The sequence below is a fragment of the Melospiza georgiana genome, chromosome Z (assembly GCF_028018845.1).
Source record: "Melospiza georgiana isolate bMelGeo1 chromosome Z, bMelGeo1.pri, whole genome shotgun sequence".
NCBI lineage: Eukaryota > Metazoa > Chordata > Aves > Passeriformes > Passerellidae > Melospiza > Melospiza georgiana.
Window position 1 is genome coordinate 49,486,145 of NC_080465.1, and position 60,948 is coordinate 49,547,092.

At 39.3% G+C, this 60,948-nt stretch overlaps 1 protein-coding gene across 1 annotated transcript; it reads left to right on the top strand.

Annotated features, from left to right (window-relative positions):
• Positions 1-31,834: 31,834 nt before the first annotated feature.
• Positions 31,835-60,269, top strand: LOC131096240 (chondroitin sulfate proteoglycan 4-like). Its single transcript, XM_058044558.1, has 10 exons — positions 31,835-31,907; positions 32,107-32,270; positions 32,860-36,420; positions 37,269-37,739; positions 38,528-38,704; positions 44,286-44,484; positions 48,456-48,587; positions 52,714-52,886; positions 57,377-57,560; positions 58,061-60,269. Exons 1-10 carry the CDS (start codon positions 31,835-31,837, stop codon positions 60,106-60,108), a joined length of 7,182 nt encoding a protein of 2,393 aa, XP_057900541.1. The 3' UTR covers positions 60,109-60,269.
• Positions 60,270-60,948: the final 679 nt, after the last annotated feature.

The following is a 60,948-nucleotide window of genomic DNA, read 5'->3' on the forward strand; positions in this document are numbered from 1 at the left end:
CTGGGCAGACATCAGCCACACCTACCTACCCTGCTCCAACCCCAATTCCCTGGATGTCTTCACAGGGTGGTAGGTATGACATAGCCCTTTCCAATCACTTAAATTTAAACCATTTTGTTTTTAAACTTTTTCATCCTGTTCCTTAGGCTCTTAATTTTGCAGTAGTCTCAGTAATGGAAGGAGGGGATCAGATTTAAAGGTCTATTGAAAGGCTGCATTTCAGGGGCAGGTGGTGCTGCTGCAGCTGCATGTGACATGGCAGTGGCTGGAATTAGCAGGAGAGGAGAGGCCGAAGACCTTATTTCTCCAATTAAGCCTGAGCCTATAATCAGCTCACTGGCCATACACTGTCCTCTTTTACCATACGCTGGATAAGATTTCTTTCTCAAGACACCTGATTTCCTATTTGCCAAAAATAGCTCTCTTTGCTCAGTGATGTAAATTACCTGGGTCCACGTGTAAGTTTCTGCCTGTTCCATGTGCTTTATGCTGCAAAGGACTGGTCTATAAAAGTACCAGAATGGCTCATTTCTTTATTTATGTTTTTAAGCATTTGAATGGAGAGACCAGTTCTTATCTTTGTGACATTTTCCCCCTTGTTGACAAGGAGAAGATGAAGAACTACAAAGCAGTGAAGAAAGGTGAGAACTGTAATATGTCATGTTAAGGAACTTGTTTGTTTCACCAGGACATGAAGTACTTCAGTACGACATATGAAATTCGGAGAAAAAAAAATATATACAATATATAATATATCTAAAATAACATTTTGTTTATATGTGCAATATCTGCCATTTTCCTTTTTTCTCTGGGTCAGTAGAGCCCAAAAACTTTTGAGCCAATCTCAATCCTGCTTCCAGTGAAGGAAATAGTAAAGAATTCTGTGACAGAAAAATAAATAATACCATGCCTGCAGAGTATGAAAGTGTGCAGGAAAGTATGAAACTTCATATGCTGTTTAGCAGCAGACCAGGAGTCACTGCAAGAAAAAGAAACATTAAACCAGGGTTAAGCATTCAATGGACTGAAATGCCATTGCATTAATCTTTATTTATTTGTGTTTATTAGTTGGATGTTCCTCACTTTCCTGCATGCATGTGAAAGCCCTTACTGAAGTTTCCCAATTTTTCAACCATCTCTGCCCTCTGGAATGCTTTGGATTTGCAGCCAGGTCTTTGTTGTGAGTAAGGAGTAGGGTCTGTCTATTATCTTGCACAGGGAAAAGAGTTGGTGTTCTTTTTAATGAATTAAACTATGTGTTCTCTATTTAAAAAAACACAATATATCCTTACTCCCTGTAAACAATCTGACCTTCAGGTGGAATGCAGCCAGAGGGGGCTATAAATAGCACCCTTAGTAAGAGAGGAGACAGAAACATTGAGAATTCAGCTGGCAGTGCTCACACAGAGAAATAGCATATGAGCTGCCTCTTGATTTTGTTCTCTGAAAAACTCAGATGCCATGTCTGGAGGAACTTGGCTGAATCTGTGTTAGGCAGGTAAGAATATTTTTCTCCAGCAAACAACAACATGTACTACACAAAGTTTTGGTCCCTATGTGTTGCTTCCTCCGCCACTGCCGTCCTTAGTGTGCTCCCATGGCCACACTCACAGACAGAGAGGCACTACAGGCACTGAAGGCAGCAAGTAGAGGGAAGAGGAGGCCAAGCTTCCCACCCAGGACCCCACTGGTACTCTGTGCCAAGGCCAGGGCTCTCTCGCCAGCTGTTGTGGGTACCAGTCCAGTGACCTACCTATTGCATCATCTTCTTTCATGAAGTGCTTTCTAAACACTTGCAAGGCACACCTTCAGGTATCTTGTGGTTCAATACGAAGAGGAACGTCAATTAGCTTTATTTCTCTTTGCTATAATTTGGTATGGAAAAACTTGATTATGGTGCAAGGTGTGTACTTCTTCTGTATCCTAAAGCCTAACAATTTCAATGAAGAAGCTCCGAGCATGAGACTGCTACAATTTTTTTACTCATCAGAACTCTGCAAGTTTGTTCAACAGTCATGAATGTTTTCTCTGTCTCTGGACAGATGTTTGCATCCAGCAGGCTTGTGCATCTTTACAACCATTTCTCCAGAGAGACTCATGTGAAAACATTTTTATTCACACAGGTATTTTGGGAACTAGCATTTTTTCACACAAGTATGTTTGTATATAAGACAGATGGTGCACATAAATTATACTGACTGCCACCTGCAATTAAATTTTATAAATTTCTCAAGGAATATAAATTAAATCACAGGAAGATCCTCTCCATAGCCTCTGCCCACATATCTCTCTGAACCTGCTAGGACTGTAGAAGCACTGAAGTCCAGAAGGACAGATAACTCAAATATCAGTTCCTGTTATAGTTCTCAGACATGCTGCAAAAATACTGTATGTCCTAGGTTTTATTTCCCAAACTCATTTCAGTGGCATGTAAATGTGGAAGTCCTGCTTCCCTCCTCAAAACCAGGCCCTCTTTTCTTACAATGGAAACAACATCCTTCTCATCAGAATGAAACTGAATAGACAGACCATCAAAGCTGTGTAAAAGCACCAGCTGCCCGGACACATACCAGGACAGCAAAACTATTTACCCCAGGAGCCTTTCAGAGGATTCAGGTCAACTCCATTGTATGTGGAGTTGACTCACGTAACTTTGAGACCTCATTGTCCCTTTCCCTCTCTGCTTCCCTCCTTTTGTTTCATGCCATTGTTTCTAGGTGGACATTAAAATGCTCTGGGACAAAGACCATGTCTTCCTGTGAACTTACACAGAGTAGAGTACAAAGAAGTCCCAGTACCGTGTGGGACTGTGCAGCCCCACACTGCTTTGAAAAAACCACACACATCTAGAGCCAGGCAGCTATGTATGCACAAGTGCAAACACCTGACTTCAGATGCTGGCTATGGTTAACAGTGGTACAGTGTTTACAGTGATGTGTCACACCTGTAGCTCACAACATAATTTCAATATCTCTGTTATTTCCTCTATGAGTCTAAGGCTTCAGTTACATAGAAGGAGGATCAGACAAGTGGTATAACTTTGTATGTGGAAAACAGGGGGGTCACCCAGAGAAGCTGTGGATGCTGCACCCCTGGAAGTGTCCAAGTCCAGGCTGTATGGGGTTTGAAAGACATGACCCTTAGGTTGCCTTCAAACAAAACCATTCTGTGATTCTATAACACTCCTGTCTCTATTAAAGTAGCTCTTTGAGCTCCTATTTAGCATTCTCTTGTTGAATCTTGCGCATTCAGCCTCACTACTATGCTAATTGGTTTCTTCCTGACTGCAATTTAAAAAAAAATTTCTTATTATAAAAAGTTCTTCTATGTATTTTTATCACCGCAGATATTTTACCACGTGGCAGTTAAAAGTTGTTTCTCAAATAAAGAATGTTTCATTCTCCTCCAACTCTGTAAGACAAAATGACTTCTCATTTTAAAACCTGTTATCTATTCCCTTTCCCACACAACAGGTTTAAATAGTTTTCTTTATTTATACTTATAATGTTTACTTTATACTATTTCTGTCCAGTCCTTCTTGGAAGGGTAAGTTTCTTTCCATGATCTGAAACATGTAAGAAAGAGAACAGAAAAAATAGAAGAAATATTGAGCCAATATTGAGAGATGTGAAGCTTTTAGCACTGTAGAGAAATGACTATGTCTTATACTTGTGATTTAAAAAAACAGACATATTTATTCCTTTCATAATGATAACATCCTTATCTCTAAAGCACATTTCCCTTTCCTGTATAAAAATAAAGTAAGTAAGACTCAATATACCTATGTGATACAGCCAAGGATACCCACCAGAGGGGGAGAAGTGGAAACAGGCTTAGGTCTCCAGCTAATCCTTGTGGTATTGAAAATAATTTGTCACTCTGCCATCTAGCTTATGCCTTAAGATTCTCCTCACGAGGATGAATATACTGTTTCTGAAGTGCCTCCCCAATGAGTGCTTAAAGAAGGGCAAGTGTGATTTCATACATAGGGTGTAAAGCATGCAAGAATTAATCCCTTGACCATAGTGTCAAATTTCCAAGCAGCAGCTTAAAACGTCTTCAGAATTTTTCCTTGCCTTCATGCCTTCATGAAAAGTAAATATTTTTCTTTCTGATATGTACACTTAGCACTTGCAAATGTTTTCATCAGCCACAGGGTGCTGTCTTCTTGCTTGAAAGAAATGATTCAGTCAAAAGTTATATTTGAGAAATAGTCTATTACTAATAAAGTATGTTTCTAAAAGAGCCAGAAATCTTTTTTAAACTCAGACACTCATTACCAGAGGTATGGGAAATCTCTCTTTATGCTTGAGAATTTTATCTACTACTTTTTAAATCAAAATGAGGCATCATTTTCAGAAAATAACTTTCCTCATGCCAAGTTGGAATTTTAAATTCCAAATACTGTAGCGTACTTCTGAGTTTGGGAGAAGGGTCCTTGCCATTGAATTCACACAGACACTCAATCTTCTAGGGAGAAATAAAAGCAAGAAAATATAAATCAAATGGAAAGAGAAAACCATAAACCTACACCCAGCAATGCTTACTGCAAAGCTGTGGCTTGTCTTGCCTAGCAGATTGTGCCCTACTCAGATCCTGTCTGTCTCATTACTTCTCTCCATCTTGGTTTCCTTGTTTTCTTTCATTCCCCAGGGTGTGACTTTTCTTCTAGTGCTTTGGTACTCCCCCAGGCTGTGTCTCCCTCGTCTCAGGCACACTCCTTGCTGAGTGCTACATACTTCCTACGCCTTTTTCAGGCATCTCATTCACAGCCCTCCTCAAGGTGCTCTGGGTAGAGCCATATGGGCTGTGTGGAGGTTACCCTTGAGACCTGCAATACAAACCTGCAGTCATGGTCCTTCCTCAGCTGGAGATGCTGCCCCTGAGGGCAAACATGAGCATGACCAGTAATACTGGTACAGGCTAGGCACGTACAGACTAGGAGATTCATAGAAGGAATAGATTCATAGATTCAAGAGGATCCATAGAAGCAGCTTGGCAGCTGCCTGGCAAGTCCTTCTGAAGTCTGCTGCTCTTGCTACCAATCTGAATCCATTTTTTAGACAAAGGGGGACAAGCGGGGCTCACCCATCATCTTGGCAGCTGTGCAGCACCAGCAGGGCATGGTACACCCACACTGTTGGGCTGTCTGCACGCAAAAGACTTTCTGTTCTAGCAATACTGCCAGAGCAACAGCTGTACATTTGTTCACCTGAGCAACAGCGTACATTTGTTGGCGCTGCCTAACCCAGTTCAGAGTGGAAGAAACTCAACTGACAGGAGACTCTTTTACGGGAATAAATTCATAGCCACTAAGACTTTTCTTGGCAATTTTCTTCAGACTCACAGCCAACACTACCATGATGCACCAGCCTGCTGGTGGAGTGGCTATTTGCTCAAATGATAATGTCAAAGAACCCTGATTTCAAGTAAAAGAGACATGTGCTCTGTTCACTTCTTGTTAAGAAAGAAATAATTTCTCTACCTCTGTAAAGTTTACTGGGATTGTACTTGTAGTCAAACACCTGAAAATTTTACCATTGGCTGAAAAAGTGTTGCTTAGCTCTTGCTGATCTAAATCTCTTAATTAAATATGATTTTACTGGATGGAATCTGAGGAGTTAAAAGTGCAGTGCAGTAAACCAATTGGAATAACATAAAGAATCAACAAATTATGCAACCTGGACATTTTTAAGAATTACTGTGTTAAGTTTTTTTCCTTAAAGCAGTAGCAAAGTGCTTTGGGAATATTGCAGGTTTGGATATTGGTGAATATTTGTTTTAAATTTTATGTAAAATCCAGATAAAAAATAATGAAAAACGTACATCTTAGTATCATGCCATATATATATGTATATATAGTCCACTATAACTGCAAGTAAGCACTTTGTACTTTAAAATTAAGTTCTCTAAGTAAAATCATTGCTTATTACGCATCAAATATTATGAGTAAAATTGATGAGTAAAATTGTTATGATAACATATTATGTTGTTAGTATTTTTTTAAACTAAGAACTATCAAGTGACATCTATATTATTCTTCATTTGCTCCAGAATGTTGTTGGTAACATTAATGAGTGATTTTTGGTTATCATAACAATGGATAACTATTTAATTCTGGGGAGAAAAAAAGATAACAGATAGAGGCTTTTCTGTTTCTCTTTTCATTTGTTTGTTTTGTGTGGAGAGGAAGAGTTTAATATGTTGTATTCTGAGCCAAAATTTTTTGTAAAATGATATTGGCACAAATATCTGAAAAATGCCAGAGAAAAACATAGCTTAGGAAAAGAAAGAATAAATATTTTTCAAGAGGAAAGATAATGGGGTTTTATGTCTTAAAAATGCACTCTCTGTGGTAGACCTCACTGGCTGTGAGCTCAGTTCTCACATGAGATCAGTTTTCTGCCTGGTGTATTTAAATTTAGGAATATAAGTAATACTGTAAACTCTATTCCATCATGCAGCTTTTAAAACACTTGGAAATTTACCTACATGACACACAACTGAGATTCATGGGATTCTGTAGCTATCGCTGGGATAAATGGAGAGGCTGTCTGCACACAATTACTCCCATTTCTTGTCAGTCTCCTGATTGCTGTGACTCAGCTCTCATTAGCCAAGTGCATCATCAGAGGATATCATCACAGCTGAAAGGACTTCAGGACTTAGACTCTACTACCACTGTGTTACATTTTCTTAGCTAAAACATGGATCAAAACTGTTTGGAAATGCCATTTGACCACTCAGGACAAACAGATCTCCAGGAGATATTTCTGGGGACTTGTGATTCTGTCACTGGAATTCTCCTTCCTCCTTTATATATTGGGTTTGAGCAATGTCTCAGTGGGACCAGGCTGCCTCCAAGGTGATGTTAGGCAAAATCTTATACTGCCTTGGCCAGAGAGATTACAGTTCAAGCATTTACACATGTCCCAGACTAAATTTATCTTCAAATTAATCAGACTTTCATAATAAGGGATGCTGCTCTCTGTTTGCAAACAAAACAGCAGGTAGGAGATGCACACAATTCATCCATGGGCATTTCCATAACTAAAATCCCACCTGTGTAATTGATCTCTCAAGCAAAAAATACACGTCTTAATTGCAAAACTGGTATGTTGTTTAGGAATCTAGGACAGTGTACAGTCCTCTCTAAAGCTGACCTGCGTTTGCATCCTGCCTCTTCAAAGCCAGAATGCATCTGCCATTCCTTGTAACAGTGGCTAAGCCCTCAGAGCGTTCATTGCACAGCTCGGTGACAATCTGCGTCCCCAGTGTGTGCCTCTGTGAGCTTGAGTTCACCGGTAAATCACACCCAGACAATGAACAGTGCTAACCCCCCCAAAAAGACAAAAAGCTCTCAAGGTGAGAAGGGGACGCATGCGCAGTACAAGGACTCTGAGCAGGGCTTACCACATCAAAAGGAGATACGCGGCAAGCACCACCAGTCTGGACTAAGAGAGCTTAATGGTGGGGCCAGTTAGTGTGTGCTAGTGCCAAGGTGACACAGGGCTGTGTTGTCGGCCACAAAGCGGTGGTTGACCTCATGCAGCCTTACCTGGAGGGGCAGGTTGGAGTCCAGCCCTCCACTGTCCCCTCTAACTACCACTTACACAATTCTTATTTAAAGTGCTCATACAGTTGTAAAGTCATTTGCTTTCCTTCTAAACCTCTACAATAGTAAACCCAAGTCATTCACAACTGTACACACTCATCTGACCCACTCTTGATGTTCTTTAGAGGGTGAGAGGAATTGTCTCGAATAACTTATTATTCTCTATAAATTATGTAGGGAATCTAGGGAGAACAGATCACAGAATCACAGAATACCGAATCACAGAATATTCTGGGTTGGAAAGGACTCACAGAAAAAGAGTAGTTTTCTGCACTGCACTTGTGTGAGATAAGTGAGGTGAACGCCACCTCAGTCTTTCAGCTGAGATAAATAGCACAGCATTCTTCTGGACCCTGTGTTAAATAGTACTTATAGCTATATATATATTAGATATAGGGAACCATAACATAGTACCAAGGATGTACATTATCTGGCAGTTGGTGAGTGGAAGTTAGAATAGAATGGAATGGAATGGAATGGATTGTTTCCGTTGGAAGGGGTCTGCAAAAACCATCTCACACAAACCTACAATGCAGTGGCAGGGAAACCAAGGACCTTTTTATTGTTATTAGACCAATATGAAGTAAAAAGAAGAAAATAGAGTTGTCATGAGGGAGGTAGAGGAATATGTAAAATCGTTGTTGATAGAATAAATAAGTGCATATTCTGCTTGAAAATAAAATTTTCCATTAAGACATTGAACTATGGAAACAGAAGAAACTTACAAGATTTTGATAAAGTTTAGTTTTCTAGAACTTGGATATTTCTGGAAGCAGGGCAGGGTTTGTGAATAAGCTTTTCTACCTAACATTGACCTTTGAATATTTAGTTTTGAATGTTATCTTGGACATTTGTCCTCCTAATTGTGACAAATACAAAAGCAATCTGTTAGTCAAACATAAAACAAATCGAAGTGGCCAAAGCACCCGTGTAGAAGAAAAGGCATTCTGATTTAGGGTCATAATTCTGTAATGATCATGACTAATACCTCTGTTTTCAAAAGGCACTTGACAACAAAAGAAATAACTTTTTCCTGTAGAATGAAAGAATAATAATAGAAAGATCTTGAGAGAGATGTTAAACATATGAAGATCACTTACTGAGGTTTCAGAGAGATATAACAAAATACAAGCATCTCATCATCTGGAAATGGCTCTTGAGGTAATTACCAGAAAGCAAGAACTACAGAGAAACAATAGCAACAAAATATTCAATGACTCAGAAAAATGACAGATCCTTTTTCTTCCTCTCTCATGAGGAGTGATCCCAAACACCAAACCAGTAGGAGTAAAGAATCTGAAATATTTTGGATAAAATGTAATTCTGACTACTTTCCATCCTGTGTGGTACTTAAATAGAAGATCCAGATTTGTATCTTAGACCCTTACTGAGGAAGGAAGAACTGTGTTAAAACTGTGCATTCAGAGTGTCGCTGTGGATATGAGTAGGGAATTAGGCATTTCCTAAATATGCAAAATATGTTATCTGAGTTCATCTTCACCAGGTCAGCTGGGTCTGGCAGTAGGTTGAAGAATACATCAGCTGTATGAGTAAAGTATTAAGCCATGGTTTAATTCAGGCCACACAATTGCTGAGGCGCAACCAAGGGCACAGCTTGCACAACTCGGAGTTGACACCCCAACAGGTGATGCTAAAAAGGCAATGTGTTGAAAAAAACAAGGGACTTTGGGACTTTATGGATTCTAGAGGACTCTGAGCTGGGAGACACACCAGGGTCGTGAAGGGTGATATGAGAGAGTGGGAGGTGAACTTGCTGCTGTGCTAGGGACTTCATCTGTTAGTCCCGAGCTTCTCTTGGAATGGAAAAAACTTGACTTGGGGGGATGGCACACTTTTATGATTTGACAGGTACTTGCACTTAATGAAAAACATCAGATAGAAAACTTTGTCATAGCCTGCTTAATAAATAATTTGTGGGTTTTGTAATTCTTTTCACCACAAAGAGAAAGGTATTTTGCCTAGTTTGTGAATTCTTAAACTGATAGCTTTGGGAGGAAGTGCATCTGATGATGAATAAAACGAAACCATTTTATGATCCTATGACGTTTATTAATATTATATCACATACAGCTTTTGTGAGCTTATTCTTAGTCCTTAATGGAACCAGAATTTGCTTTCAAGGAACCAGTAATGGAACCAGAATTTGCTTTCAAGGTGTGGAAGTCCAGAGGATAAAATGTCACAACTAGAACAACTAATAACCTGAGATTTCTTAGGATTTCCTCATCCAAAAAGCAGCCAGATCTCATTTGGCTGAGCCTACAGATGAGGACAAATTCACAGAAATCAAGTGGGAGCAAGATTGAACAACTTTTTACAGAGTCATTTAGATTACATAGCCTGCTTGGACAGAAAAATTTGAGCATTTTAAGAAATCATATAACATCTACATGGTATCCAGAAGTTAAACACTTCAGAAGGAGAAGGTGGTTAAAAATCTTGGTATGAAGTTATATGGCATGGAGAGAGACTGTTTACCAGAGCATGCAGTGACAGAATACAGGGGAATGGATTCAAACTGAAGGAAGGTTTTGATTAGATATTAAGAAGAAATTCTTTACAGTGAGGGTGGTGAGGCAGTGCCCGGAGAAGTTGGAATGCCCCATCCCTGTAATTGTTCAGGGCCAGGCTGGATGGAGCTCTGAGTAACCTGGGATACTGGAAAGTGTCCCTTTTGAACTGGATGACCTCTAAGGTTCCTCCCAAATGAAGCCATTTTGTGATCCTACAATGTTTATTAATATTATATCACATACAGTTTTTGTGAGCTTATTCTTAGTCCTTAATAATAGCAGCAGAAATTAAGGCAAACAACAATGTCACACACTCAGTGCAGCACTGAAGTACTAAGTACCAAATACAATAAATCTGCAGCCCCAAATAGGTTGTGGACATGTAGGTTCGACTCTGAGATTTTTCTCTAAATCTTACAGCACAGGCATGAAGCAAGATGCTATTTAACAATGATGAACCAAAAGTATTAAACTCTGAGAATTTGGTAATGAATCTGAATAGCTACTACATTACTTGAGAGTTACGTTAATGGTACTTTACTTTAGCCAACAGATCTATCTCTTGGTGGCCTTCCTGGTGTGGGCTCTCTAGGACACAATGTCATTTTGCCTATAACAACAATATTTGTACAATGCTTTGGAAGAAAAAATATCTAGACCTCCCAAAGTTTGGTTTGTTACTAACTTTCTTTGTCATTCTACTGCAATTCCTTATTGCAAAATCAAGATATTTTGCAAAGCTTTTTGGCTAGGAGTGTACCACATTTCCATAGAGACAGACATAAAAGTAGGATAGCCAAAACCATTGAAAAATATTTAGAAGCTACATCTTAGATATGTTAGATATCCTGATAATTATACTGGTGACATTTGACACACTGGTAAACACAATTTATATAATAAAATTATTTGGCAGAAAGAATATAAGCTTCATATATTATTAAAATAAAACTTGGCAAACTATCTTAAAGAAAACATTTTAGGCCATGTTTGATAGTATTTGCTGAAAGGACTCTGGATTTTTGAATTACCTCTGTATCTCTCATGCATTCTGTATTTTCTCTCAAATGAAAAGAGCCCAATTATGTAAATCTACACACACAGATGCAAACTATTCAAGGTTGTCTTCATAAACTTTTGAACCCTTCTGGCATCTAAAAAGGAACACAATCACAAAAGAATTTAAAAGAATTATTAGAATCATTTATCAGAATAGGGGAGCAAGTACTAGCAAACAATAAGCTGTCATTAGTGTTTTCCAAAGATGCAAACCTAGTTCACAATTCCACATTGCAAGTATTTCTGAGACTTCCAATACGATACACAAGGACTGTGATTAATGTCATGTGCCTGTTTATTTTTCCCCTGAGAACCTGAAAGAGTAAAAAAAAGATCACAACTAAACAAAAGCATATCAATAACAGGAAACTGTTGGTGAGAAATACCCCGATCTTCCTGTAAATTCACGTCACCACATTCCCCAGGGACAAAGGTGCGTGAACAGCATGGTAAATAATTATGATTTAATATGAGGCCTTGCTATGCTGTTTACAGTTTAACAACAAAAAGGAATTGTTTCTCAAGGCGCAAAATAAGCAAATAATAGAAACACATATCAATATAATCAGGAAATGATGATGTTATGTCTGGGTCAGCTGCTGAAAACAGATTGGAATCTATCAAAGTATCAACCTGATATCCCTGTGCAGCCCAGTGAAACATCAGTGATGGGAGAGAGTCTTTCCCTGGTTTACATGCCAATTATCTAATTTTGAGTGTTTTATGAATGTGCTGGGGTCTTGCAGAAGATTCTCTATGGCTATTTTTGCTTTCCGATGTTTAGGGAATTTGACACTTGTATTTGCAGAGGAATTCCTTGCATTTTGCATAATAAAAGCTGAAAATAAAACAGGAGAAGGATAGAATGGAAGGAACAGTAATAGCTGGTCTCTTTTGAGAACATTATTTTGTTGAATCTAGCCAGCAATAATGAAAAAAAATAACACCGGAGAAGCAAACACCACTTTCAGCAGACACCACTGAAGATTCTTAGGTTCTTATTAAAAAATATATTTTAATGAGAAATAAAAAACCCCATAGGATCTCAGAGTTCAGTAATATTTTTCCCTCAGAAATATTTTTAGGGCTGCCAAGAAAAAATCAGCTGTGTAGAGGTCAAATAGAACAATTTATCTTTGATCAGAGGACCAATATTGACAGTAGAGGCCTCAAGCATTTAAGCATGCATTCAACCCTCAGATACAGAAAAAAAATAATTTCAGACCCTGCTGGTCAGATTTTAAAGTTAAGCAGGGTCAGGTAAGGTCAAAGCTTGAACTGGAAAACATCAAGAATTTTCTTAGTGTTGCCTGAAATAGCACTGATGACTGGAGAGACCTTCCTCTATCACTCAGGGATGAAATAAAGCATCAAGATTTGAAGTCTGTCAGGTACCAGCTTCTAGGATTGCAAACATTCCTTAAAGCTTCCAAGAACAATTAATATTTGAAAAACTCTGGGGTTTTTTTGCCTTTATCCAGACTATTTTCCCTAAAAGTATGCTGGAGCTTAGGATCTATGTAAATGTCAGCTCCTGCTGAAGGAATTGCTGTGTGCACGCCTGCCATGAATAAGAAGCCTAGGAAGTAAGCAGCAGGCTTTGCACAGCTGCATTAATTCTCCTGGAATTAAAGCATATGTTTTATCATAGCCACTGCAGAATGAAGCCACAGTCAATTTTGTTTGTCTGTGCCTGCCTGCCTTATCCAAACAGATAATGTCTACACTGTTGTCAGAATAATGTCAGTCATCTTAACAGATGCTTGCACTTTTATCTCTACTCTGCATCACATTCCTTGAAGAGAAGGCTGCCAGAAACAAATAGGTTTTCTGAGAGTAAATAAGGGAACAATGGACAATAGGAGCTGTTTTATACTGCTGGGTGTAAACAAGAACAACCTAGTTCACATGAAATGAAAAACACTGTTTATCAAGATGTATGTCAGTGGCTGGCAGGTGGCAGGTGATATTTGGGATCTGAAAATGCATTAGAGCAGGCCACAGACACTGAGTTTGTTTAAAAAAGGCACTTCTGGGGTTGGATGGAGAGAGCAGTACAGATCAGGTTAGTTCTGTAAACCAGAGTAAGAAAAAGACCATTTATGTATTTCTGGAAAACTCAAGACATGTAATTCTAAAGTTTCAAAATAGACTATTTCAAATGATCTTTTGAAATGGCACTTCAGGACAATCAATTGTCATTACTGTTTTCCAAATACCAGATTAGGAAAAGGACATCACTTTAAAAGACATTAAGCTAGTTGTCAGATAGGGTGTCTCTTTTCCCTATAAGTCAGACAGGATGCTTAGAAAGTATATAAGGAACAAGAGAAAACATCTCTGTCCTCTCCAAGCTTTTATCTCTTCTCTGCCCAGCTGCCTTCCTGTATACTCTCAGATCCCAGCCTCTGGTTCTGTTGGAAGACATGGCTGGATAAGAAGAGAGAGAGAGGAAGGGAAACATTTGCCAGAGTTAGATGGGAAGAAGAGGTGGTGTTGGCAATGGACCTGCTATTTTTGGCCGACAACTTCCTAAAGATATTCTTTCAATTGATAGAAGGATTAAAAATCAAAGCTAAAAGATGTGTTTAAGATAAAGATCAGCTAAAGGCAAGTAAAAATGTTGTAAGCCTTCTTCTTTCCCTTACTATCCCTTGACAAAGAAGAAATCAGTTTTGTTGTGATAAAATGGGCAAACTCATTTTCACTTGCCTATATGCAAGCAAACTCTGTTGCACTGTGCTTCCTTTTCAGCACTGCTGAAAATGAAATAAACATTATATTAATGGATCTAATAAAATACTTAATTTCACCACACTTTCTTTCCCAAATTATATCCAAAATACTCCACATGAGTTTGCTCCCTAATTGAAAGATAAAATCATTCTCACCATCCTACAAGAATATAACTAAGACTCAGACACTTCAGAGTTAACTGCTTATTTGACTATCCTTGGTGTGTCCAGAAAAATGATAATAAACAATGATGCCATAACTTTAATCCAAACATTATTCTCCATTGTTGCAAGAACAATGTGACTGCCTTGCATGCTTCCTAAGAATGTCTTAAAACATATAGTGAGTTTTACCTATGTACCAAAAGAGGTCTGATAATTAGACAGAGGCTGCATATATTTTCCCATTTACATTTGAAGAAGACAAGGTAAGAACAGGGGATGAGTCATCAGAAACACCAGGAATGAATCACATTCACACTGGAAAATTAATCTAAGATTTTGATCTCTTGACAAGAAGAGTGTGTAATATTTCCAAATGTAACAAAATATCTGCAGACAAATAAACTTAACTTACTGTCTCCCTATATCAGCAAGAGAAGTTTGTAAAAGCTACTTACAAAATATTGTATCTGAATTTCTGTATATTTTTCATATTAATTTTGCTGTTGCTTGAAACATTAATAAGACAAAGAGAAAGTGAGGAACTAGAAAGAGAAAAATAATTAAACTCCAGCATGCTATGTTACTTAGCTCACTGGAATATACCTTTCTCACCATGGTTACAAACAGCAACATGAACTCAAATGCTCAGATGGTATAAATCATCATTGCTACAATCACTGAAGCAGAACTGAGGCAATTTCTATCTCAGCTGGACTTGGGATCCAGTTAGTCTGTTGTAAGTTTTCACAAGTTCTCTGTGGAAAAGCAAATTACTGTAATGCTCAAATTCCAGTGATTAACTAATGGACATCCATCTCTAAGTCTCAATGGTCTCCAAGGCATCTCCTTTCACAATTCAGAAGTTTGCTCTGCCCGATACTGCAGCGGTGTCTGCCACATTGGTGCTAGCATGTGCCTATCCTTGCTAGCCAGCACAGTTAAGATTACAGAGCTACTCTGTGATTTCACAGATGGAAATAACTGGTGACTTTGTGGTTTCTTTGGCAACACTGACATTTAATTGCAAGTCTTTCCACTGAAAATTAACATAATGAAGGAAGTGTTAAACATTTAATTTGATCATTCAAAACAGCAGCAACTGGGGAATATTAAGTTTCGAGACAGGGACAAGATTTTAAGATGATTGGTTAAAATGTGTACAAATCCTAACTCCATCTCCTAGACAGGCGAACAAGATGTTAACTTTTTAGAAACAACCAGCCATGAAGCAGTTTGTTTTGGAACTGGAAGGAGGTGCTGAATGCTCACCTCAGGTAAGAAGACTGGAAGCACAAAGGAAATTCTTTCTGCTGGAGGATAGAGGGCTTAGCCATGCACACTCTGCATTGTGATTCTGTCAAAGAAGAATAACAGAAGAAGTAAATTTCTCCCTTATGTTATTACTTCCCTCTTGATTACTGCTACACAGATGGGGGAATATTCTATAAAGAAGATTAAATATAAGGGAAAGTAGTGTTCTCAATGGGTCTATTTCTGAAGTTATGCTGCATTCAAAGAAGGCTGAGCAGCTGCGAAATATATTTCCTAGGCTACGCATAACAGAAAAATTCCTGTTTGACTGTCAGACAGAGGATTAAAGCTACCTCCTCAAGCAAACCCAAATGTTAAGGACATTTTTACAATAGATGGATTTTGATTGTCAGAGCAACAGGTATTTGTGTAGCATTGTGTTTAAGGGGAAAAGACTGCAACACAACATGACTCAAATGTCAGCTGTCAAATGACTAATCCTGTTTTTTCTGTATGAAAAATGGTATTCACACAAAGGAAGGCAATGGACTGCTTTCTTTCAAAACTCCAAATTCTCCAAACTCTCACTGGAGTTCAACTGGATTCAGTGGTGTCACATCACTAGGGCTGAGGATGGAGCAGGAGTCCCTGCAGGCAGTCTTCTCTTCAGAAAACAGCTAGATAAGTACTTAGTCCTGAGATCTCATTGCAAGAATTGAATTAGATTGGCTCTGTCACTCTTAATGAGAAAATCGAGATAATACCAGGAAAATAAGGCTTTCATAATTTTAGAGTGTTTTGGTCAACGTCTGCCACAAAGGGTTCTCAATAATCACACTAGATCAACAGTGGCAGAAGATGCAAAATGGCATAGATCAGTGTGCTGTGAATACAGAGTGCAGTGGAGATACATATCTGTTTTTCTAATATGTTGGGTAAAAAGAGAAAGGAAGCCAAAATAAACCAGACATGCTGTGTTTAAAAGCTAAAGTGTTTGCAGAAGAAGCATGGCCAGAGTATGTAACAGTAAAAGTATTGTTCTGTGCAAAGAATACAAATGGACAGCCTCAGAAAATCACCCTTCATTGTGAGCACAAAAAAAGGAGAGAGAATCTCTCTTTTGAGGGAGAACAAGAATCGGCAATTTGCAATTGGCAGCTTGGGCTTCTGCCTGTGAAGTAATTTTAAGGTCTCTGGATTATCCTAGCTTTAGGGGAAACACTGACGGACTGTAAAAATAAATGGTCAATGAAACCTCTTCTGTAATTCATTACGACACTCTTCTTTCTAGTATCTCTATCCCAGTCACATACCTACCACCTGCAGAGCAGACAGCAAGGGAGACATTTTTCCCTTCTCTTTCCTTTCCACATTTTTTTCCTTTTCTGCCAACATTCCTTTCTCTGTCTTCTTTATCCACCTCCCACAATCTTTTCTAGGTCTCCCAGACAGAAGGTGGACTGACCACCAGAATCCAGGCTACCTCTGTTTTGAAGCAACTCATCTCAGTGAAGAATTTCTACTTTGAAACTCCCTGCAGAGTGGGCATATCTTTAAAGAAGCCTGGATATAATTTGGAAAGTAATACTGCCACTCCACATATCTGACCCTATTTTTGCTCTCAAAGCCAACTCAGACACGTTTATACAATGCCATGGTTCAGTAAGTTGCCACGGTCTCCCAGCCCAGCTACTGCTTTCAAACACCATATCACCAGACCCACTCTTCAACAAGAGCACAGGTTTTGCTAGTGCTGATAGTACCCCAGGGGCAGTGGGAAAGCAAGGATGTAGCCTGCCTTGATGAGATCTGCCATTTTTAAACTGTTGAAGAGAAAAATAATTCCCGTTCTAGCCTGAAGCACAACAGTGATGAACAACAGCACTACACAGATCTGAGATGACCAGCAAAGCTTCTCTGGAAGGAGAAATGAACTCTCACAACATTTCATTTTAAATTTTGCACTGAAAGACTGTGCAGATGAACCCTGCAGACACCTGGGGCTCCTCAGGGCCTAAATGCATATTTCTTCTTCTACAAGCAGTCCTAGGTGAACACAAGTCATCAACATCTTTAGATGATTGTTGCCATCCGTGTCTTTTGTATTGAGCCTTCCTACCTAAAAAACACCAAGAAAACAAACTTTCATCAGTGATCAGTCTAAAAGAGGTATACAGGATTAGCACAAGGTCTAACAGCTGGACAAAAAGCACAGGGTGACTGGATTACCAATATTGGAGGCCCTGAGGGGTGTCTGGGTACATGCGCAATAATTGTGGGACTATTTGCAGGGCCAATGGGTGAGCAAATGGTCAGTTTTATGGATGACTTATACACCAGATAGAGAAGACAGTAGAAGTCCAGTACCTCCTACAGATTAGTCTACAAGCATATGACCTGGAGTAGTGAAAACCCTTGATAAAATGGAGTAGGCACCATGGACACCATTTACAGCAGGGGAGGCCTGTGGCTGGTTTCGGAGTGCATCTTTCTCTCTCCCAGTTGCCACAGGGCCACCCAAACCCCTGAAACATTCTTTGGTACTAACAGCACAGAGTGAACTGGCTCCAGTTCAGTTGGTCTGGACAATGGAGTGGGATACAGGACTGCTTCCAAAATGTAATCTCAGAGTTGAAATACCACACACCAGAACAAAGTGTTCACACCAGATTTGTTATGGCAGTGAGAGATCAGCCAGACAGGATGAGTCAAACATACCCAAAGTGTCAAGACATTGCTTTACAAATCCACACTGTCTTTCTTAACGAAATTAATGGATTAAAAATGAAAGCAATCTTTCTCTTCTTCATATAAGAAACTGTTGTGGCTGGGAGACACCAGGAAACCTGGCTGTGTGACAAGTTAGCCAGAGAGCAACAAAAACTGAAGATATGTCAGAACTTTTTCCTGCTGTCTGTAAAAATTACAGCCATTAAGAATCCACTTCTACTGGTGACCAAGTCATCTCGAGACCTCCCATGACTCCATGTTTCTATGAGCATTAAATTAAATATTTTTTATTAAATTCCAGCTCTGTGAAGCTCAATGCAAATGTTTTTGATAGGGCTAGCAGGCCTTTAGGTCAGTAATACTATTTGTCTTTCTGTTCAAGGCCATACATCACTGAATTTTTGTTATCTGCTTCATCAAGTACAGTAGCTTTGATGATCTTTCCAACTTCTCTTCACTCAAAAACTCTCCTGTACTTTTTCACATACATCAGATAAGAATCTGATGCAATGCTCCCAAGCACCAGAGCACCAAGCCAACAGCCCAGCCTTCAAATCCTATTCTTCCAAACTCTGTGGCAAAACTTACACTGTATATATAAAATATTAACCCTATTAATCATTACAGTAACACTATAACAAAGTATTAAAAACCTACAGGCTGCCTTTGCAGTCCTGGTCATCATATCACACCTAGGTCCACCATTTCACTCTTTTCTCGTTGTTTATCAGACCCATTTCCTAAACTATTGAGCTGTGACTGTTTTTAAACTGTCCAGGCAGGGAGGAGTACAATACTTATATTACCCCAGACAAATAAATAACAATGAGAATTGGCAGGGAGTTCTCAAGAAAAGTTGCAATGAGGCAACTTGTTTAGAGATGAGAAAACTAAAAGAACACAAGTTCTAAAAGGTGCATGAAATTAACAACATAATTATAGGGGTTAAAGAGCTAAAATAGCGAATTTAATACAGTGTGTACACAGGCTCTAAGTTGGAATAAATGTGGTAAACACTGCTGAGGCACAAAACCAATGCCAGCCATGCTCCTCACATGGGGCATGGGGAGCATAGTTATTAATCCAGTGTTTCCATTGGTCTGATCCATCACTGAGAGGTTGCTATCAGAAAGCCAAAGAAATTTCCAGAGAAATCTGGAGCCTCTGGAGAGCAGCATGGTGGTAGCCATCTCCCTTGCCAGATGTTGCAGCTGTCCCCTCCTTTGCCAGGATTGAGGTGTATGGATTTCTCTTGGATTTGACAGTCTGGTCCACTGTCTAAGAGCCAGACCACCTGAAGCTATGAGAGGAAAGTGTAAGACAAAGCCTTTCTGTGACCAAATTTGAGTGGCTATACATTATTCTGTTCACCTCTGTTTCTGAAAGGTGGTTTCAAACCAGCAAAGGAGGAGGAGGAGAAAGCTGAAAACAACAGTGAGCGTACTGAGAACTTAACTTGCTGGAAGAGGCTAGATTGACAAAGCAGGTTGGTCCAGCCAGGGCTGATGGGAAAAAGAGTGCTAGCTACAAATACATTGAGGAAAATGTCAGCACATAGAGTATGCATGTCAGCACATAGAGTTTGTTTGATTCAAAAGTAATGTTGGCAAAAATGAGATATCAATGGCCCATAAAGAACTTCAGCTGAAAATGGGTAGTTTTCATTCATGTTCAGGGGAGGCTTTGCAAAATTTGCATTAGGTAAAGGACAGGGATAAGTCCAAGCCATCTGAATGCTTTTAAGATACAGTTCAATAACTGAGTAACAGTGATTATTACATGAGGTAATGTTTGCAGTAGCTGGAAGGTCTCATTTAATAATACAGGTGGTTCCTTCTATCCTATGTTATTATCACCAACAGCCAACATAGTTCTGTAACCATGGCTAACAGAAAAAAAAAGGCAGGATCACATTTCTCCTAATGTGAGGGCTTTAGTAAGAACAAAACAGTCAAAATTGTCAAGGCTGTGAAAATAGCTAGCATGAGCCAGAGGCTGTTTAGCTAGTGCAGCAGCATCTGTGCAAGACAGGAATCCCATCCAGATACCAACAGAGGGTATTGATTTAGACAATGAGACAGTTTTCTGCATAGCAATGGTATGAACTTACTACAACTGCAGTTTAATAAGTAATCCAAAAAGCAAAGCCATACAAAATACATTTGCAAATGCAATTTTTAATACAGGCAGCAGGAATGAGTCATGTGAGTATCAGAGCAGGAGAGATAGAAAGACACCATTCACTTATAGTGATGCTAAAGACAGCATATGAACAAGATCCTCCACCACATCAATAACAGTGGCACTGGACAGTTCTCACTGATCCAGGATGAGTTAGTCTTGCTGGAAGAATCCAAACCATTTGCACAGGGAATTGAGAAAAACAGATTGGTGTGGAGAAATATAAGTGTTTTTCCTAAAGAAAAAGTGTCTAACCAAAGGAGACTGGGTACAAACAACAGTCATGAAGGTTCTGATTTGCAGAAGTGGCATAAAAACTTGCTAAAGCCAAAAAGTATTAGTGAACTGCACAAATCAGTGCAGAAAAAAAGCCCCCAAACTCAAAACTGTAGGAAAGTGGTTTTTTTTCCTATTTAACTACTTTTATTTAGCATTCTGACATACTGCTTGTAATTGATCTGCTTCACTCTCTGATTCCTATACAGCCTCTAATTCAGCCATTTAACGGAATGAGATTATATTTTTTACAAAAACCTGAGAACCTAAATTCTTCAAATATCTTGAGAAAGACCATACACAACTGCCCTGGAAGTGAAGCCCTCTCCAGGGAGTTGCTTTATCTGTTTCAGTGTACTGAAGCCAGGGCCATGAAAGAATTTTCTTTAGCAGCATCCCTTTGAGCTCCTCTGCCTCCTTTGACCTGTACAAAAGCTGCATTCTCGTCTCCTCCCTGTGCAAAGATAACTTGCATAGTTTTGCTGTAGCTGCTGTTTTTTTCTTTGCTGGACTTTTGGCTGACTGACAGTTGATTTGCGTTGGTAGACAAGAATGAAGGTCTGTTTCAAGACTCCCAGTCCTGAAAGATTATCTCTGAGGAAAGATTATCACTTTGGGATTTGGAGGTTTTAAATAGGTACCAAAGAAAGAAATTACCTGAGACGAGACTTTTGTACAGATTTTCAGAAGAGAGGACACTAAACTGCAACACTTAACACTGAACTTGGGAAAAAGAAAGGTTCCTTTTAAGGCCAGTGTGAAAATTCAGACTGTTTCACATATGTAAATCAGTAAACACCTGGGATAAAGAACCACATTTTCCACACAGTGAAGCAGAACAAGCAATCAAAAATAATACAAGCTAAGGATTCTGCATTGTTTCCTGCACTTCCCTAATTTGTTTTAAAAATAATAGATTGATTTCAATAATACTTAATATGCATGCTACTATACTAGTTATTATATTTAGTAAATTAAGTAAATGTGTTGCTAGAAAATAACAACACTTTGATCTTTAATTAGGAAAGATCACAGGGTGAGTGCCCTGTGTTTGCTAGCATTTACCTTACAGGGGATAAGGCAGATTCTGTGCCATCCCATCATAATATGCACTCATGCTTCTTTGTCTCTTCTAAAACTCTAAAGCCTTTATTAGAGCAATTGAGCAGCCATGACAATTAAGTCATGAATGTAAGGACAGCAAGTGAGGACAGCAGATCCTCCACTGCACAGCCTGACGATGTGCACAGCTGCAATCTGATGTAATTGAGCCTTACCACCCACAGAGGAAAAAAGGAGTATGAGCAAACCTTTATCCTAAGAATAGCTTAAGGGAGAAAAGTCTGCTTTATGGCCTGCTTACATGGCTGTGATTTTTCTCTTGCACTGATAACAATACAGTGGGGATCTCCATTGGGCTGGCCTCTTAATAGCTTGATCTCAAAGGCACACTACAGCTGTGCAGGTAAAGGGCAACACTCCCCGCCAGGGTAATTTTGCCAGTTTCTTCTCTGGGTTCTCCAAACCTCTTCCTCACAGCAACAGTTGCAGCCTCCTGTGCTGACTACTGTGTTGAGTTTCTCAGACTATGCCATTGTAGCAGAAAAAGATAATTATATTTTCCTGGATGACCTATGCCCGAGTCAATCTTAGAGCTCTCCAATATTGCTCACTCAACATCAGGAGAGGAGCAAGAGGTGAGCACTCATTCTGTGATATCCTGGAAGGGACAAGAATAATACCTGAAGCAGGCTAAGAGGTATTGGTTGGAGGCATGGGGAAGAAAGGAAGCATTTTGATCCCTAGTGAATGCCTATGTCTTTCTCCAGCTTAATCAAGAGCACAGAGCTTTGCCTTGCTTTAGGGTTACAATTTAGGATCTGCCACATCACAATAAATCCCAGTGGCACAGCGTAAACTATAATTGTGAGCTACTGAGTACTTCCCATCCTGCATGTGCATGAATTTCTTTTTCAGATACCCACTGTTTTCAAAATTGTTAATGTGGTTTAGAAACATGCATAGGCCAGGATACCACAGTAACTTGTGGGGTGCACCAAGGCGCTTTTAGGAAACCTATTATTGTTGTGAATGTGATGCTGAGAGCTGACAACTGCCATTGACTTCAGTAAAAGTTTTTAGTCTAATTGGAAAATGTAGAGCCTATCAGTCTTAAGAGAAGAGCATGAGAAGAGCATAGCTTTGTAGAACATAGACTTGTAATTTAAATTACCAGAACAATAATGTGAGAGATTAATTTTGAACGATGACTTTAAATATACTCTTTACTAAAAAAAGATATATTTTATAAAAAAAAATGCTCTTTTAAAAATTCAATTGTATTAATGAATCATTGGAAGCTTAGAATTTAGAAGTTAAATACTGTTTGATCCCATCTAAATTAAAAGCTCCTTCACTTTTCCCAGAAGCTCTATTTCAACATTTTTATTTGTAAGGCACTATTTACTTAAGGAGTTATTACAAGAAAAAAGGACTCCCTCTAGTGTCATTGCAGCCAATATCTTAGGGGATTTGTATGGACCACTGAAAGCTTGTGCTTACTTTTGATGAGACAACTGAGCATACATACACAACTACTTTGTGTCTGTGATATTAAGAAGCTTTGCTCCACTACTCTGCACCTCCATTCAGGAAATTGAACTTCAGTGTTTTCCACCTGACACAGTGTAGCCAGTGTTCCATCTTTCCCATTATATTTATCCAGGCATACCTGCTAAGTGTTTGAAACTTACCCACAATCGCAATTTCAGCATAATTTAACCAAATTCAAAGAAATAGGATAAAAGTTGTTTCAAAACATGTTGAGACATTTGGTGGGGGGTTTTTGTTTGTTTGTTCTTGGTTTTGTATTTTTTCCCCCCTGTCTGAAATCCTATGGGAACCCTAAGAAAATCTTGTCTGAAGCAGCAATTTGCAAAGAGTATTATTAATTGAAAATTAAATAGGAACTAATCCTTAAAGTGGTTTCCAGTACCACTTGAAAATCCTGTCTTCTCAGTGGAACCTTTTTCCAACCAAATAAAATAAAAAGAAACTAAAATAAAAAGAAACTGTTATACTGGCTGTCAGATGCAAACAAGCAGATCTCCATCATTATTAGGAAAGAATTGGCCAACTAGTTGCATGATTTTACACATTTGCACAGAACTATTCAGCACTGAGATCAACTACTGGATATGCAGCTGGCATAGAGAAACCATTCCATGACTGGAATGGTTTGTAGGCAACAAATCCTGGTGTTCCTTTAAGACGTAATAAATTCCTTGAATAATATATGCTAAATATTATAAAAAGGGGAAAAATTTAAAACCCCCAAATCACAGACATATGGGAAAAGCAGAAATAAAAAAGGAAGAAGATTGGTGGTGCTTAGCAATGACGAAGTACAGTTTAACAGGAATAGAATTTATCCAAATCTTTAACACTTTTCTTTAGAAACTTATGTTCCACTAAAAGCAAGTATGACCCATGGTAGGAAAATCCTGAATGACTTAAGAAAATGTGCCTTGCATTGCTCAAGATATGGCCTTTCTCTTTTCAGAAGTCTCAATGTTTGTTTTAAACGTCCATGAAGATGTCTGGGTCACAGCACCACAGAACAGTTGAAGTGGGAAGGTACGTCTGGAGCCTGCCCACACCAACCCCTCTGTTCCAAGTAGGGCCACTGCCAGATGTTGCTCAGGGCTGTGCTCTCTCAAGTTTTGGCTGTGAATAAAGATGGACACCCTGCCTGAGCAACCTGTTCTAGTGCTTTATCCCAAGCATGAAGAGGATTTTTTTGTATTTAAACGCAATTTCCTTTATTTCAGTTTGGGCTTAATTGTGCTTGTACTTTCCCTGGACACCTGTAACAATCCTACTCCCTCTTTTCACATGCTCCCATCACCTGTTCATAGATATTGATAGAATAATGGATTAGATTCCCCTGAATTTCCTCTTCTCTGGACTGAACAATCCCAGCTCTGTCAGTCCCTTCTCAGAGTCAATTGGCCTCAGAGTCAATTGCCTTTCTTTGGACAAAAGGCAAATTTTAAATGAGCATACAAAAAAGATTATTTTGTTTAAGGAAAGTATTAGTTCAGTGATTCCTGCCGTTACTAACTAGAGACTGATGAAATTTTTGCGACTCTACTGGTTGCTCTAATATGAAATAGATTACCTAAAATAACTGCATCATATTCCCAAATTTCATCCTATACCATGAATCATGAGGTATTAAAAAATATGTCTCATTCATGTTTTTTCATATTCACAAAGTTTTTGTAGCTCGGCCCAGCAACATTGTTTATTTATTTTTCCTTCTCTGAACTCAGATCTCCAGTGGTGCTCTGGTCCAGCACAGACGTGCCCCCTGCTTGCACAGTGTCCTCCTGCACGTGCCTCGCCAGTTGTGCATGTGATACCAGAGCCCTCATGCTCCCTATCTCGCTGTCTTTGCGTTTAGCCCCAAAACCCCTTTCATGTATGGGACACTCCTTTACCTGCCTTGTGCCCCTCATTCAAGCACTTGGCTGCAGTATTTTTTGACTACTACTTCTCAAGACCCACAGGGCAAGTGATGCTGTCCTTTCTGAGGAATAATCCAACGACTTTCCCTGCAAACTTCATTGCACTTAGTAGGGATTAGCTAAGTGAGACCTGTGTAACTCAGGTAAATGATGCAAAGGCAAAACTTTCCCCCAGGCTTCCCTGTTGCAGCACAGGGGTTTGTTGATGCACATCTGGAGATCTGCTCTTCCAGTTATCCCACATTAAATCCTCTTTCTGACCTTCTTGTTCACATCTCAAATAAATGCTTTTTGCAATACCTTCTCCAGGTTTTCACAAATCTTCTCTGAATGCCAGTCTGAAGTGAATGAAGTTTATCAGGCCTCTGCCTTTGAGATTTTTAATAAAGTTTTAAAGTGATATTTAGGGGAAGATCCCTCTCCATGATTTCCATCTGGTCACAGATTCCCCCTGCTGTCACACATTATTCTAAAACTGTAAAGATAGCAAAGCTGGCCAAAATTTTCTAAGAAAAATCTACACTAAATGTTGATTGCAAACCTCAAAGGAAGAGAAGAACCAGACAGCTGACCCAGAAAAGATATTCATGCCATCACCATTTTTTCTTCTTTCTTTTTTTTTTTTTTTTTTTTTTTTTTTTTGTTTTGGTATCTCAGTTACTTGATCTGCTTGCTTAGCGTCATATTTCAGGTCAGAGATTCCAGTCCTATGTGTAAGGGAGTAACAAGCTAAAAAAACAATCGACCTGTTGAGACACATTGCAGTGCACCCTGCTAGCTGATAAAATCGCAGAAAATTTTATGACTGCAAGGCAGTTCCTGGCACGGATCATTTATGTAACTTAAGGCATGTCTGCATATTTGAATTGTGTGGTAAAGGCTTCTAAATGACTGGCTGAAATGTGCTCTTTAAAAACTTTTCCTAAAGTGATGCTTTGTGCTTTTAAGACCAGGACTGCAGTGAGGAGGTGTGAACTGTGTATTTTTTCTAATTTAGGACCTGTACTTGTTATAATCAGGCCTTATCACTATAACTAGCTTGGAGGATGTTGTAACCTGGTAGGGGTTAGCCTCTTCTCCCAGGAAACAGGATGAGATGACATGGTCTTACGCTGTGCCAGGGGAGGTACGGGATGGACATTAGGGGGAATTTCTTCTCAGAAAGGGTGATTGACATAGGAATGGGGTGCCAAGGGAGATGGCGGAGTCACCTTTTCTTGAAGGTGTTGTAGGAAAGGCTGGATGTGGCAGTCAGCGCCATGGTAGAGATGTAATGGTGGTGTTCACTCATAGATTGGCCAAAGTTTCAGAGGTCTTTCCAGCCTAATTGATTCTACGATCATCTCAACTTCTGAAACCAACTTGTTTAATCTACTTGTAACATGTTTCTTTGCTAAAGCAGCGTCATGCGTTTCTTTACGGACAAGCATGCAAACACTCTGAGGGAAGGAGATGCTCCAGCCAGCAGACGGGAAGGTTTGGGATACCTCAGAGCAGCCTCCCACTGCGACAGGCAGGCCATGGAGTCACAGGGTGCGCAGTGGGTGAGCACTGACAACAGCTGTAACCCACATCAGTGGGACAGCAGGTCCACCCGAAGCACGCACTAACCCACAGCCGTGAGGGGCGCTCGAGACTATGGGGAAGCACTGCCCCATCTCCCGTCCCAGGCCGGTGCTCCTGGAGCGGGGGCGGGCCGGCGCGGGCTGCGCTGTGAGGAGGGCGGGAAGGAGGGCGGAGGCCGTCCCGGGCGGCGGGCGGGGAGCAGGGGCCGGGGCTGTGACACTCTCCACCGCTCCCCAGGGCTGCGCTGCGCCCCCACCGCTGCCCGCGCTGGGGGTGCCCAGCTGGGCCGCGGCTCCGGCATGGCCGGCGCGGCCACCGCGCTGCTGCGGCCGGCGCTGCTGGTGCTGCTGCTGGCCTCCGGCCGGCCCGCTCTCGCAGGTAGGGCCACGGCGGGGGCCGGAAGGCACCTGCGCCCGCGAGGAAGGGGCGGCCCTGCCGCAGCTCCGGCGCCCGGGCTGCTCGTAGCGCTGGAGCGACTTGTCGCCAGTGTTCCCGCGAAAGCAGCCGCCTGACGGGGAGTGGCCCTGCCCCGGCCCGGTGGGGCGGCGTGGCCCCCGTGCTCGGGCCAGTTGCCGCCGCAGCCCCTTGGCCGGGAGCGGGAACGGCGGGCGGGCGGCGCTGGCGGCGCACAAGTGGTGGGACGGCGGGCATTTTGTGTGGGCGTTTCCTAATAAAAACGTGGATGCTTTGCAAGCAATGTAGATGTAAACCTTTTCCCTCCACCTCCTATCATAACTTTAGTATGTCATGAGGAAAATTACTGAGGTAGAAACAGGAGTATTCCGTGCAATTCCTTCCCTGCTCCGTGCGTGGGAACTAGTAGTCCCGATGATAAGTATCAGCCAGGAGCTGCAGGTATCTGGGTTTTAGCGTACAACTTCGGCTGCCTTGTGCCTGGCTTTTCAAGACAGGCCAGGCACCTCACCAGCAGTGATGCACATTAAGGTGCGCGTCTTGGGCAGTCATCAAAACCATTGGAACAGCCAAAAGTAATCTGCATATTCTGTTTCTTCTTTAGATGTAATATGAAGTACGTGTCAATTTGAGCTTAAAAGACTGGTAGTAAAGTTTATTACTTACATATATTTTAAAAACTATTGAATGAGTATGCAGTTGAAGAAGTGTGGTTTTTCATCCACCTTCTGTTCCTCACTGCAATCCCATATGAGACAACCAATCGCTGTAACTTTCTTTAGAAATGTCAAATGGTCAGTTTCTGTGGTTGTGTGGCATCTGTTTCACTAGCTGAGAAGACAGGTTAGAAATGAACTAATATTTGATTGTAACCTTAAAAAATAGTTTTTACCTCAGAAGTTAATGAAGAGATTAATGAAAGGATTAAGTTCAGATCCTGTAAATGAAATACACCAATCTTTTCTTTCCATGAGAGAATTACAGTGATGGAGCTCTAAGTGATGTCCATCAGTTTTGTGAGTGAAGACCCTGCAGCCAGAGTGGATGGAGGAGTTTTTTTTATTCCTCATAGAGATGTCTCAGACACACCAAGGATGTCAGAAGATTTGAGTGCCACTGAAATGGCAACCTCTAGTAATAGTAGCATTGTCTTAAATGACATGACAAAGGGTTTTGTGGACATTACTGATGGGGGTGTTAGGCCAATCAGTGCTTTATGGCTTGTTGTTAGAGTAGTGTCGTCCGTCCCTGGTGCTGCCAGGAGTGCAAGCAAAGCCAGATGATACATTTCCAAACCACCTGGTAGGGACACAAGCCTGCCGCTTCTAGGTGCACCCACCTGTGATGCTCTGCTTGAGCTGCCTTCCAGCTGAGATTTGCTAGGCCATGTGGACTGACTTCACCACCAGAGGAGAGCTTGTTTAAATCCAGCTCTCTTCATTTACTCCAGGTGCTGTTACAGCTGTAACCTCACCCAGAGGCAATCTAGCAAAAGAGTCGAAGGCTGGGAAGGAAAAAATCCGTGAGCTTCTTATAGGCAGTGCACTGAAATTAGGTTTTAAGTGACTTTCTCAACTCTTCGGTTTTCAGTGAGTTTCTATAATAAAACTAGAAAATAACGTCAGCACTGTTCATTTCACATTCAGTGCTTTAACTACAGAACTGTCCTTTATCTGGAAGTCATAGAATGCTTTGGTTTGGAAGGGACCTTTAAACATTGGTTCTGGTGTGTAAAGCATTTGTAGGTGCAGCATAGGGGTATTCTTCATTGTGTCCATTTTAGGTGAGTGTAAGAGGCTTACACACTCTGGTAGTGTTTGATTTACCCTCAAAATGTCACTAGATTTTACACTGAGAAAATGTGAATCAACCCTGAGAATTCCCTTTTGAATAATTGTTATATTTAGCCTTAAAGGGCATTCCCAATGAATCTGGCATCTTCCTTTTCCACTTCCATTTTTCCTGTGTCTGTACATGCTGTTGATATCATCTGCTATCAGTTTAGATAAGCTGACAAAAATTGGAGGAATGTTGTTTCATTGTGAAGTGTCCTCTTTTGATTCTTTGGAGGTTTTTTTCACCTCTCATTTTGCTGCATTACTTTTGCTATTTGTCCTTGTAACAAAGCTTCATTAACCCAACTCCTGTGGGTTGAGATATCAGGACCATGTTTTGGAGAGTGTAAGATTTGTAAGCAAACCATATTATGTATGGTGATGTTTTTCAGTCTCAACAGTGGAATATGATCTTACCTGTGATGCAGCAAGTAATGTGTCAAGGAAAAAAAAATTAAAAATACGGTTTTGCTAGCTGTAAAAGAAATCATGCCAAGGCACTATAGGTGGTTCAAAATCTTATTAACTGGTGGATCAGTGCCTACCTGCCCCACCTTCAGTGATGGTTTCTGACTCTGAGGAATTTTATGGAAGGCAGAAGGTTTAACTTAAATTTCTTTATTTTCTTTCGAGAAAATTTGTTTATAATATAAATATCAAACTGTTGCCCATGGTACTCTCCAAGACGTTGACTTCACAGCTTCATTTTAGTTATTCTAAATTGCACTGAGTAATCCATAATCTCTCTGCTTTTTCTTCCCCCAAAATCCAATATATGAAGTTAGCATAATATAAAAAAATATAATTATTTAACCTATTTCCTGTCTTATTAGTTAGTCCGTATTTATACTGGGGATTTCTCTCTAGTTATGTTATTCCACTGCTTGCTTTAAAGAGGAGGTCTTTATTTACCCCACAGAATAACATTTTTATGTACAACAATAGGTCCTCTCAGTTTATAAATTTAATCTAAAACCTGCAAGGTATATTTGAGCTTTTTGATGAATGCTTCTTTTAAACTAGAAGCAAACTGCTGGGAAAGCATTCCTTTTTGTTCCATTTGGGATCAGTTTTTTTAGGCACAGTGGTGACTCTTTCTTTGGAAGAAAAAGATGTATTTCAGTAATGTAAAGATCTTTCCTGTGTTTCTCTCGGTATTTAATATAACTTGATATTACATTGTTGCTGGCTGTGAGTTGTGCTGAAATCTTGTCCTTGGGAAAGCTAGGTAGAATTCTTATATATCCTGTAGCAAATTTTTAGATACTATTATTGATTGTTATTTCATGAATGAGCTTCTAAATTAGGTCTTTGATTTGGTACTCTGCACAGAATCCAGTTCCGAGTCAAAGTCACACTTTATAGGAGTTGTCAGAATGTATTAGATTAAGCAAGGGGACAGCTAATGTAGGAACTGGAACATTTAAACCCCAAAAGTCCTCTGCAGTAATGCTTGATTTTAAAATGAAGCAGAATGAAGCTAAAAACTGCAAAATAAATATTTAACTGGTGGTGTTCTTACAAGCTGATCCAAACACAGCTGAAACTTAGGCAGATGGCAGATGGAATTTGAAAATAGATATGTCTGGGGAAAAAAAGGTCAAGGATCAGCTTGAAGGAATCAAATCTTTTACTAAATCCTCCTTAAGTACAACAAGAACAAAAACCCTGCAGAGGGTCCATGCAGCCAGTTGATTAAGTTACTAGTATAAAAGAGGCACTCAGAAAGGGCATGGCTGCTGCAGAGAAGCTAAACTAAGTGGCATTTACTGCTAATTGGGAAGATCCCAAACTGAAATTCCTTTTTGGGCTGGTGGAAGGGGAGGAGAGGGGTTGACCTAAAAGAACTTGGTGATGAAATAACTTGCTTACTAAGGGTAATATCTGATCTCATGCTTAAACTGCCTGGTACCTGAAGCCTGGATGGTGGCAGATTTTATCCTTATATTTAAATAATATTTACAGGGGACTGTAAGGCTGACATCCATAACTCAAATTTGTAGGTATTGTAACAAAGAATTAAAGATGCACAAGTGAGATGGATCATTTTTGAAGGAGTCTATAAGATCTCTTTAAAGAGTTCCTTACAAACCCCTTGGAGTTTTCTTGATGGAGGTGGCAAGGTGGCCAAGATTTAGAGTTTCAAAAGACTTTTCATAAAGTTTGCTGCCAAAGGCTTTTTAGCATTCATTGGATTGCAGGGCTTTGTATATTAAGTAATTGATTAAATAGGAGGAGTGGTAGATGATTGATATATTTTTTTTTATGTGTCAGAGGGAAGTTACCAGCAGAATTTTGGAGGATTTGGTCTTTGGAACTGTTGTGTTGTTCAAAATAGCAATAATGGGGATGGTAAAAGCAGTGAGCAGTCACATGAAAACTCTTGCTGATGTTACTGTTCCTCAGGGCAGAAAAGAGGGGAGAAGACAATGAAGGAGGCTTGTTCAGATTTGAGTGAGTGGCCACCAGGATGGTGGGGTGTGGTTGGAACTTGCATACAGGTAACAAGAGGAACACCCCGCATTAAACTCTTCTTGATCAGGCCTAGCTGCGAGCCTAGCCCTCCTCCTAGCCTTCATAGCCAAAGCTCCCCTATACAGCCTACACCTGTGTCTGCCTAAAGCCCACACAGAAGCCCCCATTGCCGGCTCCATGCTGCTAGCAGCCCTTATGCCTGGAAGAGAGGAATGAAAACATCTGAAAATGTCACAGGTGGCAGGAGACTTGTGGGTCTTATCTGCAGAGATGGCATAGATTGTCTCTGATGGAGATGTAAGAGCATGTTGTAAATGGACATGTGTCCAAAGAGAAACTAGAGGAATACTTCATAGAGAAATTCTGTTGCAATTCCAAAATAGACTGGGTGTGACAAGCTCAGGAAAACACCTGACACAAACAAGCAAAAATTAAGGAGTATTTGAAAAAAATTAGTCAGTATAATTACATGGTTCTTACCATTCCAGTCATCACTCTTGGAGATAAGAAAACTGGCCTGTATTCATCCCTTGTCAATTCTGGTATGGCCATTGGCCTCTTATTAAACTGCTTGGACAGGTGAATTTGATATCTGAGATTTATTTTCATTTGTACGTGAATAAGTGTCTAGAAAATAATATAAATTGTTTACATATATATGGGTATGATTGAGAAAGACAGATTTTTTTGTGGGTGTGTGTGTGATTGAGTTTCCTATTTATTTTCCTTTATTTCTTTCAGTGTCGTTTTATGGTAGTAGCTTTGTGGAGCTGAACATGGCAGAGGCATCCCATCAGACATCCTTACAGTTGCAGTTTCGAACAAGCCAGCCACAGGGACTGCTTCTTCTTGCAGCTGGGAAGACCGATTATTGTTTAATGGAGCTGCGCTCAGGATATGTACAGGTATGCTTTGTAACTGTAGCTGAAAATTATGCGTAGCCTGTGCTTATCAGAGTTTTTCTTGAGGCTGTTATCTATAACAAGATATCTAAACAAGTTGCTGTTCTGAGAAATTGAAAAGTCACTTACTATAATTGATAATTTTATGGCTTTTATTTCTTACAGTTGTATATCTATAGCCTTTGAGATCTCTAGATCTTAAAAATAAGATCATTGTGTTCAAAGCATGAGGTTCAGCAGAGACAACATTTCAGATTTGATGATGTTAGCATTACAGAAAATGCTTGGATCTGAGTAATTGTATTTCTGCAAGGTAAGTTTTTGAAAGATCACTTTCAGTTGGGCTCTCAGGAGTTGTTGTTTCTAGCAGAATTGCAGTGGAGTCCATTGCTTCTTCTGCAGTTATTCAAACATCTGTGATGACAAGTAAACCTACACAGAATTTTATTGGGATTTTATTTTTCAAATCTATTTTGTAAATTATATGGTTAGTGTGAAAATATATGAAAATTGATATATTAACTATGTCTTAATGTATGATTGTGAAAAAGATAATTGTGGATTTTTATACTTAAAATTCTGTCTCTTGCAGTTGAGAATTAACTTTGGTGCGGGAGAACGAGTACTGCATTCTCAGCAAAGATCTCAGCTGAATGATTTGGCTTGGCACCTGGTTGAACTACATCATGAACATGATAATGTCACATTGGTAATTGATAAACATGATAGAACTAGTGTAAAAATGCCTGGAATTCTTTATGAATTAAACATTGATTATGGATTCTACATAGGTGGTCCTGGTAAACTTGATGTTCCCTACCTTGCTGGAGCACTACCCAGTTTCCGAGGATGTATTGATGGTGTGTCATTCAATCAGTTAGACATTCTGATGCCTCTGAGACCTTCTCCTGGCTTCAAAAACATCCATGAAGTTTCAGTGGGGTGCAGTGATGAATTCTTTGCAGGTGAAGAAGAACCTATTAGTTTCTTCAGTTCCAGGTCCTATATTTCTTTCCCATCATGGAATGTGGACAACGAGGGAATCTTCGAGTATGCTTTACAAACCTCAGCTGCACGTGGCTTGCTGCTTTACCAGCCTGGGCATGCAGGAGATTTCATTGCAATGGAAATGGAAGATGGTTTAATTAAAGCTTATGTTGGAAAACATGGAAGTAGAACCCACCTTTTTTCTTATAGGTCAGTCAATGATAGTCATTGGCACTACATCAAACTGAAATTTACTGCAGAATATTTGCAGCTAACATTGGATGAAGAAACTGTGAAAAAGTCATTACCTCCCCAGAGCAAGTTGCCCCTTCTGAAGGGATCCTTCTTTGTAGGTGGCGTAGATGACAGCAGACGATCAGAAGCAATGAAGTTAATCTCAGTATCTGGGAAGTACGTCAGAGGAGGATCCTTCAAAGGCTGCTTAAGGAACCTGAAAGCCAACTCAGAAAAGAAATCACTGAAGAATGTTCTAGTAACTAAGGACATTTCAGCTGGATGTGAACTGCCAAGTTCTTTTAAAGCAAATCTTTCTTTAGAGATGGCTGAAAAGAACCCTCCTGTGAAAGCAGCTCCTCTATTTGCCATTTCCCATGAAAGCTCGATTTCTCTGGGCAAGGAAGACAAAAGCCACCTTTTAGTTCTGAGTAACTTGATTGTGCTAGAGGGTGAACAAGCTTCACTTGAATCTAAGCATATGAAAATTAACTTAGACTTTCAGAAATTAGGAATTAATCAGTCACAAATTCTTTTTGATATAAAGAAACCACCCTCTCATGGACGCTTGAAACTGAATGTTGAACCATTGCAGGAGGTAAATACATTTACTATGCAGGATGTGTGGCAAGGGAAGATTCTGTATGTTCATGATGGCTCTGAGGACACTTCTGATTATTTTAATTTCTCCATTTCTGCCAGCAGTGAGGAGACTGTGCCTCCATATTTGCAAGGAAATGAGCAGCATATGTTTAGCATTACTGTTACTCCAGTAAATGATGCACCTGAGATCATACTTCCTGAGGGAAACTTGCTTCTTCTCTTAGAGAACTCAAAGAAACGTTTGACTAATGACCTGATAAAGGTTCTAGATGAAGATACCGATTCTGTGGGTCTCAGACTTTCAGTGCTTGGAAATCTGAATGCAGATGCAGGATTTTTAGAAAATTCAAGGCATCCTGGAAAAGCTATCACTACTTTTTCTAATGAGGATTTAGACAAAGGCACTGTTTTCTTTGTCCACACAGGTGTCAGGAACTCAAGGATAGTTCTCAGGGCAAGTGATGGTGAGAAGGTGAGCAACACTGTCGTGTTGCGTGTCATGGCAGTTCCTTTGGATTACAGAGTTGTCAACAACTCAGGAATAAATCTCCTCCAAGGTGTTACAGCTCTTATAGGACCTAGGCATCTGGCAGTTGAAACAAATGCTGTCCTCCAGGAACTGGAGATATGGTATGAGATCACAGAGCCACCTCTCTTTGGTCAGGTCCAAAGGCAGCGTTCAAGGGGGGTATGGAAGCAAGTCAGCTCTTTTTCTCAGCGCTCTCTTCAGCACAATCGGGTGAGATACTGTAGCACTTTTAAAGACATTCAGCTGGAAAACATTACTGACCAATTTAAATTCAAAGTTAGCGTAGGAAACAAAATCAGTGAAGAGCACACATTTCCAATCAGAGTGAAATGGTTAAGGTACAATCTATTGAAACATGCTCCTCTAGAAATTGAAAAACCAAAAAAGAAGTATTTCAATTCTGATAATCTGTTTGCTGTGATTGCAGACCTAGAAATACCTGAAGATGAGCTTCATTTCAAACTTCTGTCCCTACCAAAGAATGGACAGATACTGCTTAATGACCAGCCTTTGAAAGAAGGTTCAGTCTTTAGCCAAAAAGATATTACTGATCAAAAAGTGGCATATGAATTAATCAGCCAGTACCATGAAGGCTATGATTCATTTAGATTTCTCATTTCTACAATGTATCTGGATTCGAATTTCTATGACTTTGAAGTCTACATCAAATCAGATTTCAGAAACATTATTTTGACTAACAATGGCCTTAATGTTGTTGAAGGGGAAGGAGAATTAATAACAAGCACAAAACTATTTGTGCAAACACCAGATAATAAAGCTTTCCAATATGAAGTTATACAGTTTCCTAAGCATGGGAAATTAAAACTTACTAATTTTTCTGGTTCATTCGAGAATAATGACAATCTTACAACTTTCACTAATAAAGATATAACTGATAAGTGCCTTATGTATGTGCATGATGATTCTGAGACCATGTTTGATGAACTTCTTGTCAGAGCTTCCAGCAAAGAGTCAGGAAAGGGGGCAAACTTTGATCCAGAAGTAGAACCTTTGTCAGTAGAAGTGAGATTCTATATTTCCGTCCAGCTGAAGAATGATGAGAAGCCAGTTCGTGTAGTTGATAAGATATTTGATGTAGTGAGAAATGGGCAGCGATTATTAACTTTGGCAGATCTTTGCTATCGTGATCCTGATTCTGATTTTGATGATGGACAGTTGCTATATACTAGACGTGGTATTTCCAATGGGGACTTGGTGCTAACAAATGATACTTTGCATAGACTCTACCAATTCAAACAAGTGGACCTGGAACAAAAGCAAGTCCTGTTTATACACCATGGTGCAGATTTTGGGCGTTTTGTGCTTTTTGTGACAGATGGCAAGCACTATACTTCCTTGCTTCTGGAAGTTAATGCCACCGATCCTTATGTTAAGTTGGTAAATAATACAGGATTGTTGGTTCAAAAAGGGAAAGAAGAAACGGTTTCAACAGCTAACCTCAGTGCTACTACAAACCAAGACATAAGAAATGATCATGAGCTTACATACAAGATACTCTCTTTCCCAAAGTATGGAAGAATATATGTGAATAATGTGTTAAAGGATTCCTTTACTCAGCTTGATCTGATAAAGGGACGTGTGACCTACAGACATGATGACAGCAACAACCTTATTGACACCTTTAACTTTACAGTCCATGCTGGAGATGTCCATCTCAATGCTGGACTGCAGGTTCGCGTGTACTCAGAAGGTCATCAGCAGCCACCAAGGATTGTGAACATAAACAATCTCTTGGTTGAAGAAGGAAAACCAGTTAAAATCAGTAAAGGAAAACTGCAAGTAGGTTAACTGTGTTGTCCGTTCCTCCAATCTTGTAGTAAGTTTTCCTCAGTTTTTTTAGCCATTGGCAGTGTCTTTAGTTTGTGTCTTGTCTTCTTTAACTCCATTTGATTACCACTAATATGACTGCATTCTGGGTGCTTAGTTCAGGAGAAACTGGCACTAGCAAGCTTCCATTTTTAGGAAGGAAAATGGATCATGTTAAAGAAAATACAGGCCATAGTTTTTGACTCTCTTACATATTGGTGCATAAGAAAATGATCATTTGGAGATTCTGCATGTATGTTTTTGTTTTAGGTATGACAGTTATTTGTACTCCATGTAATTGGTCGTAATTGAGCTGATGGGAAATGCCAAGGAAGAAAGGGGTTTTTTTGATTTAATTTGGAGCTAGCCCAGTTAAAATTGTTTGAGAGTGACATCCAAAATTTAAAAAAAATAAGTCACAAGCCCGAGGCCACTTCTGTTTGATTAATTCTTCTCTGCCCAATTTTTGTGTAGCCTTCCAGGAGCCACCGCGAGAGGGCTCTGGCTGCATGTTGCAGAAATCCTGACTTCCTTGTTTCAGGCAGGGATCTGTAGATGTGAGGCCAGTAGTTAATTATGCAGTACATTCCTTTTAAAAACTTACAAAACATATTTGGGGTTGCAAAATGGCTCCCATGCAACCTTTATTTAATATGTGTCTGCTTAAAGCATTATATTGTTTTGGGAACTGTGTAACCCAACTAAAGACCAATTTAGTTAGGTAGACAATCCCTGAATTTAAAGTGAAAAATTCAGAAGAGAATTATAGAATTTCTCCCACTTCCATTTGAATAATTTTGGGATATGTTCTTGAATTAAAGGTTGTTCAGGAAAATAGTCCTCCATCTGAGATTGTGTTCACAGTAAGACAGCTTCCAGTGCATGGATACATTCAGAAGTTTTCCTTGGAAGAAAGTTATCTCAGTTCTGACCAAAGGCCTGCTTTGAGCTTCACACAGCAAGATGTCGACGAGGGCAGAGTTCAGTATGTGCAGACAGTTTCTGACTGTCTTTCTGACCATTTTTTTCTGGATGTCACCAATGGTATCAGAACAGTGAGTGGAATAGAGATCTCTGTGGACATCATCCCCAGAATGATTCCACTGGAAGTACAGAACCTTACAGTATTTGAAGGGGGCTCAAAAGCCCTGGTGGAAGACTATCTAAAAATTTCTAGTAGACACTTCGCAGGACTCAGCTGTGAATTCATTTTAACTGAGCAGCCAAAACATGGGTATGTTGAAAACTCTCGTGTCCCTGGAATAAAGTTAGCCACATTTACCAGACAACAGGTAATGTCTTTAGATCTTCTTAGACATAGTGTTGATTAATTATTTGCTTTGCTGAAAGCTGTGAGATTTTGTGAAAGGTAGTGAGACACAGGAGTTTGAGCTTTATTCTGGCCTTGAGTTAAAGACCTTTCTGTTTTTTCTGTCTGGTCATTTGGAGTGGGGAGGGAGGCTGCCTTGTTGTGATGAGCCAAATCACTTCCTTGATGGCACTATTGGCACAGACTAATGTACTGTAGTCACAGCAGACTGATGGGCCACTCACATTCAGGCAGAGTTGTAGATATTCTGGAAATGTGAGACTTTGGGTGCATTTTGAAAAGACCAGAGGAAGTGCTATGTAGAGTGAACAAGTAGAAAAGTGGGGAAAAAAGTAATTTTTTAGGTAATTTCTTTGCTCACAGATAACCACTATATGCACAATGTGCTAATTTTCAGTAATTTAGCTCCAAGAAGCAAGATGGTATCATAGGTCACCATCTACTACTAGCACTGTGTTCAGTTTATAGATTCCAGGAGACGTTGTTAAATATAGTGGGATTGGATTTCCATTTTTCCTTCAGGAGGAAGGAAAGAATACCAAGACTGGCAAGATATTCTAACTAGAGGAAGGGACAGATGAGCAGTAAAATTTACTGTTGTGAATGGAGCAAAGATAGAGGTACAATCATATTACATCATAAACAAAATGTTCATACAATAAATACAGAGAGCCACGACTAGGATGTTTTTCAATGTGACATTTATTTTCTTCTAGCCTCGTTAGTTTTTCAGCTTGTTATATTTTTCAGGTGGAACAAGAATTAATCTACTATGTTCATGATGACAGTGAAGAACTGATGGACAGTTTTACTGTGATAGTTAATAGCACGGAATTATGGAAACAGAGTTTACCCCGAACTGTGTTTGTGACTGTTACTGCAGTAAATGATGAGGCTCCTGTTGTAAAAGTAAACAGAATTCTTCAGGTATGTTTGTCAACCTTTTGAAGTGTTAAAATAATTCCATTAATTCTGATGACATTTAATGCAGCTTCATTAACAGACTTGTGTCTGGTAGGATAGTCAGTATAATAGGTAGTAGTCCTTGGGTTTAGAGAAATTAATGCTCATGAAAGGAGGCAATACATAGGTTATTTGTATTTAGGAAGATTTTAGACATGGAGAACTGTTTTGGCTGTTGTAAAGATTATCTTGATGGCTGAATGAGCATTCTTTTAATCTTAAAGTTATGTGAAGTCTCTTGGACTGATGTAGGGCATGTGAAGGTGGATGGCTTGCACCTGGATGTTTGTTATTTTTAGGTGTTGGGTATCACTTAAACAAAGCAGGAGTGGTTCCCTTTTAAAAAGTTGCAAATAATATAATGCAGTCTGTGGAAATCTAGGGTCATCAAAATATTAGTCCAATCACTGAAGCTATCACTTTACAATATCACAGTGTGATACTGTGAGCTAAGAAAAAACATGTTAACTTTTTTTAACTGCCTTCCCCCCAGAAAATCCTGAACAAAATTTTAGAGTTACCTTTATCTAAAGCTACCTTTAGCTCTTAATGACCATAGCTGACTTTTTAATCTACAGATCTTTGAAAAGTTACCTACCACTACAGAAGAGACTAGTGTCACTTCAGTTTCAACACATTTTTAGATTGATTAATTAATTTGTTCATGTATAGTATTTAAACCAGGATGTATTTGTATAGTATTTGTTTGTGTTATGATAGCAGTCAGTAATGAGAACCATTTTAGTAAGAACACTGTGCCCAAAAAGCTCCCCACATGTAAAGACTTTCAATCTGAGATCTGATGAGTAAAAGCAAATTAAGTGACTCCAAAAATCAGGATGAAATGAACATGGTCAGCTAAGTGGTCACAGTAAGCCAGCTGGAAGTCATCAACATGGAGAAGGTATTTAGGAATAGGCTTGAAAGAAGATAAGCAGGATATTTTGAAGCTGCAGTCATTCCCAGTGTTCTGTGTTGCAGTTTATAAAGGGGTGGTACCAAAACATGCATGTAGTTAATTGTGTATTGAAGAGGGAAAGTGTATTACTCTAAAGATGATGCTAACCTTGTGTTGTATATTTCACATCTTTTTATATGAGAAAATACATAATTTTTAAATTAGCAGTAGTGTAAGTATTGTACAGCTTCACAGTGAAAGGCAGATAATCTGCAGATGCCCACAACAGAAGATAGCCTGCCCTGTGCAGAGACTTCTGACAGAAGGGCAGACTGCATTGACACGTTTGGGTGGCACAGAGCAAAATCTTCCCAGGTTTAAGTAACCACAGTGGCACCCTACAGACATCAGCACAGCATGCAGCAATCTTTGTCTAGTCACGGAGAAAAGACCACCATGTTCAGCCAAGTTTTTTGGGGTCTCTGTTCTGGTGCATTGCTGGCAATAAAATGTTGGCATTGAGCTGCTGGAATTGCAGTCTGTTAAACAGATCTAAGGCTGTGTAGTGCGCTGCAATGCAGCTTATGGATTTTTCTAAAAATATCTGTGAATCTAGGCTTCCCAAGAGCCGGATTAACAAAGCTTCACCTACCCAGAGCTGGTCCTGTCTGCTGGGGAGGCAGTCTGTGTACTAGAACCAGGATGCTGCATTTGTGCCTGTGGTTCTGCTAATCATGCAAAAGCTATTGTTGAAAAATCAAATTTATATCTGTTGTGAGTGGCTACCATTATGTACACATATGGTGGATTCATGTGCAATCTAAAACAAATTTGGCAGTCAAGTTATCTCTTGGGAGGAATATGCTGAGATGAGTCTTCCTCAAATCAAACTTGCACAACCTCAGTGGATGGAAGAAAATGGGTTTTTCTTAGTCCTCCTAAATACTGAGATGAGATTGGCATTCCTGTGTAGGGTGATGGTGGCTGGCTCCGTGTTCAGCCAGAGTCTGTCCTCCTCAAGAACATTGCTAGTGTTAGATACTGAATGATAGACAATGTTGCTTTTAAAAACTCAGTAGCTCTTTTATCTATTTTGTAGAGTTGGAAATGTACAAAAGTATAAAATGACTGACTGCTACTGTGAAAACAGGAGTCTACTAGAACTGTTGGAGTTAACTGAAGTTTAGGACCTCAGAAAATTTGTAGATCAGAATATAAAGAGTCAGAAAGAAATGCTGAATGATTAAAAATACAGGCTAGGTTATGGCATCTGCTGCTGAGAAGTAGCTTATGTGATAAAGTACATGTCAAGAGATGAAGAGGCCAGTGATGTTGGTGTGGGCATGTGGAATTTAATTTACGCCTTTGGGCTTCTGTCCAAACCCAAGAAACTTTTGGGTGTGTGCACACATGCTGAATGAGTCTAACTCTAGCTTCCTCACTTCAGAGACAGCATAACATCCCTTCTTCAAACAGCCTTGTCTGTTGCTATCAATGTTATGAGCACCATGGGGGGGAGTTTCAGAGTGACAGACATCCAACCATTTTGGGAATTTTTCTCTGTTTTATTTCTAGGAAGCAGAAGTCGATGAGGGTTTAAAGTGTTTCGGTTTTTTGTGTTTTTTTTTTTTTTTTTTCCTGGCTCAGAATTTATGACATAACGTCTGAGATGCAGAAAATTTTACTGTCCTGAGAACTTCTGTAGTCCATTTAATTTAAATACTTTCCATTGCAACAAATTTGTGAGATGTATTTTTATTTATTAACTTAATTTATTGACAATTTAGGTATAGTTTCTTAAAATTTCCACAGGTTCTATGGACTTCTTTTTTTCTGAAATGGGAATGGGTAAAGGAAAAAGGATGTTTTGAAGAAAATCACTATTCTGGCCTTATGTGCTGCAATTATACGTGTTTAAATACATGGGTGTCAATGCTATGAAATGACTGTATTCTCCTGTTGCCACAAGAGGGCTATATTTTCCTAGAATTAGTTTTTTTTTTTTTTTAAAAGCACAAATTTAAACTGATTATTTTTGTTGTTTTCTCTAAATTGTTCTCTAAAATGTTAAAATGTGAATACAGACTGTCTGGTGGAATATGTGGCATGCAAGAGATGCTGATGAGCTGAATCCTGTAAGTAGAGCAGAATAAATTATTTTACATCAGCAAGGTCATGAACCTTTTTTTGGATTATGCCTGTGGAAAATATTAGGCACATGAAAAATCAGTGTCATGCTACATCATGGAGGTTCAGATACAGTTTTCCTGGTGCTCTTCAAGGAGATTTTGATCTCAGATATGAAAAATAATCTGCTTGTAACACTCTGCTGTGTTCTCAGTGTTTGCTTCCCTGTGGTTCCTTTCAGCTCTTAGATCTTTCATTCTTCAAGGATCATGTTGCAGGCCATGTATAGTACTTTAAAAAGAATTAAGTGGTAGTGTGCTGAGACAACAGAATTAAATATTGACATTATAGGAAAAATGGTTTTCTATAATTAGAAATTTTAATTCTTTTTTCCTTTAGTAAGGAAAATAACTTCGAAGTTAGTGAGTCATTTGTAATAACATGTTTCCATTATAATTTTATTTCTTTGTATATTCTATATGTGACCTTTTATTTTCTTCACAGAATAATTACGCAAGTACTACTGAGACAAATTAAAAGGTCTCAGTACAAAAACTGATGTGCTTATTTGGTGCCACTCACTAAGTCACCCTGTGCTGTTAGCTGTCATTCTGTGTCGTAAGTGTAATTCTTTATCAAAATTTAATATTTGTAATTACGTTACAGCAAAATACATATTTCAGGGAAGAAAATAGCTATTTGTTAGTTGAAAGGTATTTTTCATTATAAATTTACTTTTCAGACTTCTGATTAGGAAAAAAATCAAACTTCATTTTAGTATCTCTTTTTCCTTGGCATATATTTTGTGACACAATGTAGGATGAAATCTTTCCTCTGTTGAAGTGTGGTGGCAAAAATTTCAGTCTCTTAAAAGGTTTTCTTTCATGGTTCATGTTAAAAATGGAATTAATGCTTAGTGAATTGTGATTGATGATTTTTGGCTTTGGTATAGATAAAATGCTCTTTGTTAAGGATCATGTGTCCCCTTCAACCATTTGGTGGGATGTTACTACCAGATATTTATTCAGTGTACTTAGACCTAGAAAGACAGGGAGGAATGATGCAGTGTGTTTTGAAGCTCAAGCTGAGGTATTTAAAGGTTTAGGCTCTTAAGATTTTACGCTATGTCACAAATTGTGTATGAAAATAATTGATGTTGATGTAGTGAATATTTTAGAAATTTCACTTCATGTTGAGATAAATATGTATTGTTCTTTGTTAGCACTTCTGTCTGTATTTCCAGATATATACAGCAGAAATGAAGAACGAAATACGCCATTGCTCATCCTTTCCAAACAAGAAATTATCCAGTCAGATAGGAATGAAACCCAGAGGGGAAGTCCTTTCTACTTGAAATAAGGGACCTTAAAGATCATCTAACTCCCCCTGCTGTGGGCAGGAACACCTCCCACTAGACCAGGCTGCTTGAAGCCTTATCCAGCCTGGCTGTGAGCACTGCCAGAATTTGGGAATCCATAACCTCCTTGGGCAACCTGTTTCAGTATCTCACCACCCTCACAGTAAAGAATTTTATCCTAATACCTCACTGAATTTCCCCTCTTTCAGAGTGTACCCATTCCTTCTTGCCCTGTCACTCCAGTTCCTGTCAGAGAATCCCTCTCCAGCTTCCCTGTAGGCCCCCTCAGGTACTGGAAGGTGTCTCTGAGGTCCCCACACAATCCTCTCTTCCCCAGGCTGCACAGCCCCCATTTTCTCAGCCTGACTTCATAGAATGGATGCTCCAGTTCTTTTATTGATCTCGTGGCTCTCCTCTGAAATTAGACTTAGAATGTGCTCCAGCTTTAATTTTACCAGAAGTAAATAATGGTTTTTATACCATCTTTCTAAAAACTAGTTAACTATTTTTCTGCAATTGTAACCTGGTAAATGGTAAGCAGCTGTTGGAGACATTGGTTGTTTCATCTCCCCAAGTGCTGTGAGTGTCTCTGGGCTTTTTAGTGCACTAAAAAAGAGCCTCTGGTGCATTTTGCTAGAAGAAAATAGTGCAGCTACAAGAACTGTTCCATTTGTATTAGTTTATGCTGTCCCCAGGCTGTTTTTCTTTCATCTTTTCTGCTGGTGAAAGTAGAACATATTCAGTGTCTTACCAGCTGTGAAATACATGACACTAAAATTCATGTGTATGTGTTGGAAAGCAGTTCCTTTACTCAGTTATCATAATACAATTTTTGTTATGTTTCTGAGAATTTAGAGCACTTGCATTCCAACTCTCTGAAACTCTTAACTAATGTAGGGTGTGTTTGCTTGTATTATTTCAAGGTCTTGTATTTTGCAGACTATTTGCCAGGATGAGCTATGCCAGTCTGTGATTAGAGATTTGGATGGACAGTTAGGAAACCTGTTGTAGCTCTGAGTGTTGCACAGCACAAATCTTTATTCTTTCTTTTTTCTTGGAGTCACGTGTCATCCATCCCTGTCCCTCATCTCCTGTTGTTCCAATTTTCTTTTGTATACATTTTCTTGCTTTATTTATTTTTAAAATTATTTTTGCTTTTCTAGGTCTGGGTGGGTTCAGTCACAGAAATAACTGTTGATGACCTCTGTGCAGAAGACAAGGACTCCTCACCATCAGAACTGGTGTATTCTATTACTCCACCTAGCAATGGACACTTGGCTCTGAAGTCTTCTCCAAACAAGAGCATCCTAGCTTTTACCCAGACTCACATAATTAAAGGGCAGCTGGTATTTGTACACAATGGTATGTGATTTCAAAAATACCACATCTGATACCACAATATACCATTCAGTATATTTGTGTTTATAATCCATTAAAGATCCCATTGTAACGTCACAAAGATTTTGGAACACTGGTTATGTGAAGTATTTATACACTGGTTATACATTATCTCTAAAACTAAACAAGATGTCTGATGTCTATTTAAATGTGTTCTCACTGAGAAACCTTGATGTTCTTGTGGTTCATTAGATAGCATCCTTCTTTCTGAAAACAGTTTTGCAGCAGGGGAACATTTCCATGCACCTTTCAGAGACAGGAAATCCGTTTTTTTGATTACTGTGATCGAAAATTTCCTGAAGCCTTTCTGTCTTGCAACAGTGCAGAGCTGTTCATGGACCAACAGTCTCACAGATACCTGGCATAGTGCAGTGATGGATGATGAAGTTATGGTTCATCTGTGTGATGTCAGTGTCTCTTTCAGGTTCTGAAAGAATTAAGCTTTAAACATTGACTCTTTCTCTTGTTGTCCAGAGCTAGAGATCAGGGATTTATTTTCATTTGGGAGAATGTGTGGGGGATAAAAGAAGTTGGGGCAGCTTCATGCATCCTTCAGTGGCAGTAATGGGAAGCCACAGGAAAGTGGGGTTCCAGCCAGAAGAGGCAGGGCTTTCACAGGGTGATAGCTACCTATTTTCTGCTCCAGCTGTATTACTACTTCCCTGAGTTGAAAGAAGAAAGGAGTTGCTACAGAAGGAATAAGTCATTGTTTTGGAATGGAGGTAGAAGAGATACACTGCTCTCCTGCCGGCCCTGAGGCAGGCTGTGCTCCCTTGGGTGCAGAAGTCACTCCAGATTTGTGCTGTGTCTTCATGAGGCTGAAGTACTGTGCCTTATGATGCACTGTCTGGCAAGGTGCGTATATATTGCTGAAATTGCTTTACAATCAGTTGCTGGTGAGCTGTAAGTATCCTGCTCAAATAATTTGGTCAGGAAGTAAAAGGTCAAGAGCATGATAAAAGTGAGCCAAGCTATTTAAATTGTTCCAAGGGAGACTTGGACATGTAAGAAGCCCTATGATTGTAGGACAGTGGTAAGTGTGGGAAAAGTAATCTGCTCTGTGTTCCAGAAAGGGCAAATGCACATATGTAGTCCTAGAGAGTGAATCTTGATTAATAAAAGTGAAAAGAACAGAAAATTTCATTTTCCAATCACTGGGAGTAATTTTTCCAATGAGTGTAGAGTAAATTTGTAACATAAAATTACCTGGGTTGTGTGTCAGGTCTTGCAGCTGCTCTGGCTTTGCTGTCTGCTCAACCTTATGGCCTCCAGTGCTTCACGAAGTACTCTGATCATTTTGCTTCTTTGCGTTTCTTGGTCAGTGGTTTTCCTCTCTCCTTCATATTGACCTGTTGCTGGAAATGTAGTTGTTACTCCCATCTTATTGCCTCTAGCCTTACCTGGGGCCTTTCTTTATACCTGGGGCCTTTCCTTATGTTGTTGCTGTCATTCAACTTTTTATCCCTTTTCTCTATGTTTCCTCTGTTCCTTCTTAGGTGTGTGCTGGCTACTTTGTCTCCTTTGGGAAGTACCTCCATCTACTCTTCCTACTCATTTCAACCCTTTCCAAAAGCACAGGTTCTTCTTGGCTGAGGCAGCTCTTCCATCCTCCAGCTACTCCTCATGGCAGTATACAGTTTTTAAACCTGTACGTGGCCGTGACTCTTCATTCTCAATGTGTTTTTTACTGCCAATGAAAGTACTTTGCTTTTATGCCCCTAAATTAGACCTCTCAATTTTCCCTTCACATTGCTCAGCCTTATGAGTTACATTTTGCTGCTTATTCTGTGGTGTGAGTTGCAAATCTTCCTCTTTTTCTCATGTTTTCCCTTGGATTTTTGTTTCTTTCCTCCATAATCTCTGATTGTTCTATCACCAGTGTAAATGCAAAACTAGAACACACTTTTCCTTTTCTGTACCCCTCTTTCAGCGTAAGAATTCCTTCTCTTTTTCACTCTTGTTTCACTCTAGGGTTCTCCTCTCTCACTTTTGCAGTATGGGCCCTGCCCTTAAACCCTCACAGTATTTTTCTTAGGGGCAGTAATAAATTGAACTCTTGTTGCTGATGAAGTCTTTGTGCTTGTCAGTGCAGCTTTTACAAACCCTCTTTCTGGTGTCCTTTTAATCACATCTGATCAGACTCATTTTAAAAAATCAATTGTGATAAAATGATAAATACTCCAGCCAACCAGAACTTCAAGATGCAGTTCTGTTCCTGACTGCTGATGACAAAATGTCTGTGTCAATCAAGCAGTTGACCTGCCTTAGCCAAAAAAGCAAGAGAGGCTGCATAAGCAGGTTCATTTGGGGTTATTTTTCAACTTAGTACAAATAGTAGACTACTCAGATGCTTTTTTGAATCAGCAACTGGTTCTTTTTTGTTAGAATATATAATAAAATAAAAACTTTTAAAATAAAAGCAATATGATCAGATCTTCCATAGCTCCTTCAGCTGCCTGGCTAATATAAGAGCATTTCCTAGATCTATTTTTAACTGTAATCTCAGAACACACATTTGATTCTTCTGATACATTAATTTTCTAGTTAGGCAAAGTATGATGATCATTACATGAAAGTATGTGGTACTCTCTGGCTTTTAGTATCTGTATTCTTGTAGCAATATCTTATGGCTAAATTGGGCAAAGCAAATACAAGAGTGTGGTAATTCTTTGCAGCAGTTAATGTTTCTCTTTTTTTTTGGTCTTTTTACCTAATTGAATAACATGGAGAACCTCTGCTTAAAAGAAGCCTGTCAGTTCTGAGATATGTATTTTTACAGGAATCCACTCAGACTCTTGGAGGTATTTTGCTATTGCTTGTGCCAAAGTACATACAGGTCCTAAGATTAAAGGGAAAAATGTGCGTTTATTATGAGTACACATAACCTCTGAAATAGTTTAAGCTGTGACAACATACCTTCTTCAGCGAAGCTGAAGTCCAGCGAAGAGGCTAAGGAAACAACCCAAGAGTTTATTCAGACCTTTAAATATAAAACAAAATGAAAGAACATTCAAGTTACCTTTCTCCCTAAATTCCTTCTTTGCCAAAACGTGATTGCCTAGGTGCTTTGGACCCTCCTAAGACATAAATGGAGTTGAAAATTTTGGAGTCATTTTCTCCCCAAGTTTAAGATTTCAGCTCCACCATGTCAGTGAAGAAAGAGAAGGGGGCACTCTTGCTGATTTTCATCTTAGGGGTGTCTGGCTTTCACTGAAAACAACAGCCAGTAGTTCTCCCTGGGGAATGCGTTAATTGCGTTATCAATTTATTTAATTCTAATTAAGATACAAAGGCTCTGATAAAAAGTTGCTTTCAGGATGATCTTGGATATATTGCTAAGGAAACTTCTCTGTCTGCTTATCTGGAAGTCACTTTGACTGTCACACTGATACCCCCAAGACTTTGATTGTTGAGATGGAATCCCTTTCTCATTGGTGGCTCCAGTCAACCTTGCTTGACTGTCTACATAGCCAACACTCACACAGTCAAACAAGGTTTCCTCACTGACTTCACTTCAGGTTTCCCTTAGCAGAATCTCAGGTGCCTCTATCCTTAATTTAATTATTGTGCAACTACAGAGTAACGGCTCTGGCTGGGAGCCCATGACAGGGGACCCTGACCAAAAGGCTTTGCAGTCTAAGCCACGAAAGTCTGAAGTCCTCAGCTCCTGCCATGTTTCTGAGTGTTGGTCCCCTGGCAGCAGGTCCCAGTGCCCTTTGTTATGCAAAGGCTCAGCAGTTCAGGGCTGCTTGCCTTGGGCTCCTGCCACCCAGAACTCAACCTGCGCAGCTCCACTGCAGCTGCACCCAGAGCTACCTGCCCTGAATGTGTTCCTTAACAATATTTCATGGTAGCCAGGAGTGAAAGGTGTCCAGTGTATGTTTTTTGTGTGACAGAGTAATATAAGAATAAATTTATGGTTTTGATTTCCACAGGAGCAATGTCTGGAGGCTTCAACTTTCAGGTGACAGATGGTTTGAACTTTGCATCCCGACAGATTTTTAGCATCACAGCTCAGATGCTGATCATTAGCCTTGAAGTGAACAAAGGGCTCAGAGTCTTTCCAGGTAGGTTTTTTGAGATGATCATTATTTTGTCCACTTGAAAATATTGCCTAATAGAGAGTTAGTTATTTGTCAGATAATTAACTGACTAAACTATGGAAAACTAGCTGGGAATATTTATGTGTGTTTTTTAAGAAAGGGTTAATGTTTTCTCAAACAGCATACTGCTTTTTTGCTTTGCAGTCTTTAACCTTTTGACATGTGCATGCTTGGAGTCATAGAAACTGGCAGTGAAATGTTCAACTACAATGTGATAATAACACTGTCTGCCTAAGCTCTGGAGATTTCCTATTTAGGTTTGTGTAAAATCTCTGTAGTCCATTCAGATATTTAGAGATTTAGGAGGTTGTGATAGTGCCTTGTAAAAGCAATAGAGGAATGAGATTGTGGCCATGAGATTCTGAATACCACGTGTAAATTTTCCAGATTGCTAGTTCACTTTTCTTTTGTTTAAAATGAATTATGGACAGCAGCACAGATTCACTGAGGAATCAGAAGGCTGGAAAACTTTGATTCATATTTGTGCATTTGTAGCTAGTTGATTCAGCAGCTGAGTATTTTTTAATGAAATTATACCATTGAAGGAGTTGATGTGCTAAGAGGTTTCATCAGAGCCATTTATTCCTTTGCATTGGCAAGAGTAATCCCTCATTGAGTTAGGAATCTAACATTTATTGCAGGATTAAAGGAGAAATAAAGATTAGTTTTCTCTCAGTAGCATCTTGCATCACACTTTTGTTTGTGATGCCTTCTTTTTTGTTTCTCTGAATGTGATCTGTAGAATCAGAGAGATACTAAGAATTGGCAGAGTTCCAGAGGTTGTAGTCTGTACCTTGATTTATTAATTGGATATCGAAGAGGAGCACTTTATCTTCTTACACTTCCTGAATATAAGGTGCATAAACAAAGGTTTGCAGCAAAAGCCACTTAAACACAGGCAACAAAAAATGAGATTGTAGCAGCATGATCTTCTAATTCAGTCAATATAAATGGGATTCACATAAATCCACTTACAAAGCTTATTAACCTGCAATTTTGGTGTGTACTGTTGCCTTGGGCCCAGGGATTTACTGGAATTCTATCTTAAGCCAATGATAATTGTAAGAAAAGTATGCCTAATACTTCCATAGAAGGCAAAGTCTCTAGGCTGTCAATCAGTTCTTCTCTTTACAAAATACAGTATTTCTTTCAGCACTGCAAACTGTATTTGTCCAAGATTGCAGTTTTTTCCTTGCATTCTCACTTACTTTGGGTTAGCAAAATTCTTTTTAGATGTTATAAAGTGTTACTAGATTTTTCACATGTTCTTTTTATGGTATTTTTTAGAGACATTCTGGAGCTGTATGGCTTTCAGCTGTACTTTGCCATCATGAAATGACTATTACAAAAACTAGGGTGCCAAATGGTTACTATATATAAAAACAACAGCCAGTGTCCTGTTAAATTTTATAGCCCTACTAAGAAGGGATCATTTTGAGCCAGCTTGAGAAATCTTCTCTCTGGGGTAGTAAAATTTGAATTTATTTTGAAGAATTTACCATGTCTTTGTGACGGCGTGTAAACTATTCTCTAAAGCATATTGTTTTGCAATTTTATAAGAGCATGAACTGCTTTTTTTTTTGTACCAGATCTGTTTATATAATTCATAGATTTTTTTCTGTTTTAACAGAAGCTTGTTTTATTCAGCATAGTCAGAAAACTGACTGCTAGATATATTAGCTTTTTCTACTGTATGCTAGATATGTACAATGGAAGGGTTTTCTTCTTCAGGAAGGCAATTGCTCAAAAAAGAAATGAGCTGAGTTTCTCTGAGGAGAGTTAAGCCTGACTTGTAGTTAATTGGAAGCAGAGCTGTCAAATCAGTCTTGATGAGATGATGAGATGATTTATAACTCTTCGGCAGTGGTAGGGAGAATGCTCATGCCAAAGGATTTTCCAAATCTTAAATGTAGGCAGTAAAAATGTGTAACAAAATTACGAGGCACCAACATTACGCTGTTGCACTCTACTTGAATTGATTAGCTTGGCCTTATTCAGCGTCACCCGTTCTTGTTGTGTGTCTTCCTCCTCTGTCTGTTCCTGTCCCCTGTGTTTGGGTGGGGTTTTTGTGATCTCTCCTTCTGTGATTGGGAACACACAGGCACTGTTCTCACTTCATTTTCTTTCACCCAGTCTGCTGGCTGGCAAATAACCTTTCTCTCCCTGTTGAGGTGTCTGACCTGAGAACTACTGTGAGTGCCAGGGAAGTTCTCAACTCTCAAGTGAGAAGTGGATGAAGGAGAAGATTAAGTTTGGGGAGGATGCTAATTTAAAGAAGGGCATGATAGACTATGTTGTCTGTGTCTCTAGACTGTATTTCAGCCTGTGGAGTTCAGTGAGAGAGGTCAGGTCTGCTAGGAATTGAGGGAGTTTTGTGACAGATGCCCTTGCTCCCCATCGCCATGCTCTGTGATGGCAGTGGTGTGGTACCCTGGTATGGTCAAGAAAAATTGCAGCAGATGACAGATGGTTTGAACTTTGCACTCTGACAGATTTTTAGCATCACAGCTCAGATGCTGGTCATCATCACTATGCTGTGACCATGTTTTAGAGTTAGTCTGTTAAGGCAATAAGGCCTGATTTGCATAACTAGCAGGTTATGCAAATAACTGTGTTTGCAGGTTTATGTGGTCTGATTAACTGTTGTGCTAAGTTGTACATTCTTGGCCACATCTGCTGTATGCAAAAGGTCATGGTTCCCTCCCTTCCTATCACAGGGAAAAAAAGGAAAAGAAGGGAGAGGTAGAGGAGGGAGACTTCTTGAATTAAATATTGTCTGGGAGAATTTTTCTCAACCAGAGAGACTCCTTCACTTTTCAAAACAGTGGGCACACAGAATGGGAAGGAAAAAATGGGAAAACAGGAAGAGACAGAAGATCTTATAATAGCTCAGTTTCAAAGCAGTTGTTATTTGAACCGGAGCACAAGCAGATGTGAACAGTCAGGCTCCTGGTATTAATAATGGCTTTAAAAGCATCCCTATTCTTCACTGTCCTTGCAATGTTTTTTCCTTCTGAATATTATGGCATATATATGTATATAATACATGTTTGTGTTATTCTTGTAAGAGATAGATTGATAATTCAGATTTCAAGTATATTTAATACCATATAGTCTTTGAAATTATGTATTGAAACCTATAAACCTTGTTGCTCAAGGAGAAGATAAAATGTGAAAATGGAGGCAGAAGTGGGGATACAGGGGGAATAGGACGATGGGAATCTTGCTCCTCTAAAATGATCATTGAGCTTAAATTTTAGTTTGCCGACTGTGTACCTTGAAACTGCATTAAAAAGAAGCCAATTTTTTTTTTTCTTTTAGGAAATTACTAGCTAGGAAATTATTGCCCCAGCTGTGTCAAAAATTGTCTTGCTTTTACTAATTCCAGAAAGCTCTTTATAATCTTTAGGACAGAAGGTAGTAACCTTAGTAAGGTTAGCGTCGTGCTATGTATTAAAAGAATTTTGTTACCACTCAGTTTCCATCTATCTTAATAAACAATGCATTATTTCAGTTCAGGCTGTTACTTCTGTTACATGGTGTTCTTCCTAGTTTGTTTAATTCAGTACTTATGTTTTAATTTTATTAATGAAAATCCTATTTCATATTGATAAAGTGTACTTTTGTTAATAATTGATTTTGGCTTATGTGTTCATTAGAAACTTTGTCGTTTTGAGTCTTCTCTGAGTCAAATCACCTATGTCTTCTGTGGCAACTGGGAATACCAAAAACATTGGAGTTTGAATTTGGTTCTAGACATGTGATATAGAAGCAGAACTTCTTATATGTGCTCTGATCTATACTTCAGGTAGTTTTTGCAGAAGCCAGTATTTAGCGATTACATGTGCTGAAGAAAACTGTATTTTTAAAATGTGGGTACATCCTACTGTGATAGGCTTTTTAATTAAAAAGCTGTTGAAGAGTTGTAACCAGAAGGTATCTAGAAAAAGAGTAACCCTGCTGATCTTACAAAATGCTATTAAAATGGTACGTAGAATACCTGGGTGAGAGTGTGAGTTGTGCATGCAAAACTTAGACTTTTGGAAGAAAATCTGTTGTAAATCTTGTTCCTATACTTCACATTTTTTAGGTTCCAGGAAACCTATTTCACAGCATGATCTGAAAGCTGTAACCAATGATGTGACCAGTGCAGGAAACAGAACTATAACTTTTGTGATTGTAACTTCCCCAAAACTTGGAAGGCTGATCAGAGTAGATTCTGATGATACCACTCAGGAAATCTTCAGTTTTACACAGTCTATGGTAAGCATTTAATTTATAACAGCTAGTTGAGGAGTAGATTATTACTACAGAGAGCATCTCAGTTGCTCATTCTTTGTGTGATCCATTTATATCTGTTAAGTAACCAGGCATATGTGACCCATCAGTGCAATCACCAAGATTTGCTATGTCATTAAATATCTGGTGTCTAGTAATGAACACAAGAGGAACCTTTGTTCCCTTCTGCTTGGATACTAGCAGGGTCTTGGCAATTCCCACTGTTTTGCTTGTAAGACTATTTGTCAAGAAGAGCTGTTCTGGTGCCATTAACCAGCAGTCAGAGGTTGGAAGCTTTTAGTTTTTGGCAGAAGAAGCAGCCTTTTTCTCTATGAAAAGTCCAAGTATCAGATCTGTTTCAGCTGTACAAAGTCCTCATGGCTGTCCCCAAGATGACTTTTATTGACTGTATTGGCTGTGGTACTAAATGTGTGAAGTATCTTAACTGTGATACAGGCTCTCTTACTGAATTACTAAAACGTGGCAGCTTATGTAACTCGATGGAAAAATTCTTCTGCAAAAGGAATTACTTGTCTGTGTGCAGAATTCGAATATAACTATCTTTAGCATACATCAAGCTATTCTCAGAAAATTAAAGGGAGTGAGATAAAAGAGGGTCAATTTTCTGACTTTGCTCATGGAAAAACGTATTTTTGCAGATTTAAAATGCTATTTGATTGAGTATATGAAGGAATAAGAAAATCTATTGGTCAGAATTTGAACTTGGGCAGTAAAACCTGGAAAAAGGACAACATTTTTATTTGTTGTCATCAGGCTTTGAAACAACCTGACCAAGGATGGTTGTAGAATGGGTCTCCACCTGGACTTTATAAATCAAGATGAACACAGAATGGTTTTCGTGAAAAACATGTTGTAATCCCGTTATGCCATTGGTCTTGTTTCAGAAGTTGCTGAGTTTTGTCTTGTTTGATGAAAGCAATGAACTGTATAATGACACTTTACCCTTCTGATCCCAAAATATGTGATTTTTTTGAGTATTAAATGAAACAATTAAGCATGTTAGACATAAAATATTTCAGCTAAGGTTTTGAAGTGTCACTCCTTTTGCCTGTGGATGTGACCATTATGTGTGTTTATTGGACAGTACCATGTCAGAACATATCACTTATTCACTGTAGCTTTCATGTCACTTATTCTCTGTAGCTTTAGTTTTTAGTAATGTATAGCTAACTTTCCTTTTAACTTTGTAATCTGTGAAAGGTTTTGGACTGAAATAATATGTATGCTTTTCTTGTCTGTTGGAGATATTTCTATTGGCCATTTTAATTTCAAAAAAGTGGAGCTGAATGACTTCTTGCAGGTGGAATTCAAATATCCAAACAAGATTGCTGTTTATTCTGGTAGAAGGTGAGATGTAAGAGAGAGAAAGGGATCCTAAATAAGCTTTCAGTTCACTGTGTTGTGATCACAGGGAGTTAAATATGAGTGAAGAAAATGGCATTTATGTTACAAACATGTAATGGAGACTAAAGCATTTAGTTTCTGTTTGGTAATAAGCTTGAAAAACTGATTTGAATTGAAAAACATTTTGCATTAGTGTAGGTCTGTGGGTATTCATTGACTTAATTCTGTGTTGAGGAACTTGAAATTTCACTTTGGAAAAGTAGTTACTCCTTTTGCTGGGGTGCTGAACTCTTCTGTATTCGCTGTGGTTTATTGCTTTATTGCCAAAGGGGAAAAAAAATCAGCAAAAAGAAACAGAAATTACTATTGCATTCCAAGGCATTTTTCTTGAACAGATGTTGTTCAGCTAATATAAAAAAAATTTTTGCACATTAAACACTCTTGAGTAACTCAGGAGTTTTTCAACATAATGTTTGAGTTTTGTTTTTCTCTGCAGTACTTTCTGTGGTATCTTAGAAGTATTTTCATCTCACAACAAACCACAGCTTCTTCATTATACAGAGTCGTTGCAGAGGTAAACACAGAAATCCTCACCAATTGCATTCAGTTCTTAGACAGACATTAGAATGGATTTGCAGTCAAAAAACTGCAAAACAACCAGCCAATTAAGATGGATAATAAACACTGCTGAATTTAAAGGATTTGTATTGTCCTGTATTTGTTACAAAAATTTGCTGGCCTCAGCTTGAAGTCCTAAAAAGGTTTTTGGAAAGTTACCCTGAGCTAACATACTCTTCTGCTATTTTTTTTTTTTTTTTTTTGTTTTTCTTATAATAACCATTAAGAATTAAATCAGTATAGAGAAAGTAGAAACCTGGAGATGTGCATAAAGGATTTTATCACATTAGTCTAAATTTTTTAGAGAAAAATTGGGATGTTTTTGAGGCTGCTGAGAAAATTGACCTTGAAAGGTCAGTTTGCCTAGTGATCTCAGTGGGGGCTGTTGCAGTAATTTCAGGATTCAATCTCGCTGTATTTACACCTCAGATTCTATACTTTTAAACTTCATCTCTGATAACACCAGGGGGGTTTTGGTTTCTTTTTTCACATCTTTCAAGCATATATGATAGAAATGTGTACTAATGAGTCCCTTTAAGGTGTTTGCAGGGTGTGAGGACTATGTTAAAATAGTAAATTTAAAACCAGCACCATCTCAGACAGGAATCTCTCAGGCAGTTACAAACTAACATGTGCAGGTCTGGTCAGCGGTTGCCTGGGAACTTGCCAAGGATTTAATGGGTGTAGCTGTCATTTCTCCAGGGCAGTGAATGAATTATCAAGCAGACCAGATGCTGAATCTACTGGATAAGATTCAATAAGTAGTCTAGTCTTGCTATCATTAGGAATTCTATTACAGTTCCAATGTATTATAGTATTGATCATAAAATTCAGGTATAGTTCCAGCTGGTGAGAAATAATCTGAAAATGCTGCCTTTTGCTTTGGGGTCTAAAGAGATAAAATGGTTTTATCTTACATGTGCATTTGTTTCTCTGGAGACGTACTGCAGTATCTTGCAATACTTTGAAGCTTGATTACTTACAGTGGACTGATTAGATTCCTTGAGTGTGACAATCTGCAAGGTCAGTGCAGGCAGGGAGAGGACAAACCAGATTCCTTCTCATCTGTTAGGAATCCCTGTCTTGCTGTGATGTAGAAATTTTCCACTGTGTAGTTCCATCACCTTTTTGCTTGTAAGTGAGAGTAACTATCAGTGGTCATTGCACATCCTTCAGGTTTTCTTAGTCTCTTACCAAGTGTCTTTTGTCTATTTGAAGGAAATAACTACATCAAAGTCCTTCTTCAGCCTTCAGCCTTTCATATTCTTTTTCAGGATAAATAATCCAGCCCTGCTAGTGTCCTTGTGAAGAAAACACAAGACTTTGATACTTTAATTTACTAAAAATACAGTCCATCTGAGCACATGATCACCATTACTAGTTTGAGGCAGTTTCTCAGTGTTATGTATCTCTTTGCTCTTCATGTAAGGCTTTTACTAAAAATTCATGCCCAGTAACATTTCATTACTTTCATGTGTTTATCTGGCAACACAGAGTCCATCTTAAGAGAAAGAGAAATGCGGGATAATCTCAGTGTGCATACAAGCTGGATTGATGGGCTGAGTCCAGTGGTGTGAGGTTCAACAAGGCCCTGTGCCAGGTCCTGCCCTTGGGTCACAACAGCCCCAGGCAGCTCCACAGGCTGGGGCAGAGTGGCTGGAAAGGAGCTGGGGGTGCTGGTGACAGCAGCTGGACATGAGCCAGGCTGTGCCCAGGGGCCAAGAAGGCCAATGGCATCCTGGCCTGGATCAGCAATGCTGTGGCCAGCAGGGCCAGGGCAGGGATTGTCCCCCTGTGCTGGGCCCTGCTGAGGCCACAGCTCCAGTGCTGTGTCCAGGGCTGGGCCCTCACTGCAGGAAAGGCCCTGAGGGGCTGGAGAGAGCCCAGAGAAGGGCAATGGAGCTGGGGCAGGGTCTGGGGCACAAGTGCTGTGAGGAGCAGCTGAGGGAGCTGGGGGTGTTTGTCCTGGAGAAAAGGAGGCTCAGGGGGGACCTCATCACTCTCTACAGCTGCCTGAAGGGAGGCTGTGGCCAGGTGGGAGTTGGCCTCAATCTGCCCAAGTAACAAGTATTAGGATGAGAGGACATGGCCACAGTCTGTGCCAGGGGAGATTTAAATGGAATAGCAGGACACCTTTCTTCATGTGAAACACAGCTGAGTATTGAACCCAGTATTCACCTTTCTTAATGTGAAACACAGTTGAGTATTGACTGCCCAGAAAAGTGGTTGAATCACCAACTGGATATTTTAAAAGACATGGAACTTGGGACATGATTTAGTGGTGGATTTTGCAGTTCTGGATTAACAGTTGGGTTTGATCTTTCAGCTCTTTTGCAACCTAAACAATTCTATGATTCTCTATACTCTGTGCATGGCCTAAGGTACAAAGGTCTTTTTGAACAATGTTCTCAAGATACTTTTTCTGTCCTTAACGCTCTTCTGCTTATAATTACCTTGCTCTTACACATATGTCTACTTTTTACCTTAAACAGGTTGATGAAGGTGTGATCATGTATGAACACTTACATGCTGAGTCAGCTGCCTGGAGTGCAGAAGATTTCTTTACATTTACTGTATCCTCTCCACCGTCTGCTCTGGATATCCAGAGGTTCCATGTTGTCATTTCATATGAAATTGACAGGCATGATCAGAATAGTCATCTTCTAGCAAATACAGGTAAAAATGCTTCACTGTTTTGGCTCAGAATTGTTTTGGATCTGTCAGAGGTCCATTGAAGAATGGAGGAAAAACAAAAATTTCTTTCTCTTCAGTAAGCAGTGACCAGAATACTTCTGAAACAGAAAGTACTGTAGGGTAGTAGCTTGGAGTGCTGCGTTCACTGCACCTTTAGAAATGAAATAGATACATAGGTTTGATGCTTCCTACTGCTGTAGAAGATATTTTGTTTTCTGTAATGGTAGGTGGAAAACACTATCAGAAGCTTTGAGATACTTGTATTTCTTTAATCTTAGTGTATGCATCAGTCAAAAATATTGTCTTTCATATCTGATTGTACTTTACAAGTAGTGGTAATATATTTTTAGCCATGACATGGAAATCAAGGATACCACAAAGGATAGAAATTTTTGAGCATCATCAGTGTTTAATATGTAGTTTCTGAAATAGTGCAACTATAAAATGTTCAGTTTCTAAGATTCTCTTTTTATTTCTGCCAGGTGCCATAGTCCAGGAAGGAGGTAGAGTAGTAATCAACAAAACAAATCTAGATGCCTCAAACCTATTGATTAAGCTACCTGATGTACACCGCTCCATGTATGAAGTCTGGTATCAGGTTGTGTCTTTACCCCAACATGGCATGATTGTTGTTGGAGAACGAAACGTTACCAAAGAAAAGCCTAACTTCTCCCAATATGTACTGGACAAATTTGGAATTATGTACATACATGATAATTCTGAATCTTTATATGACAATTTCACTTTTGCTGTTTGGTTGAACCTGAAGAGCAAGCCTGCTGCAAAGCCCCATAGTGAAGTTGTAGAGATGTTTAATATCACTGTTTTCCCAGTGAATGACCAATCTCCAGAACTGAAGACTAAAAGACTGCACTTGAAAGTCCTGCAGGGAGATGTGTCAGTGCTGGGGGCAGAGAATCTGAAAGTTGAAGATTTAGATAATGCTCCAGCTGAGCTGAAATACACCATTGTTAGCAACCCCAATAATGGTTACTTAGCAATGAAAAGCAATCTCAGTGTCTCTATAAAAGATTTCACACAAGCTGATGTTGACAGTGGTAAAGTGTGGTTTGTACAGGATGGAAGTTCATCTTCTGGGGTGTTTTATTTCAGTGTGACTGATGGTAAACATCGCCCTTTATACAAACTGTTCAGTATTGAAGTCGTACCAATCACTCTCGTCCTTGTCAACCTTACCAATGTTGCACTGCCACAGGGCCAGACATCAGTCACTATTACTGACGTGCAGCTTTCAGCTGTCACAAATGGAAAAAGCACTAAAATTATATATGAAATAACTCAGCCACTCAAATATGGGCACCTCATGATTGGAAATGAGCAGGTTACTAAATTTGAGCAGGCAGATTTGTACTCAGGAAGGCTCTCTTACCACCTGACAAATCTTACTGCTTCCAGTGATGTACTGGAGTTTATGCTTTTTACTGCAGAAGGCAATCTAACAGGACAAGTGCTGAACATCACAGCGAAGCCTTTAGTACAAATTGTATCTGACCTGCAGATTTCAAATCAAGCAGCTTATAAATTTGGAAGCAGTGACCTGGATGCTTCTGAGCTAGCCAATTTGACAAACAGCAATCCTAGATTTGAAGTGATGGTGCCCCCATCTCACGGGAGGATTGTTAAGAAAAGATTTGTGAATGATGCAGTGTTTGAGGATATTCAGACGTTCACCCAGGCTGACATTGATAGTGGTGTTTTGCTTCTAGACATAGACACAAATATGACGGGCATCAATCTGTTGAATGACTCATTTACATTTATACTCAGGGCAGATGCTGTACAGCCTGCTGTTGGCTGTTTTCAGTATTCCATTGTGCCACACAGTCCTCCACTTGTGCAGGGTTTTACAACAGAAGTGCTTTTTCTAACCAGCATGACCACTTTCAGGGCTCCCTCTACCTCAAAGGATGAGGCAGTAGTCTCCTCACAGAATGAAGACCCTGCAATAGCACCACAGAGGACTGAACCAACCATGTGGCCAGGGCAGAATCATTGGGGAAACCTACATGAGGAAGGTCCATTGCTAAATCAGGCCATGGGAACAAGTGCATCTGTGGACTTGAAGATGACAAACCAGGTTAATGCCAGGAGTCACAGAGAGCAGGCAGGTGAAAGCAGCTCTTGGTATATTATTATCCCCCTTGTCCTGGTGTCTGTCCTACTCATTATTGCTGTTACTTCTGTGTGCATTTTGTTAATGTGTCAGAAGAAAGATAAGACAAAACCTGTAGTCAAAAGTCAAACAGATGCAATCCTCAGTAGTGCAGATCGATGTCTGGAACGCAGTTTGACTGTGCCCTCTGTCACAGTGACTCCTCTTCTGAAGGGGGCTGAGAGGAGTACAGCCTCTACATTTGTGGCAGTAAAACATGAGCAGCTGCTTCCTACAGTGGCTTCTCCAGCTACAGAAAGGTATCTGAAAAACAGTTTTTTAAATCTTGATCCTGAAATGATCCAATATTGTCGAAAAACAAACCCAGCTTTGAAGCACAATCAGTACTGGGTATAGTTAGACCAGGTTTGGTCATGCTAATTGATGTCATATGGAAAAGTGAATATATATTGTTGACATACAATTTGCTCTTTATAACACTCATTTATTATAGGTTAAATGATACACTGTGTGTTAGATGAAATCTAAATACCTGTGAACCTGTGAAATAATAATAACAAAAATCCTACTGATTACAGTGGCCATGACAGAAGATTTGCAGTTGGTATGTCAGCAAAATTCTCACTTAATTTAATGGGGAATTTGGCCTTGTGGATTTTGAGTGCACCCCATGTATGCAGTATTTTTTATTTCCCATGAAAGGTAAAAATAGAATGTTCTGTCATGCATTATGTATTTTTATTGAATTGTTGGGCTTTTCTTTAACTGATTTTGCTATAAAGGTCTTTTATTCCTTCTGAATCACTACTTCTCTTTGAAGAACTTCAAATTGTTTCAATAAGTAATTTTTCCATGATGCTAATTTCAATAATTTCAGTAATTTTAACCCGAAGGCGGTTCAGAGGCCAGTAGTAAAGAAACAAAACTGCATATTTTGACAGGTCACTAAACTTGATATCCAGAATTCAATTCAGCAACAACAGTACAGCAGTGAATAAGGATTCTGGTGGAATACTGTGAGATATTGTTGGGTTTTGTTTTGGTTTATTTTTTCCTGATTTTGTACTGAACTTTAGTGTCTGAAAACTGCTAAAATATATCCTTTAACTCTACTCCACATGGCAAAGATTGAGTGTCTGTCAGTCAGCCTGTCTGCTCAATTACCTTTAGGCTTAGATTATATCTGGATGTGCATAAAATTTCCTGCTCCTGAGAAAGGGATAAATTCTTCTTCCA

What these genes read in the sequence shown, in the direction of transcription:
- LOC131096240 (XM_058044558.1), top strand. Translation starts at nt 31,835, where the DNA reads ATGGTTCTTACCATTCCAGTCATCACTCTTGGAGATAAGAAAACTGGC. An exon ending in GCTGGTATTTGTACACAATG is followed by an intron (nt 44,485 to 48,455) that starts GTATGTGATTTC and finishes TGATTTCCACAG; the next exon opens with GAGCAATGTCTGGAGGCTTC. An exon ending in TCAGTTTTACACAGTCTATG is followed by an intron (nt 52,887 to 57,376) that starts GTAAGCATTTAA and finishes TACCTTAAACAG; the next exon opens with GTTGATGAAGGTGTGATCAT.